The sequence below is a fragment of the Neopelma chrysocephalum genome, unplaced genomic scaffold (assembly GCF_003984885.1).
Source record: "Neopelma chrysocephalum unplaced genomic scaffold, ASM398488v2 Primary Assembly neopelma1_59, whole genome shotgun sequence".
Taxonomy (NCBI): Eukaryota; Metazoa; Chordata; class Aves; order Passeriformes; family Pipridae; genus Neopelma; species Neopelma chrysocephalum.
The window spans coordinates 26105763-26177851 of NW_020897714.1; the positions used below are offsets into that span (position 1 = coordinate 26105763).

A 72089-nucleotide genomic window follows, 5' to 3' on the forward strand; every position below is an offset into this window, starting at 1 on the left:
AAAGCCTGTCTGGATTACAGTGCAGGGTATCTATGCCTCAGTAGTTTGTCCAGGGGCATCAGGGACCTGACCTGGGAACTGCTGCCTGCGTTTATTCCCTGTGGAGCCTCTTGGATGTCTCTGTATTGTAACTCCTCAGTGTTATGCCGATACTTGTACTATGTGCGTTTGTCTTTATCTGGAGATTCTAGGCCTTCTGTTATTTTCCACTTTCCAGACTCTTGCTGTTGAGTCTGCTGGAGTGTGATTGCTAAAGATACAAGTTTTTTTTACTGCTTAGTTCTAATTAAACTTGGTGTTCAATTTACATTTTGTAAATTTGAACATGATGACCTAAATCTTTCTTTTATGGGACAAGACACTTGTTTGCTACTGTAACCTGCTGTTAGCAGGTTCTGTATTCATGGTAGAGTTATTTGTAACTAAAACCCCACAAATGTGCTAGAAAAACACAGCACAGCCACTGCTTTTTAGTAGTGTGTACAATAAAATTAATGAGGTTGTTAAAAAACACCTTTTCAGGATGGCTTATTAATTTCCCCAGTCTGATCTGAAAGAGTCTGAGGACATGGCAAAGAATTGCTCACAAATATTAACAGTTTGTGCATCAGTTCTTCAAGTAGTTAATAGGAACAGCATGGAGTAACAAACTTGCCTGCAAACCTGGCATTGTGGTGGAATGTGTGACTCACTGGCTGAATGAACAACCCAGGATTCTCAAATCTGTCCATTTTGTGAAGGTAAAGATATAAGTGATTCTTAAGCCATTTTAGTGTGAAATGTATGTGGAGCTCCTCAGCTGTGATCATTGAATTGATCATGAACTTGTAACTGCTAAATGTAGTATTTTCTTTCTGAGATGATGTTGTCAGGGCTATGATGATTTTGTTCATCGAGTTGGTTTATGTGCTCTGAAACTCTTGGTGGCTTTAACATGTTGTCTAAGTGACTCATGTTTGACTTTTTTATGTTTAAAAATACCAAGTCAAGTACTTCCTTATTTGTTTCTGTTTGAGCCCTTCTTATTATGCTGACTTGTCCTGTGTCTAGTTGGTGTTTGCTGCAAAAACTAGAGAGAGTTCTTAAAATCAGATTTTAATAAAACATGGAGTTTCAATTTTTTCTTTTTTGCTGATGTGCTAATGTATTTCATTCCCTAAATTGAAAGCAAATTTTATCTCTATAGTGAATATATCCTGTTTTGTCTGAGTTTGTGGTATATGGCATGTGCATTTGTAAGTATGACAGTCAAAGTTAGGAATGGGTTCTAAGTAATAAGCAGAGAATGCAAGAGTGTGAGGAAAATATTTACTTCTAATACTGCTTTTCTTCCTGCCCTCCCTTATTCTAACCACAGTTTTCCTTCTTGCATCAGTTTTATCTTTAATAAATTCTTGCTTTTCAAGCCTTTTCTTCCAATTCAGTTAGTTAATTTTGACTTCAACAGGAGGGCCTCCAGATGATGAGCTAGGCTTTCTAAAAGTCCAAGAGAACAGTTCTGCAGTGGTTTGTATCTGTATTCATTTGGAATATGAAAAGTTGTGTTGGATGTGAAGATTGTGCATTGAATGTTCACTTGGGTACTGTGGGATTGGTGAGTCATGCAGGACACGTAAGTGAATTCATAGTGAATGAATGAATCTTGAAGCAATGTCAAAATGCATAAATAAGGATTCCTTTGGATAGTTAAAATAGACCAAACGACTTCCATATCCTTACTCTGAAGGACTGTATGGTTAGTTGTTAAGATATCAGGACTTGAAAGTCAAATATTCTACTCAAGTTCAACGAGAACATAGTGGACTCAGAAATGAGGGTTCTCATGTTCAAGAATTTCTAAGACCAATCAAAGGTCAGAAGAGAAAATTTAGGAAAGATACAGAAAACCAAAGGATGTATACAGTTGTATTGCTTAAATCACATACACATTTTTATGTGCATCCTCAGCTGAGTTTAGCAAATTTTTTTTGTGGCTTTGGGTTTGTTTGAACTTCCAAATATGCATCCAGACAAAAATGTGAGCAATAGTACTTCTTTGTACCTAATTTGCACACTTCCCAGGTTTAAGGTTTGTGTTAATTTTTTATCCCCCATAGCAAAATGAATGTTGAATTTACCAGCCAGTACAATTCTGTGGAAAGAGGCAGTTATCATATGTGTAGACAGATCTTACTAGGACAGAAGCATTAGCTGGAATTAATGAGTGCCGATAACTGACCGGTTGGTTATACAACAATTGTTTTTCCTAAAAGTTGCACTTTCAGCAGTTTTAAACAATTAGATGTTTCTCTGCTTTGGCTCGTTATAAGGAGGGGTAGGTACAAATCAACACAGCTGATATTAAAATTAATTTGAAACCTTTTTTGGATGCTGGATGTGATATTGGATTCTTTTTACAGCAGACTGATGTTAAATCCTACGTTGATTGTGACCAGTGATGGCAAATTCAACAATCTCAGACCAGAGATGGGAAGGGAAACAATAGTTTCCTTTAAATGTTTAAGGGACTAGTATCTATAGTATTGCTCTCTTGGCTTGGGAGGCAATCAGTATTTAATAAGTCCTGCTGAACAAGCTACATTTCTTGTCTTAATTCCCTCTTTGACTGGAGAGTACTTGTGTGTGTTTTGTGGCGGGGTTTTTTTTCTCTCTTTATTAAAAAGACAAGAATAGCAAATAGCTTGATGTTATCCTGAAAGCAATTGAAATCCTGATGAGGGAGAACAGGAAGGGAAAGAAAAATATGGTCTTGAAAACTCGTAATATACACAACTGTGGCTTTGAAGTAGCTTGAGGGACTTGGGTTTTGGTGCTTTTAGCACTTTACCCATTTTTACAGTCTTTATTACTATTTTGTATGCAGTGTAAATCTGTAGCTCAGTACAGATACATAATATGCCAAGGGTTATTGCCTTTCTCCAAAGAAGGAATTTTTGTGTCTTTCTTGCTACACCAAGAATTGAAGGATGGTCTGCAGTTTTGTCTTTTCTTATATATATTACTGCCTTCCTCCCTGGTTTCAGCCCAGAAGGGAATTGGTGAAATCATTTGAGTTAGCCTTCAACTGCACTTTGAAAATCAAATGGAGTAACTGCATGCAGTGGCTAATAAGCTGAACAGACCAAAACACCACTAGAAAGGTATTCTGGAGATTTCTCTGTCATACTTCCAGCCAAAATTCAGAGAATGTTCTAAAGCATATCTAATTATGGAGTCAGTTTTTAAAACAAAATTGTGTGCTCCAACTTTCTTATGAGCCAAGATCAAGTCTTGATACTTATTGTTGAAAGACTGACACTTTCATTTCCCTAACTCCAGTAATTTATGAACTTGTTTTTGAACACACTTGTGACCTATAAATTAGTGATAGACTTCAAGCAGGAAAGATGAGCTGGAAGGCCATTTGAGACAATAGAGAGAGCTGTCCATAGAGCAATTACCATCAGCATCTCTCTTTTAAACTGATTTGTTAATTATGCTATGAATGCAAATGCCATAGGCAATAAATGTTGAAAAAGTATTTTTATGTTTGTTCAAAAATACTTCCAGTACTTGATTCATGTAATACAATTGGAAGGAGAAGGTTTAGAGTCCTTAAATAAAAAAGACAGGTCGGGAAAGTTCCTGTGAGGTGAGCTCTGCATTTCTGTGTATGCCCTGTATAAAAAAAAAAACACAATAATAACAAAAAAAAAATCACAGAATCCTTTGTATTCAAGTGAGGCATTTTGGATAATTTTTATTTTTTGGATTGCTGACTTCTTAATAACTTCAATAATACTATTAAGTCTTCCTTGGCTAAAATGGTGGATATTTAGCATGGTTTAAAAAACTCGAATTTGGCTTGTGACAAAGCAGGAATTGTCTGGTTTTTAAATTTATCTTGGACATAACGACAGTGAATATATTTAATTTCAAAGTATGTTCCTCTAATTAGATAACATGAAAGTCTTTAGTTCAATTCCTATGACAAGTTAGTAGAATGTATTTACCAAAATCATTTTCAGCAGTAATTCCTGGTGAAATCTGGAGACCTTAGCTTAACTTTTGTAGGTGGATTATTTAAAATTTAAAAGTGCAATATGAATATTTGTAAGTTTTAATGAAAGTATTACAGTGAAGCTGAATATTTCAGTGTATATAATTGGTTTAGGGAGCCATTCTGTCAAAGCTAATGCATCTTTTTTTAAGTATGTATTGCTTAGAAAGCAGCATTTATTTTATGGATATAAAAATAGCTTTTCTGATCAAGTTTTTTGCGTCTGTGTCTTGTTTTTGCATGATTCCGATCATCAACTGCTTCAACATGTCAACAAAACTTAAGGCACAAATCTTCTAGAACTCATTAATGCTACTTTTGATATTTCATATCTTTTTTATGCATTGCTGCATGAAGAAAATGTAAACAATGTGCACAGGAAAATAATGCCTGTTATAGGAAAACCTATTTAGAAGCGAAGCTTCATTGCTTTGGATTTGACAGAACACTTGATTTTGCCTTGGACATATCCTTTGTTCAGATTCTAGAGAAATAATTCCTGCCTATGATTCTAAGCCCCAATTATAGCATTTAAATTCAGTATTTTTGTAACTAAAGCAGTAATCTTTGGGAGATACACTCATCTTCCTGTTTATTCTCTCATGTCTTCCTGAGAGAGTACAACCTTAACTTTGAGAACTCATATTTATTATTGTTGTGGGGGTTTTTTTAATTACTGTGTCTTTAGATCGTGCTGAGAATTCAAAATATCAACCTGGCATCTATTGAAACTGAAACCCAGTAGCTGGCGCCGACTGTTTGCCTTGAAGGAAAACACCCACTTCCTGTGCATTCTTTGGACAAACCTGTGCTGAGGAGTTTAACACTGATGTTGATATGGGGCTCTTACAGAAAAAGTGTTTGAATTTAGCAGCTCGGTGCAGACTTCATGGTAATGGCTGTTGTTCTTTGCTCCGCTGGTTAAATTTTGGAGCGATGTCTGACATGTTAAACTTGACTTTATGTGAAACTGTAGGAACAGGTGTTTTGCAGATTTTTCAATAGTGTCATCTGTTGTCAGTCTGCTGATGGTATCGTACTGGATTACTGAGACCTCCTCTGATTTCTGGTTTAAGTATGGTTGATGTCTCCTCTTTAGCCATCATCTGGCACTCACGTGAGCTGGGTATACCCTTTCTGCTCAGTATACCCTTAGAGCAGGTATCATCCAAATCAGGTCACCCAAAATGCAGCAGTGGTAAAACATGGTGTCTGGACAATTACTTCTGGAGGAAAAAAAAACTGTTTTAGGCCAACTCAGTGTTGCCTGTGAAAAGGGACACTGCACTGTGTTCAATAGATACAGTACTTCCACATCTCTTCAGAGTGAACATTACATTAGATTGATCTGCAATTCCTTCAGAATTAATGGTTAAAGGCTTTCATTTATGTTTGTACCCCTGGATCATGTCGAGCTATATCTAAAGCATTTTAACTTTGATTCCGAATTCTAACAGTCTTTCTAAGCAGAGGTAGCTTGGAAAGTGTCTGACCATTGGGTGTTTCAGTTCATGATCTGGAATATTTAATGCAGTAACATTCATCAATTAAAGTGGTAATCGGGACAGAGAGTCTCTTGTTAGAAGTAATAATTCCTTTGCCTGCATCAGCTTATTCTGTCAGAACTAGATGCTTACATTAATCTGAGCTGTTGCCAAACTGAGAGACAAGTGCTTTTGGACCAGATTTTTAAATGAGAATTTGTAGGAGCTGACCACGTACAACTGATCCCTTCATTTCTGTTTCATCACATGCTAATGCAAATAGTGACACTATTTGTCACTCAAGTCTTACACAGATTAGGTATTTGGGGAGGGGAGAACAACTGAATTCAATAACTCATGGAATTGGCACATCTTTGAAGCTGGGATTGTAGCACAAGTTTCTAGAAGCTGTAGCTAGGAAGCAGTTGGTTCATTACTCTTCTACAGAACAACTCATGTATCAGGTTTGTTTGTCTCCCAAAATGCTGATACAACAACTGAAGCACAGATGGTTCAGTAGTTCAATTTATTTAGCAGTTGTTTCTGGAATTGTATTCTTTTGACTGAGACAAAGGACTTCAGATTGCATTTGATTATGGTGGATAAGCTAGATACTTGTTTACCACTAACAAAACCTGAAAAGTATGCTTGTTAAGCACCTTTTTGTTGGCTTAAGCCAGAATAAGTGTAGCAGTGCTTCTAAAAGCTTTTCAGAGTACTTTAAATACCATACCAAAACAGGCAAAATTCATCAACAGATTCATAAATCATTTTCTTAACTTGTGTAGACCAAGTGTTGGTGTTGTTATTAGCAGTTAAGGCTTCTACTAAAGTTGAAAATTGCCGAGTAGGTATCCATTTTAAGCATACAAAGGAGGGCAATGAACATGGTGAAGGGCCTTGAGGGGAAGCCGTAGGAGGAGCGTCTGAGGTCACTTGGTCTGTTCAGCCTGGAGAAGAAGACACTGAGGGGAGACCTCATTGCGGTTACAACTTCCTTGGGAGGGGAAGAGAAGGGGTAGGCACTGATCTCTGTGGTGACCAGTGACAGGACCCGAGGGAATGGGCTGTGTCAGGGGAGGTTTAGGTTGGATATTGCAAAAAAGTTCTTCATCCAGAGGGTGGTTGGGCACTGGAACAGGCTCCCCAAGGCAGTGGTCACAGCACCAAGACTGACAGAGTTCAAGGAGCGTTTGGATGATACTCTCGGGCACATGGTGTGACTTGGGGATGGTCCTGTGCAGGGCTAAGGGTTGGACTCAATGATCCTTGTGGGTCCCTTCAACTGAGCATATTCTGTGATTCTGTGATCTGTATCTCTCTGCTCTGGTTGTAGAACTTGCTACAAAATGCCAACTAGAGAGACACACACCATCATCAGAACATATATCCCTTTTTGATAAACTAATGAGGGTCATTTAGTGGGAATGTTATACTGAAATTCTTTGAGTAGCCTTTTTCCAGCTTTTTAAATACTGAAGCTCAGATGGATGTGGCAGGCAAAACTAATAGAAAATACTAAATATGGATCCAGAAAAATGATAAAAACTTGATACTGATGTCTGCAGCTTCTTCCACAGAGTTCTGACTTTCTGTGTTCAAGTTCCCTTCTCAACATCTGTTAACTTGAATTTGCTTTTTGATCACTATCTACAGGATTTCTTGAGGATGTTTTTGCTATTTCTGTTTGTTTCAGTAAGATGTGATAAGGGGGAGGTGTAAAGACAGCTTGTCCCATATATTTCCCAAAGCATACAGGGTAGAAGGAAGACAGCTTTAGGTAATAAAATTTAGAGGACAGGGAATAAAACACCCAGCAGCGTTGAAAAGGTGTTATTAAATATCTCTTTGAATGAACGTAAAAATAATCAGTAGAAAGACTTAGCTAATGGAGTTGGTCTCAGCTGTTAAACAAACACCAAAAAAACTTCTAGGTTCTTCACAAGTGGAAACTTCAACTTGTCCAAGTGGAAAGTAGTTATCCCATACAATAAATCTAGGTCATTTGCTTCAGTTCAGTTGTCCACAGACAACTGTAGTCCACTCAGGCTGCAGTTGGAAAAGTACTGGAATGGTCAGAATTTGCTGAACCACAGAGCAACAGCAGCAGTAGTCTCTCTGTGGCAGGCTGAAAGAAGCCAGGTCATGTTAAATTTTTTTAGTGGACTGAAAGTAAGTAATTTTTTGAAAGTATAGGGGATTCAAATGAAAACTTGGATCCTGCACAAAATTTTTGCAGTTGCCATGGGAAACTGCCTACTTACAGTTACAATGAGTTGATTTCTCGGCTTTGGCAGGATCTTCCTGCAAGTTTTTAACTGAAGAAATCTGCTTCAAAATCATAAACAATTCACAAGTTACAACATTAATCTTTTTACTTCCCTTTCTGCTCTTTGGACTTCACCCAACCTTTGAGTTATTAGTTATTGCACCAGGTTCCACTCTTGCTCTTGGGTTGAATATTATTGACCACGTGAAACAGGGTTATTTTTCTTGTGAATCAGAAGATAGAGATAAGAAAACTTGAGATTCAAACTTGCTGAACAGAAGCCATAGGAAATTGTTCCTGCTTCTTTGGCTTTCTGTATTTTTTCAGTGGTTTTTTCAATGCACCAGGTTGAGTGGAAATGTGAAGTTTATTATTTTCAACTGCTCTAACCGATTCTTAGGTCTGCAATCCCTGAAGCACCACATGTCAAGAGGTTTTCTCCTCTTATAGCAAAAAAAAATGTACAGAGATTTAAATAATATGCTTCACTGATGTGTTAGGAGCTGGTCATTTGAATTATTCTTGCTTCTAGTTAATAAAGCCAGATAGGAGAGTGATAACAGCATGTTAAGCTCAGGTTATGATGAAATACCCAAAAGCTTACAAAAAAGGTTTTCTTGTCTAAAGTACTGGACTAGTGGTTCAGTTACCTTTGGATTTGTAATAAGGTGGATGATGTGGGGGTCTGTCTACTGTATCAGTTTCGAACTGTGACAGTTTCAGTAATAGATGTAGATATTTAACCTCTCTCTCCCAGCAGAAACTGCTTCAGGCTAGTGCTCCATTTCAGTTACCATGAGAAAATATTTAGAGAAAATGGTATAGCAGCTTGGAAGAAGAAATTAATTTATTCTTCCTGCTGTTAAAGCTGTTTCAAATAGTGTTAATTTTAACACCTGAAAACAATAAGTTTTTTAGAAACACTCTTAAAATTAATTCAGTAATTCAGACATAATGTCTTTTCCTACTGGTAATCTCCAAGGAGCTGTGAAAGGGCTAGTGTGGATTTTGGTTGGCTATATCAGTTTGTCTTGACAAGAATGAAAACTGCTTCATCAGAGTCAATGCTGCTTTTTATACCCTGAGACTATTCTTTGAGTGGGGGCAAAAGTCAATTGAACTGCAACACTGCTTCAAAAGATTGGATGGAATGTTGTGGGATCGTTGAACTGAAGGCCTAAAGGGCAAATCAGGTGAATAATTTTGTGTAGCGAGCTGTGTTGTTAAGAACTGGCATTCTATAATGTTGCCAGATTTCTTCAACATATTTTACATAAATACATATGTTGGGTTTGTAGCTGTCTTTGTTCCAACTTCGAGTCAAAGTTAGCAGTATGTGAATCAGCATGTTAGCAGTCATAAGGTGAGAATGGGGTTACAGAGTGAAATACATATGGAACCACTCCAGAGGCAGACTGAGGAGTATGAAAGCACTCTCTTTCAGGTCTCATGAGAAATCTGGGCTCTCTGCACATAAGCCCAAGGAATGTTTCAATAGTGATAAAATTCCAGTAGTAAGAAAACTGAGGTAGTAGGACTTGATTTTTTCATTCGTAAAAGTCGGCTTTTTATTATGGCATTTAGTGCCATGGTCTAGTAACCATGGCGGTAGTGAGTTGGACTTGACCTCAGAGGTCACTTCCAACCCGGCTGATTCTATGATTCTATTTTGTGTTGGCTTTCTGTGTTTGAACTCATAATATTCAATTTAGGTGTTCTGAAGTCTTCCAAATTAGTTGACAAACAGTGTATTCGAGACTCCAGTTCTGTGCTTAAGCAGCCGATTAGTGGAAGAAGAATTCAGGGGAGGAAAGCTATAAAAATTTGTTTCTATAATGGAAGATCAGATTCCCTTTTTTTGTGTTATTTCGTAGAATCATATAATGGTTTGGGTTGGAAGGAACCTTAAAGATCATCTAGTTCCAAGCCCCCTGCCATGGGCAGGGACACCTTCCACTGGGTCAGGTTGTCCGACTTGGCCTTGGACACGCTTCCAGGGTTGGGGCATCCACATCCTCTCTGGACAACTTCTTCCATGTCTCACCACCCTCACAGTGAAGAATTTCTTCCTAATATCTAATCTAAACCTACTCTCTGTCAGTTTAAAACCATTGCCCCTTTTCCTGTCACTGCATACCCTTGTAAAAAGTACTTCTCCAGTCATCTTATAGCCCCCTTCAGGTACTGGAAGGTGCCCTAAGTTCTCCCCAGAGCCTTCTCTTCTCCAGGCAGAACAATCCTAAGTTCTCAGCCTGTCATCATAGGAGAGGAGCTCCAGTCTTCTGATCATTTTTGTGGCTCCTCTCTGGACTTGCTCCAATGGGTCTGTGTTCTTCTTATGTTGTGGGCACAGAGCTGGATACAGTACTCCAGGTGGGGTCTCAGGAGATTGGAGTAGAGGAGCACAGTTGCTTCTCTTGACCTGCTGGCCATAGTGCTTTTGATAAAGCCCAGAATACAGTTGGCTTTCTGGGCTGCAAAAACACACTGCTGGGACATGTCAAGCTTCTTACTCACCAACACCCCTTCTCCCCAGGGCAGCTCTCCATCCATTCTCTGGCCAGATTGTACTTGTGCTATTTGAATACAGATGAGATGATACTGCAGCCTTTCTGAAGTAAAGAAGCTTAAGATCCTTTAGGGGCCCTTTTTTAAGATTCTGGAACTTGCTTACGGCAGCATGAGAGATGTTGAGTGTTTTTCAATGCTGCAACTTATGTCCCAGGTCACATATTTTAAGGAATCTGTAACCAATACACAGAGTTTTTCAGAAGGTAAAAGCAAAATGGTCCCCTGGAAGGAAAGTAGAAACATTGCTCAAATATGCAGAGGTGGAGGTGTGACAGCTGAAGTTCAGTTAAATTATCAAGGGGTCTGGAAGGCAAAGGAAGATCTGTATCTACTGCTTTATGGAGCAGAGGACCTATTGATAAAGTATGTTAAAGCTTTTTTGCCTCAGTTTTTATTGGCAGGTGAAGGACTTTTTGGGTTTTGATGGTGGTAGATTTGTTTTGGTGATTTTGATTTTTTTTTCCCCTGAAGAAGATAAAGGGGAGATTTTACAGTTATCTTTCTGTACAAAGGGCAGGATATAGAGAAGTTTGCTTAGTTGTGCACAGTGAAAGTGTAAGAGACAACAGATCCGGTTGAAATGTGAGAAATTCTAATCAGGTGTAAGACAAAAAATACTTGAATGTGAGGATGATCAAACCCTGGGAAGGGCTTATGCCCAGAGAGCTTGTGTGATCCTCTGTCTTCAAAGGTGTATGGAACTCAGCTGGGCAATGACCTGAGCAGCCTGATCTGATTGGGCCCACTTTGAGCAAGTGTTGGACTACATAACCTCCAGAGTTCCCTTTCATCCTTAAATAGTCTGTGATTCTGAGTCACTAGACTGACAAGCTTGTAGCGTTAAACTGTCCTTGTATTTTTAGATTATTAGTCAGATTTCAGGAAGCGTGGTATTTGAGGTTTCCCTCATTACCACCAGTGTTTATGACCCATGGATTAGATATATAAAAACCATCATCTTGTTTTTACTGTTAGAATAAGGGCTAAAGTTTTTGTTTGGCTTACAGTATCTTTAAGCTCACAGTTATTTTGGAGACCATAGAATGATTGACCTTGTGTGTAGAAAATGGGTGTTTTTTTCAGTTGTTTTTGCTGTATTGTTTTGAAGGATTCTCAGTCAAGGTGTTTACATCGTCAGTGCTAGAGAGGTAGCTTTTGGGTTAGATGACATGGCAGGGCTGACATGTGGCAGCAGGAAACACTTGAAAAGTCTGTGAACATACAACTGAAACAAACACAGGTTAAGCAGTAAACTTTGGCTTAAATATTTAAAATACAAGCAATTAGTTTGATCTGAAAACTAAAAATTAGATTGGAGGGAAAGATTTCATTCAGTGGATACCTATATAATTTCTGTTATGTCAAAATATGTCTTGAGATTGTATCCAAAAGCATAAATTACAGTTTATTTCTGCCAGTTTCATTTTACAAAGTTAGAATTAGAATGGGACACCTTACCATGGTATTTTCAATCAGAGGGGGATCTCTATTCTGAATATCACAATGTAAAAGGTTTTACATTTCAGTTATACCTTCATCATTGCTATTGTGTGTATCAGAGCTTACCTAGCTTTTTTTTTCTAAAAGACATCTTGTGAAGATTAACATAAAAAGCAAATGCTACACTGAATTTCACCTGTTTGTTTCCAAGTGTTTCTTCTGGCATAAGATCCCAGGAGTATTCTTTTTTGGTGTTACACCATGCACTTTAAAGTGGAAAAATCTTGCTAATGTTGCATAAATGAACATGATACATGTGGTCCTTCTGATGTAAAGGCCCTGCACTGTGATGTGACGAAGAAACAATAAGGTACAACACCTAAATTTTACTTTTCTCCTTCATCTGGACATATTTGCTTATTGTTCCAACACCTGAGGAATATAAATGCTCAAATCCCAAGACACTTCTGCTTTCTGCAAGTTGAATTTTTAATGCCTTTTGCTATAGATCCATACAATGAGATTGGTTGGAAATATTTCTGATGAACTATCTCAGTCAATCTCTTTGAATTTTTAAAAACAAATAGTACAACCAGCATGATCAAAGGCCTGTGGAGAAGAGAGTAAAATATGAAGTATTTGGAAGTAGTATTCCAAATATGCAGCAAGATATTCAAAATATCCATAACACTTAAGTTTTTCTTTATAGAAAGAGAATTTTTCATTCTTCCTCTCTCCCACTCAGACAATAACAATAAAATTGTTGATTTATTTAAGATGTCAGTCGTCTAAAACCTTGTAAGAATGGCCATCCTGTGTATGCAAAGAGATGGAAGCAACACAACAGTCTGAATTATTTTTTTCCCAGAATAATGAAGACAGAAATTACACAGTAGTGTAGCTCCTGTAAGATTCTTTCCTGTGCTCTAGGGACATCTGACTGCATGGAATCTGATTTCCTTCATTAAACCTGAAATGAAAGGAATGCGTGAAATGGGGAGATGAAGTTATTTTTGCATGGCAGGATAAGTACAGATGGGGCTGTGGGGTTGATTCTAAATCTGAAAGAGCATTTTAATGCCACCAGTATTACAGACACTGCTCTACTAATACAGTTAACCTATGCAATAGGATTTAATGAGGCCACAATTTTCAATTTCTCTTCCTATGGTAGAACTGCAGTATAAATCCCAGCTACTAATTTTTGCTGTGTTCAGATGCCAAGTTGTGGAACAGATGAAGGAACAGATTCGTCTGGGAAGAAGCAAATGATCAAATTAATTCTCAGACTGGATTCATTGTTCAACCACTAGTTCTGGTGCAGAGGTGGGAAGGATCAAACTGTGGCTGGGAGTAGTGAAGCTATAGCTGCCACACAAGAGAAAAATCAGTGCTAGACTGATGGGTGAGCTGTGACATGAGTAGCATGGCAGTAATGTTCTGGAGCAGCACTCCTGACTGACAAACCAGAGTGCCCACATGAAGAGCTGGCTCAAGTTTGCCTTCCGTGGGTGTGCCACTGCAAAACAGGCCTCTGATTGAAGCACAGGGAGTGTTGAGTTTAGCTCATTTGGCTTTAAGTGTTGATGCTTTTGAAACTGGCAGGAACCGGGAAAAGAGGGAGTTAGCAGATAAAGCTAGGCCAAGGAAGGCATGGAAGAGTCTTGTGTAATAAAGGCTACAGAAAGCTGGGGGCTGTTCAAGGACAATGTCAGTTTGGTGTGGCTAAATAATCTGCCTGGAAAATAATGAGCTTTAGAACTTGTACTTTATGACTAAACTTGTTCGTTCAACATTTTCAATGAGCTGATGTCATAATGTGCATTAGGGACAAAGTCAGTGAATTCTGATTCATTCCTTTAAGTAGGGCTGCAAAAGAATAAGGAATTAAATTTGGCAGAACTTATTCAGGGCAGCTGTTAAGGTGCAGGTCCTTCCAGATTACTCTGGGACATCCAGCAGGTGTGACAGGAGGGCAGCTTGGCTTTCAGGGAACGTCTCTTTGAGCTCAGATAGAAAGAGGGGGAGCATAAGAAGTGGAATTGGGGGTGGATACCCAAGAAGAATGTAGGTGCACTCCCAGGGTTTGCAGGGGTGGAACTAAAAAAGTCAAAGCCTTGACTAGAGCTAAACTGGAAAAGGACATGCAATATAACCAGGGGTTTTGTGTAGGTATATTGGCAAGAAAAGGTAAAGCAAGGAAAATGTGTGAGATAGAGGGTAATGGAAGAATTAAGTTCAAGAGTAACTAATTTTGACAGTACTCACTTAAGAAATTAGTTAGAACAGATCTTTTTATGGATTAAATTGCTCCATTACAGAAAGTGGGTGAAAGTTGCATTTGGAGGATGCTATAATGAATCCTACTATTAGTTATTTAAAAAGCAGATAAAGTTCTTAAAAGTATTTGGAAGTGAGCTTCATGTTTTTATTTTCCTTTCCTTCGGTGAAAAGTTGATAGCCGGCTTTCAACTGACGATGATACTTAAAGTCCTTCTAATTGAATATTCTTCTGTTATCCATGTATGTGACTTTTTGAAATAGGGCATAAAAATCTCCTTTCATGCTCTCTTGTTTAGTAATTGGAGATTCACAGAGGCTTTTCTTTACCCTTAATCAGATTTTAATGGAAGGGATTAAAGCAGATACCTGTGATCTGCTGTTTCTGATGTTTCGTGTGTTGAACCGGTTTTTAATGTTATTGCATAGCTGGTGCCCGAGGTCTTTGATCTGCAGTGAAAAACATTACTGATGTGGTTTATGCCAGACTTTGCCTTAAATATCTGACTAAGTAAACTCAATGTATTCTGGAAGGTCGTTAAAGATGTGATCATGGCTTTCCTTTTGCATGGGGAAAACTTTCTGAGGCTTTGCACTAAAATCTGCACAATTGTTACTGAATTTGTAGCTCTGCTCTAGAAAGTGAAAATAAATAGCCTTTTTCAGGAGAAGTGTGACCTTTGACTGAAGGTATGTTTTATTTTGAGATTGATATGATTCCTTGATGCTGGCTTAATTATATCTACTTCAGATGACTCTTGTAACTATTAACCTTGTTGCTGCTCTGTTAGACTCTGGGAGTTGACAGAAGTCCCATAAAACTTCTCTGGAGAATCATTCTGTCATTTTTTGTCTAGTGTGTGTAAGATTTTGTTCCTGGAGGTGTAAAGGAAAAATTGTGCTCCTTTTTGGCAGTTCATGTGGATTCTGACCATATGCCTGGGCAAAGTCTGGTCTTTTTTTAAAGTAAACCTTTAGCAGCCATTTAATACGGTCTTCAGTCTACCAGTATATTGGTTACTTTGCCGTCTCAAAGTTCAGTATTGAGAGTATTGTGATAAGATTGCTGATACCCAATTTCATAACATTCAGTATGATGTGTTTTGCCAATAATTATTAAAAAACAGTAATTTCAGAAAACTTGCATAGAGATAACTCTTTTCTTTAAGTCTTTACTTCCTGTGCTGTTTCCTGCTGCAACATATTACAGGGCTTGTGAGACCACTTTGCCTCATTCTGTTGACATAATTAACCACACCTTCACCAGAGCTGCCCTATTTATGAGAGGGGCTTAAATCTTTATCTGATGCTTAGACTTTCTTTCAGCATATGAAGATGTGAATCAGCATTCGGAGCTTGGTGCTAAAACTCCAACATATAATTTCTTCACTAAGGTGAATCCTTAAATTCTCTAGTCTGTAGTCAATCATATATAGCTGTCACCATATAGAGAAGATCTGTTCCCTGTATAAAATGTCTGTTATGGCTGGCTGGTCTGTCAAAGCTGAGAACCCAACTGCCCACGTAAGTCAACATCTTCCCCTCACTTAGCTGAACAGAAAACTTCTCGTGGAATAGTGAGCAAATCCAACTTGAAGTTCTCATCCAGTGAAGGCAAAAATCATCGCCCACAGGACTGTACACTCGAAGCTTAAAGGAAAACAGCAGCTTATTCAGATAACCTTTGACAACCTTATCTAGGATGTTAGCTGTGTTTTACATCTCTGTCTAGCCAAGTAAAAGGGTTATTGGTGCAGCTGTGGTAACCAGTGTACTACCAGTTTGGATCACAAGGGTTCAAGCAGTTCTCTGACTTTGCCATTTCACAGCTGATTTTATGTGCAACTTTTATCTTGGAGACTTTACATAAGCACATAAATAGCAGCTGGTATAGATAAGTATTGAAACCTAAAATACAATTTAATTAAATATATAAAGTCAATATTTTCACATGTAAAGGCACTTTGTCTTTGCAAAAGTGGAACTATTCTGGTGAGTTTTATAACAGTTGGTCTTTAATCTGAATAATTTGTGTGTAGGTGTAATGTTTGGGGTTTTTTTTAATTGACCTATAGAATTACCATTGGAACCACTTAGTCTTCCAATGTGAAACACCCTCTGAAAAATAATTATCTTGTTTCCATGGATACTGATAGAGCTCTTGACCAAATATTTTGATCATGCACCCCATCAGTAAAAAAAAATAATTTAGCGTGCACCACCAGTATCTATATATTTTTAAATATGGAGTCATGGAATGGTTTGCGTTGGAAGCAACCTTAAAGATTGAGTTACAACCAGCCTGCCATGGGCAGGGACACCTTCCGCTTCTGGGTTGCTCAAAGCTCCATCCAACCTGGCCCTGGGCAGGGCGGTTGGAACTTAATGGTTTTTAAGGCAGCTGTAACGTGTACTATTGTTCTATGTAAGATGCAGTTATAAAACATACCCAAAAAAGAGATGAGATAAAGATTAAATAAATACTATTTTTACACTTTTTTAATACCGCAAAAAGATTTTCTTTTCACACCCTAGTGGATTGTCTTACATACCTCTCTGGGTTTTCATACCCCACTTTGAAGACCACTGCTTTTGCTATGGAGAGATGCCCTAGGCAATATAAATAGGAGATCTAAAGGACAGAGAGAAATTACCTATGAAGAGTGCTGCAAATTTTCTGATGTTCATGTGTTAAGACTGTGTTTGAAACAGGTGTTTTTACCGGGCTTTGATCCCTGCATATTAAATAGATTGGTTTATCTCCCCTTCCTACTTTTATATGCGTTGGACTGGCAGTAGGAAAGGCCAAATAAAGCTTTAGAACGTTTAGTTATCTGTTTTACAGTGGCTTCTCACACCCATAATAAAACAACTGGATATTTCATTTGGTTTTTTGCAGAATCTAGGAGTACTTGCTTTGAATGCTTCTGTGTTCTCAGTCCTAGTATTCAAATCCATGTAATCTGTGTTTGGGACATGCTTGTTTGCAGACTTTTTGTTAAGTACTCCCCTATAAGCAAGCTTTCATCATCTTTCAGAGATCTAGGTGTTTGGGTGCTGTTTTTTCCTTCTGAAAGCTCATTGTCCAGCAGGAATTTATTCCACAGCCAGCTTAGGCAAGAACAGAGGGATCTGTGTTTCATTCTTTAAAAAGAAAGAAAAAATCCTAAAGTGCAAGCCAGTGAGCCAAATAATATTTATAAGCTCAAGGAAGTGGGAGCTTTGCTGGACTGTCCTAATCTTAAGATGTGATGCTTCTAACTTTCCTTTTGAAGGTGAACTTTTGTGGCTTTACTGTGTGCAGTCCCAGGAGTTAGCTTGCTTGTCCTTCTTTATTTACCATGGCTTGGCATATGTCTGACTTCACAGGAGTTTTTAGAGCCTGTTTTGGTTTAGTGATTGTGTGGCTTTCATATGGTTGGCTCCTTAAACTTATGCACCCAGTCCTTAATGCATCTGCAAACATGATGGCTTATTTAAATGCCAGCTGTTTTAAAATTCATGGGAAGGGTCAAGGTGCAAATAAGAATATGGGTAGAGCTTAACTTTCTACATGAATCTATGATGCCTCCCTGTATGCGTTTCAGACTAATGTGGCTATTTGTGTGTTTTTAGTGTACTTTGATCTGGATTACTTTTTTTATTGAAACACAGTTGTTAACATATCCCCACTAGTGTTCTGTATTGAAATTCAGCAAAAGAGAAGTTATATCACAATGTTATCTGCAACAACTTTACTGGTAAAAAAAGAATTAGACATTGAAGTCTCATCAGAATATTATGTTACGAGCTATTGTACGGTGTTGATAGTCCACATAGCTTAAGTTGTAGTAGGCTTTGTTTAGAAGCACGGTTTGTTGCTGTTCTGAAAATCATAGATAAAGCTTCCTTTTTCCTGATGTACAACATGCTTCAGAAGCCAGAACTGAATATGTTTCAGGGTCAGTAACAGCAGTTGCAGAGATTTTTTTTCATTGTGCTACTTTGAAGCCAGAATTTCCAATAGTGTGAGAACCAGGGCCTGACCTCTGAGACCACAGAATGTGTGCAGTGTTTCTGTTACATAAACGCCCGTTAAACAACTGTTTTGTTGCTTTTACTTGCAGCAGGGCATATTATGAGAATATCCTGTTGAGAAGGAGAATTCTGAGGTTGTCTTATTTAACTAGTAGCGTAAAACTCTCATAATATAGAACATCAAAAGCAGAATAAGATTTCCTTCTGACAATTGTCTCTTCCGTTCTTAAAAGGAAAGTGGTGTTTGGAAGATTTATGTCAGTCCTTCTATATTGTGCACTTCCTGGAAATTTGGGGCAGGACTGAGGGAAGTGCAGGAGCTCTATAGAGAAGTTATGAATTGGCACTGCACTTGAAATTCTTTTGGTCCCTTTTCTGTGGAGATGCAGGGCTCAAGGTATGATGCTAAATTTAGCCATTTCCTAAAATACTAAGATTGCTTGCACCTACGTACAAGAAGCCACTTACCACATAGCTTGCTCGTAGTTGGTTTCCAGTAACTTCTTGTCATTACTGAAGGCCAGCAAATCAGTTTATCCTCAGTTGCACAACCCAAGGTGAAGAAACAAAGCTGATTAGGCACTCAGTAAATTAAATTTTGTTTACGCCTTAAGAGATGTCTCAATCCACTAGTTTGAGTGGCATTAGAATACAACTTCCTGTGTCCTGATTTGGTTTACTGTCTTCAGAGTTGTTTGTATCACGTAGAGTTGGCAAGTACCACTTATAAAACAGGGTGGACGGTTTCAAAATTGAGTTTTAAATCGTGGATGACCTGTACTCACTTGCTAGTAGTTGTGATGCTGACTTACTTCTATGCAGCTTTCTCAATATGCAAAACTTCAAATTCATTGAGACAGATAAAGTAACTTGACCAGGTAATTAAGATCTCTGTTGTGGGGAAGGAGAAATGAAATGAACCAGTGTGAGCATTGTTTACAAGCTCAAATGATTTTCATATTAATTTCTTTTTTGTTTTTTTCAATCATGAGTTTCCTAGTGCACTTGGGTACTCACTACACTTGAGATGCAGTATGGAAGGAGGGATCAAGGTGGTCTTACAATCTTAAATGCATGGGTGAGGAAAAAGAAATTGAGCCACTTAATTTTCATTTTTCTTGGGCAATGACTGAAATACTTCGATGGAACATTCTTCAGCATATTTGAAGGTGTTGGATTTCTTTCAAGCTCTTCATGGTGTGTTAGTTCTAAAATTTTGCTTATTAGACTATTTTTACATTGAAGGGTGAAGATGTCAACCGGACACTTGAAGGTGGGAGGAAGCCTCTTCACTATGCAGCAGACTGTGGACAGCTTGAGATTCTGGAATTTCTGCTATTGAAAGGAGCTGACATTAATGTATGTACATCAGTTTGCAAACAGGTGTTAGGATCTTCCCAAACACACTCATATAAGGGATTGGTATAAGTGCCTAAATGGTTTCTGAAAGACATAATCAAACTAAACAATTTGATGCATTTAAAAATATTTGAGAGGTTTATTAAATGTTTTAATTCTTTTGGGACACACTAGAAAAAGTTTATAGTGTAGCTATAAAAAGTTTAAATTTAATTTCACCAGAATTAGAAAAATAAATCCAGTAATCTCATCAATATAACATTTGCATGAAATGTGTATTACATTTGTTGAAATGGATTTCAGAAGACATCCTTGGCCAAGCCAGGGTCAACTGTTTAAATTAGTGTGCTTTTTTTCTGCTTTGGAGACCTTCTTTCTTGTACAAACGTAGTCATTTTGCTGTAACTTGACATGAATGGGTTTTTGTTGTGAAAAGACTTGACTAAGCTATATCGGCACTTCAAAATAGTGAATTTCTCCCTGAAGTTAAGTTCCTAAATACTTTAACGTACATTTCAAATGCTGTGCCTTAGAATGCCTTAGAATGCTTGTCTACAAGTTAACATATTAATCTTAACATTTTAGCTTTGGTTTATAACAGAAAGGTTTGATTTTTTTCTTTTTTCCCTTGATGTCTTGAGAGATTATCTTCACCTTGGGAGTTCTTCTTTGGAGAAGAGTTAAAAAAAACATTTCTGTTCTTCCATTTCTTATTCTTTCCAGGACTATAGTTTAGAGAGACAACAGCCAAAACAATGTTTCAGCCAAAACTGTTTTCTGAACTGAGACTGGCTGTGAAATCAGAGAATTAGGAGTAGTGTTTTTAAATTGGGCAAAATTTCTCAGATGAAACCTCACAATTTCCATCATTGGCCTAAAATAATAGACAAGCTCTGAGATGCCTAGAAGTCTTATGGAAGAAATATCTTGCTATTGCCTGCTTTTTAAATTATGACTTTTCTTAAAAAAGAAAGAAAAAATTCTAAGGGAATGCATTTCTGGATAATATTCTTAAGTTTTTACTTCTTTCTACTGTTGATGAAAGAAAATTAAAAAGTTAAGTGAAACCTTATAATGCTGTGTGAAATTGTCCTTCAAATAACTCTGTCTCAATTTACAGGCTCCAGACAAACATAATATCACACCACTCCTATCAGCAGTCTATGAGGGCCACGTTTCCTGTGTGAAATTGCTTCTGTCAAAGGTAAGATACAAATATTTAGAATAAGTTATCCATTAGCAAAGCATAATACTCTGATTCTTTTCAATAATATTGTGATGCTCTGGATTATATGTTCAGAGCATCAAACCAACGCTGTTTGTGTTCCTAAACCGAAGAGGGTACACTGATTATGGTGAGAGAGAGTTGAAGGAGAAAGTTCCAGGACTTTTGCGGTGTAGCAAAAGTAAGAGTGACCACTAAGAGTATTCTGAGCTCCAGCTAGAGAGTATAACAGCAAATCAGTCAAAAAAAGAAAATGCATTCCTTCAGCAGACAGGGAGGAGTGGGATTTAGCTTTGGCAGCTGTTTAAGTGTTTCATGTGATGGAATCTCTACTGTGAAGTTGCTCGGAGGTGTGGTTTCCCTCTGCTTTTGCCAGATGACTGAAAACCCATCTGTGTTGGCAGAGGGAGGGGAAGTAAAAGTAGGAAGCCAAGATTTCTCTGTCATGGAGCTTCTAAATTTTGTCCTTGGGAGAATAAGCTTAATCTGTCTCAGTTTTCATATTATTTCATAATATTGATTCGTATTACAAAGGTGATCAGTTTTACAAACCAGTAGTTAATTCAAGCAATGTTTTGTCCCCATTCATATGTGCTCCTTCTTCTTACACCCCACTTTGAAAAGAGAAAGTTAACTGTGCATTTTCATTACATAAACCCACTGAAATAATTTGGCCTAAGGATATCATGCTGTGTAATACTTTCATATGCCACTTCCAGGGTAAAGTTTTCTTTAACTGCCTTAATGCTGCATGAATTTCACTTTTCTTAACTTCCTTGATCTTGTCTGATGTTAGTTATGCCTTTCTGTGAAGAAATGCTATGACTGTTAATTTAAGATTCAAATGGTGCATCCAACTTATTTAAATTTATTGTGAGGACTGATTCTTCATTTAGGATCATAAAAAAAAAGTATCCTTTATCCCATGTTGATTTATTTCCATTTCTGTTTTGAAGGGTTCTCCATTCTAGAAAAGTTGTTCAAATAATAAATAAGATGCCTCAAAAGTTGAGTTCACACACAAATTGCTTGGCAGCTACAAAGGGTTGTCCATTCGTTGTAGTCTCTGTCAGTGAGGGCACTGAGGTCCATCCTGAACCAGCTGTTTTTTACACAGCATGTGAGAAAGTATAGATCTCTTTACCTGGTACAGTTTGAAGGGCATTGGTTAAGTTCAACAGTCATAAAGATGAGGCAATCTTACAAAGATGTGCAGAATGTTGAAAGAAAGTGAACTTGGACTAGTTGAGATTTTAAAAATGTTACTGCAATTGGATAGTTTGGCAAAGCTGATATTGTTTTCAGATAATAGAGTTAAAAGCTGTACCACAAGTGATTGCTTCCATTCACATGGGCTAGCTGATGAAATATTATAAACTGGAACTTTGCTCATCATCTAAGTCTGTTTGAGGCAGGGCTTATATGTCGAGGCTGTTCTGTCTCTTAATGCAGTTATCTTATGACCCTTGTGTAAACATTTGTTTAAACATGTCACAGTTTGTTTGTAACCTAGTCATATGTTCTTTGACAGCAGATACCTGGGAGATCAGGTAGTTCAACCCTTACTGAAACACCTAAAAATTATTGACTGCTTAATGTTCTCCTCTTTTGGAGTGGGGTGTATTTTATCATTGCTCCAAATGCAGGGCAAATATTGAATGTCTTATGTTAGTGTATGTAAATAGTGGAACTAAATTGTAAATGATGGAGCAATATTGTTAAGATTTTTTTGTTCTTCAAAGCTGTTCTTTGTTACTTTTGTAAACACTAAATTTCTACTTACTGCTAAGAAGCTGCATTGTTACACATACCTACTTCCAGCTGTCTTCAGTTACCCTGTTAGTTGATCTCTTGCATACATGGCCTGTGTCATACAGTATCTCTTAAGCCGTTGGACTAGAATTCAACTACCTCATTAACTTATTTTTAAAAAGGAAGCACAAATAATGAATATTTGTACTTTCACAAGTTTTGAGAACCGGTGAACAATGACGCTTATCTCCTTAGTCTGTTTCCATACCACAAATATCAAAAAGTTAGCAGCTTGATCAAGTTAAAATTATGTAAGAAATAAGAGACTGTTCTTCTAAGATTAGATTTAATATAAATAATTCCATGTTGGAAACAGTTGTTAATTTGGAAATTGAATTGTTTTAAGCTAACATTCTCCATTGCCTTCTGTAGTGTATGAATCATTGCAAATCTTTCATGTGAGACTCTTGAGCTATTGAAGGGAGGAGGAGTGTTTCAAGAAATGTTTCAAACATTGATCAGATGTAAAATTCAAAAAATATTCTTTAATGAAAGTACCAAATATGAAAAAGGATAGTCAAGGTGACATCTAGGATTTTTGTAAATATTCTGTTACTGTAGAAGATTCGCTCATCTGATGAAAGTAAGCTGTTTACTCTTTCATGTAGTGTGACCACAGAGCATTCTTTAAGCAATCATAGAATCATTAAGATTGGAAAAGAAAAAAACCTCTAAGATTATTGGGTTCAACCATTAACCCAGCACCACCACCATGTTCACCACTAAACAATGTACTCACTCAGGTGCCATATCCACATGTTTTTTGAGTACTTTAGGGATTGGTGATTCCACCTATTCCCTGGGCAACCCAATGCTTGACAGCTCTTTCCATGAAGAAACTTTTCCTGATCTCTAATCTAAACCTTCCCTAGTGCAGCTTAAAGCCTTTTCCTCTCATCCTGTCACTTGTTACGTGGGAGAAGATACTGATACCCACCTCACTACAACTGTCTTTCAGGTAGTTGTAGAGAGCAATAAGTCTCCTCTAAGCCTCCTTTCATTCACATTAAACACCCCCAGCTCCCTCAGCTGCTCCTCATCAGACTTGTGCTCCAGACCCTTCACCAGTGTGTCCCTTCTCTGGACACGCTCCAGCACCTCAATGTCTTTCTTGTGGTGAAGGACCCAAAACTGAACACAGGATTTGAGGTGCAGCCTCACCAGTGCCAAGGACAAGGGGATAATCACTGCCCTGGTCCTGCTGGCCACACTATTTCTGATAACAGGCCAGGATGCCACTGGCCTGCTCCTGAGATCCCATTTAGTTTCACTTGGTGTTACACTCTCTTAAATCTGTTGTAGATACTGGTAGTCATGCAGTTGCACTAAACACACTTCTGAGGCTCATATTAGAATGTTTGCACTTATAAGAGTATGACCTGAAAAGTACTGTGGGACCCACATTGTTTTTTAGCAGTTCAGTCTCTACAAAAGTTTTTAATGTACATGCCACATGAGTAACAGAATTTGCTGTAGATGATATTAATAGCTGAAGCCATTGCACCAACTGTAAAAACTGCTGTCCCTTAAAAAGCAGAAATTTTTTAAATGAATTTCAACTAACTTTCAATGAGGCTTTCCTAAGCTAAACCACAATTTGTTACTTTGCTCCTCAGAAAGGACTATTTTGAGGTTTTTAGCTAATGCTTATAACACATGGAACGAATGCTATGATGACACTGTCTAAAATACAATTGTAGCCTAGATAGAGTCTTGGGAATTCTTAGTATATCTTTCACCATAATGAACATGTGTGAAATATTATACTGTAGACATTCCACAGAGCGGAAGTTTGGGAGTGATACCTAAAACTGCTCTATCAGCATCTGAACTTCAGTTGAAAAATGTTCCTTTGCTCTCATTTACTGTTGTACATGAAAGTAATTTAACTTTTAGTTCAAAGGTAGGGCTACTTGTCTTACTACTGCATTACAGTAGGTAAACCTTTTTATTAATCTTTAAATATTTTTTTAAGAATTTTAAGCATATTAAAATGTTCTTTGTAATTTTAAAGAGTAGAGTTGTTTCAAGCATATTGTGACTTCAAAGTGAAACAGAAGTGTTATATTATATGTTCATTTTTTTTCAATTCAGCGTTTTCAGTACTATTCATGATGTTAAATTATTAATTTAATAATTATAATATTGGAAGATTTTTTACTTTTAGTGAGGAAAAGAATTTTTAGTAGCTTTTGACAAAGTTGGAACTGAATTGTTTTTATTTTACTCATGCTAAGTGCCAGCCTTCTACAAAGCAAAATAACAAATAAAGTAGTGAGTACAAAGAACTAGACTGAAGTAATATCAGTCACTGTATTTTGATTTGCTTTTAGCTTTTTCAGGGACATTGGATTTAAGGGATACCTATTTGAAAAGGAGATAGATAGATAGATAGATAGATAAAAATTCAAGTTGCTCAATGTTTTGCTTTAAGAATCTGATGTTTGATTTGTAATGTAAGAAGTTATGGATTTTTTAGTGTAGAAGAAACCAATATGTTAAAATAGACAACGGCTTTGGAAGCTTCTAACGGAAGCTTGTAATTTTTTCAACTTCCAAAATAGTTGTGCTTTTTGTAAGATATCTAATGCAATTTGATCTCTGCTTGCTACTAAAAATATGTTGAGTTGAGCAATTTAGCACCTTTTTTCTCCTCTGACAGTGGCAGAAAGAATGCCATTTGGGAAGAGTTGTGAGTGTGACCACCTCTGCTCGCTCATTCCCCTCATTCCTAGTTGGTGTATTGGGGATTTTAGAGGTGCACACATCTATCACTTATTAAGAAGTGTTTCTAGATTTGTTGTCCATGAATTTATCTATATGGTTTTTGAACAAGAAGACATCAGCCTCCATCGTGTCATCTGGCAACTTCTTCTAGAAGTTTGCTCCTTGCTCTGTAAACCACTCTTCTCCCAGCTTCATGAAGTGCCCTTAGTGCTGATTTCACGTGGTTTGGTGACAGCTCTGCATTGCCTTTATCAGCTGCTGTAGTGGTTTTGTGTTTGTTGGTTTGGGGTTTTTTCTGGAACTACAATTGCAGCCCAGTAGCTCTTGTGCTGCCTTCAGAGCGTGTTTAGCATTTGTGCTTTGCCTGGTGGCTTAAGAGGGCAAACACTGTTTCCTATTACCCTGCCAAAGAAAGAGGGTTTATATTTATTTGTATATGTGTATTTTAAGAATAGAACATAACGCAAATATAAAACATTAATAACTTTTTACTTTGGGGAAGTAGAGAATACTGTGGAATCATTGTACTTTTATGAGATTTTTATTAAACTTGCTTCCAGGCAGTGTTGTACTTCTGAAAATTAAATTCCTCTTGACCTGAACTTTATTATTTGCTTCTCTTTGTATTGAATTTAGGAATCTTTCTGTCTAGCTAATGGACCATTCTCTTAATTTATTAACACTGAGTGTAATAAATGATGTCCTCCTTAGGTAGTCATGACCCTCTTATCCTACATTTAGTAAAGCTTTTTAGAAACTCAGGTCTTGCATGTCTGTAACTTTCCTGAAGTACAAAGGTGCACAAGGGAGGAAAGCAGTCCTGTATTGAAATTAAAGCTCTCTTTAAAGTTACTTCAGTTAACAGTTTTATCTTTTGTTCCCTAAATGCTGATACATTACTGGAGAGTTTTATAAATTAAAGTTCTTTAAACTCTGGCAGGTCAGTTACTGCATAGTTCCACTTTTCTTCAAGTGGAAGTTCCTTCAGGTTTTCTGAGCTTAACATCAAAGCACAGCTTTGAAGCCCTCTTGATTTCCACATGGATTCTAATCTGACTGCGATCTAAAGCAGCAGGATTAATCAACACCTGCCAAAGAAGGCAATACTACCCTCATGGTTGGCTTTCTTCTCCCCGGACAACTAAGATAAGTGTTGAATACCTGTTAAATCTCTCAGGGTTTTTTTCAGGGAAAATAAATGTTTCATAAGCAATAGCTTTCAGTGGTTTCAGCCTAAGTGTGTGTGTGTGCAATGACTAACGTCACTATTTGGGAATAGGCCAATTCAGCTCCTGTTCATACTCCACAGGACAGTGATGTTGCTGCATGTTGGGAACTGTTTGGGTCAAGGATGTTACATAGTGGTAGGAGAGAGATAAATGTTCAATTGCTCCTGTCACTGCAGTGAATCCATTGCATATATACAAAATCTATGTCTGTATTCCACTACCTGAAAGGTACTAGAGAAAATAAGCTGCATGGAAGATGTTGCTACATTTATGAATATCCCTCTTCTGATTTTTTTTTTTTTTTTACTGGAGTTCTTGAGACATTTTTGTTTTTCCCAAGCTTTTTCCCTGATAGCAGTTACCCCACAGGTAACTGCCACCAAATAAAGCAGTCTGCTCAAGCTCGTATCTTGCACTGAGTGTCTCTAGAGGATCCAAGGAAGATGAACAGCTCCAATGGGATCAGTTTGGCCAGCAGACCACAAGATGGGCAATACTGCCTTAAAAGCAACTGCAAAACCACCTTTTTAGAATGACAGGTTCAATACTTTCAAGTAAAAACAATAGAAGTTTCAGAGAGGGAAATATCCTATACTGTGAAAAGTAGTATTGGCAGCAAATCATAATAGTATCAGATCCAGCTTATTAGACTGTTAGGAACAGTTACAGTGGAAAGTTTAGTGAAGTGAAAGTTGTCTTGGGAACAGACATGATATTATGTATGGAGGTTTAGTAGGGTTTTGTATGCATAACCAGTAAAGAAGCTCTGGAAATTCTAGGTCCATTATGTTCTTAACTATAGAGTGTCCTTAAAAGTTAACTAACAATCTGTGCTCTTTCTTCCTTGCAATCTAATTGAGAAGGAGAATTTATTCTATATGGAGAATTTATGCATAAACTGTGCTGTACACACTTTTGACAAAGTTTGTTTGTACCCACAATGTTTTTCCTGTCATTGAGCAAATACACACATTTTAAAGCAAGATTTGGATATTGTCTTGAGAAGAGTTGTTCTGAAATCAGTCCTATAGTCTCTAGTAACTTTTGTCCCTTTATTTAATTACCCTGTTTACAGTTTAGTCTGTGTTTTCCCTTCTGTGAATATGACTGCACAGTGCTGGAAGCAGACATGACTAGTTAATCACTCTGTTTCTCTTCTTTTGTTCTCCTCCCATAATTCTGGCACTGTGCTTGTGCTTACTATTGTGGAATTTATCTACCTGGTGCATACTCCCAATGCCTCCCTGCTCTGTTTTGTTGCCTTTTAGGTGTGTACATAAGTCATTCAGAACAAACTTGAGCAGTTTAGGACTTGGAATGATTTTGTGGTGCTGTTTTTCCGAGGTAGCAATAGGGACGTATTTCAAAATGGAAGAGAAGCATAATCTTAGATGAGTGTAGCCTTTTATCATATAGAAAGAATATAGTATGATTTGTTACTAAGTAAGCTCTTCCAGATGTTATCTGTCTAATTTAGCATGTGAGAGCTTGTTGCACCATAGATTTCATAGAAGTGTGTAACACTGATTTTCTGCATTTGTAAGAGTAGTTGCTGGAACCAAAATTCTTCTGTTTCTGCCCAAGATTAACTGATAATATTTTGGACTTGCAACTTGCTGTGTAACAGAAGTTGTGTGACTTTTTTCCTGATTCTAAATGATAAAGTTGGAAACTTAGACTAGCTGTTGATGAATACTTTTGTACATAAATCTTGTCTGTTTGGTCTCTGAATTAAAACAATGCACTGCTCTAAAAAGCTGTATCTAATCAATATAATTATGCAAGGTAGGTAACTGTTTTGACACACTTCATACTGATACAGCCTGGCTTTCTGAATTGACAGCCCTTCTCAATGTCTTTACAGGGTGCTGATAAGACTGTGAAAGGCCCAGATGGACTAACTGCCTTTGAAGCCACTGACAACCAGGCAATCAAGACTCTGCTTCAGTGACGGATGGACTGATATCTTAAATGTCTCTCCTGTGGCCTCACACTGCTGCCTGTCTGTCACTCTTTGCATCTTCCAGCTTCTTCAGCTAAATACTTTGGGGGGAGGGAAATTCTTTATGAATCAGACTAGTTAGGGGCTTGTATCAAAGATAATCTGGTTGGAAAGGGTTGAAAACTATTATGAACAGTGTCCCTCCAGGACTTCTTTTCAGTGTACAATCCCTTCCCATTTCTAGTGAAAATGGAAGAAGGAAGACAGACCATGCTCTTATAAGCCTCCTAGGTTAGAACTAAGATTTTTTAGATGGATGGAAGTACTTCTTTTAGATGGAAGTACTGTGCTATGTACCTGAAACTAATTGTGAAGGAGACAATAGTCCCATGCTCTTAAGTGTCTGCCATAATCTGAAGTCTAGTAATGTAGGTGGCTGGATTGCTTTTCTCCCTTCTCTCTCAGTGGGTAGCTTTATTCTTCTGCCTAAAGCTTACGTTGCAGTTTTGAGGACTTTTGATACTAGTTATTTGAGCTGTTCTTTATATTGACTAATTGGATGTCACACTAATGTTTTTCTGACTCTTGAGTAAACCAGAAAAGACCAGTTGAGGCATGGTGGTGTTACACTCCATAATATCTGCCAAGGTACTTTTGGATGCTTGAATTTGAAGTTTTTCTATCCAATATTTGTTCTAGTCCAGGACAGACATTTTAAGTAACTGCTTTTGAGACACTTCAAAATTTCACTGTAATTATTTCCAAAAGGATTGCAAGATAGAATTTCTCTACTCACATGTCAACATAAAATTTCCGGACACATGTGAAAGCTTATAGGCTGTTTGGTACGCAAGGATAATCAAGTCAAATGTGGAAAATGAACAGTAATTATTTAGACATTCATATCAGATGAATATTGTTGCTGAAATTTTCTAGAAAACACGTAAGCTTTCCAAGTTCAGATGTGGAAACAGGAAGATGTATAAGTAGAAGTCTTAACTTGCTCTAACTACTGTAGAAGAAAAACTTTTAATTGTGCATATCTTCAAATCAGTGTTTCAATGTTGAATTAATGAACCTCTTAAATTTCATTAAGGCATGAGGCTTGTTCTGAAAGATCCCAGTGCAAACAGACCACATTAACCATTGACTTTTAGATAAGATTTACTATGCCAGTAAGTGTGACAGTACTATGACAGGCTTGATAATTGCTGGGAAGATATTTAATGACGTTGTAGGGATTGTCATCACATCTTAAGGTCCTCAGCAATGTCTGAGCTTCTGGCTTTCATCCTGAAAATTTTCACTAGACTGCAGTTTCACCCAAAACTGAGTAACAGATTCTATAACAAAAAATTGTATACCACAAACTATACATCTTCCTATTTTTTGGAATACAGATTTCAAACTTTGTGGTAACAAACACAATACAGAAAACAAATGTATATAATGTCTCATGCTGAATTCTTAAACAAATGTAGCCGATATTATTTTGGTATTACTGTTGAAATTGAGAGGGTATGTAGAAGTAGACTGGTGACTACCACTTATATTTAATGGAGACTTAGTTTTACTTGAATCATGTTGCATATTATGATTGAATGTGTCAGCTATGAAAAGCATTGCATTTAGACTGTAAAATGAGAGCAGAAACTGATTTACATCTACACATACCATAAGAAAAGCAATGGAGAAAACAATCAACTCTGGCCATAAACTGTACAGTGCAATTACTCTTTATTTCTTGGAGATGGGTGGCAAGGAAGAGCAGAAGGGTTGGAAATCAGTGATAAATCAATTGGTGAGCTGCTGATAAAAGAACGAGAATATTTGGTGAACAATGCTTTTAATAACTATTTATAAGAGAACTCTTTAATCTTATCTCTGATCAGTGCTGGATTGTCACGTCATTGTAATAGTGTGAACACAGACTATAGGTTTAACTCTTTATTCAGCTATGAAAGTAACAATCTTTGGCATCAATTTGCCTCCATATTACGCTATTAAATACTTAGCTATTAAAATATTAGTCTAGAAAACTGCAATCTGTTTTTATGTGGAGAACTTGATTATTCAAGTTTTTTATGTTGATTAGTGTCAAGTTGTCTGGCCATAGTGGTTTTGGTTTTTCGTTGGGTTATTTTTCCTCTGTATTCTTTCCTGCCCTTCCCTTCAACTCTCATTTAAGTGAGCAAAGAAACATCATCTTTGTACTAACTCTTCTGGTGATTCACTGAGGCAATTTTGCCTCCTTTTTTCTACAATTATGGGAACACCTTATTTTTTCTTACTTCACCCTAGGGGGGAAAAAAAGCAAACAGACTTCAGTGAGACAAGTGTTAATTTGGCTGTAATATATACCCAAGCTGCCTTTCAAGATAGTGAAAAAAAGATGGCATTTAATGCTTGGCTTATAAAGAAGAAATACTTTTTTGCTTTTTGCACTACATAACAGGTGATTAATCATTTTGCCCAGGATTTAAAAAAAATAAATAAAAGCTTATGCTTTTGTAATTGTCTGGAGACTGGGCATGTTTGTTTGTTCCTTTCTTGTCAGCTATTTTGTGGAAAAAATAATGGGTGGCTTCCTCTATCTTTGAGTATGTCCTAACTAGATGAAAATACCAAACTGTAAATTATTTTTCATTCTATAAACAGAACTTAAATAACTTTATCAGACTGGAATTGCATATGCTTGGAAATCCACTCTGTTCTTAAATCTTTTCCTTTGAAATTTGTGCTGAATAAGTTATAACCTTAAGTATATTTTGGATTTTGTACCCTCTGCTCCTTTTTCGTAATGGGGAGCAAATGAGAAAAGGAGTACAATAGTTCAATGGAACTGAACATAACTGATTATTTGTAGAAGAGGCTGGTAAGAATTGAGTGTCCTAGGTCAAGCAATTGCAGTGTTGCATGCAAAATTTCAAAATGAACTTGTCTTAACTATATTTTGTAAATGGATAAACAATCATCTTTCTACGCAGTGACAGAAGAAAAATTAGTGCTCTGTGCATTTTGATATTTGACTTTCTCTTTTCACCATTGTTAACTGTTTTGACACAGTTGGGTTCATCATTATCATGGTTCATAGACATCAGAATGCTAAATGATACTGTATTTTTAAGTTTGTGTTGCAAGAATGAATGGAATAAACTTGAATTGTGCGATATGAGACTGTAGAGTTTTATTTCCCTTCCTACTCCTGTGTTTTATTGGCCTTGGGCTACAACTGTTTATTTACCTGGAAGGCATCCAAGTTCCGGCTCACATCTACAGTGATTCAACAGGTCGGGTGCTTATAAGACTAAAATGTGGAATGGCAGCTGCTTTGAAAACTAAATATGTAATGTTGTTTGTGGTTGTTTATTTTGTGGGTTTTTTGTTTTTTTTTTTAAATTACATCCATTTAAAAGAGGTTTTGATTATTTACTGTGGTCTTGTCTGCATTTCCCGCTTAAGTGGTAATGCATAATGTTGAGGATCTTCTATTCATGTTAAATTCTAAGAGATAGTCTGTAGATATTGGAATGTTTCTCCCATTACCTGTGAAGACTAAAGCAATTTGTTGTCTCCTTCATCAAAGAAAGTGAAACAGTTATTTGCTGTAAACACAGCTGAAGTATAAATAAAATGGTATAGAAATGTTTATCCATTATTCTTGTGGCATCTTTACGGTGACTTTGTCAGAACTTCCTTTTATAACTTTGTTTCTCAGTAGATTTAGATCCAATTGCTTGAAGTGTTTGATATGATTTATTTTAAAAATATACACTTATAAAGAAGTAGTACAGGAAGACGTGTCAAAGTAAAAAAACCTATAAATATAAAAAAAAATTTCAAAATTTTTTCTGGTTTTCTGTGCTAAACTTTGAAAACAAGAACCTCTAATGCTGTATGTGTTGGAGAAAACAAATATGTGTTCACTATAAATACCAATGCAGTTGAAATAGTGTAACAGTGGCAACTGATGTGTGTGCTTCTGTTCCTCTGTTCATATTACTGTTTATTTGTTTTGTGGGGTTTGTTTCTGGGAGTTTTGTTTGTTTGGGTTTTTGCTTTGTTTTGGACTTGTTTGTTTGTTTTAAAGGACAATTTTTCTGTAGGAGGAAATATAAGGTTCAGAATGCAGGTTTCTGTCACTCACAGTTCTCAGTGACTGGTGATCAAATTCATCTATGCCTATAAAGACTTTCTAATATTTGTCTATGGCTGATCTTTTGAAAGAAATTGGTTTCTCTGCTCCCTTCCAAAAGGATGCTGGCTCAAGAAAAGAATTTTTTCAATTGCATCACTTGATTGTTTCTCTGTTTGAAGAAAACTGTATTCTCAGAGCTCTACTCAAAATATTTTTGTTTTACTCATAATCTGACATATAGGAAGAGCTTTCAACTAACTTATGCCATAAACTTACCAGATAAGTTGTTTGGGAAGTAGTTGCTTTCGTGTGGTGCCTTCAGTCTTCAAATGCCTGTAGTTTTTGCCTGTTGGGGAAGTGAATAAGCATTTTTTTTCCTTGGAGCAGCACTCCTCTCTCCCCACCTCAGCAGTCAAAACAGCATTTCTAATAATTTTAAACTAGAAAATGTTGCCTTTACATACCATTGTTTGCTATTTTGATCTAATGTTAATTTGGAGAGCCTTCTTTCTAATAGAAATATAGGAAGCTCTTGAGTCTTTGCTCTTCAAATGGCATTCAGAAAGCACTTGAATGCACATCTCCACTCTCCTATGTCCCAAATGTCTCTGGTTTTGGTAAGCTGCAGGATGCTACAGAATACAGGATTCTTTTGTACTTTTCAGTCGCTTCTTATTTACTACATGATTTTGCAACATTTCAAAATTGAGAATAGAGGCTTTCATGCACCGATGTTCATCTCGTGGCCATTGAAGTTAAGAGGCAGGACAGTGTGCCAAAACCACAACAGAGTGCATGTCTCAATCCATCTATCAAACTTGCAATTCATTAAAGGAAAATTTCTTTCAGTTGTCTCAAGCTGAGCATAAATTTGAAGGATCCAAAACTCAGTCTCAAAAGTAGTTTCTTGACCTACAGTAAACTCAAGTTTGGTGCATATGTTAAATAATTTACCTTTGAAATATTTCTTTTTATTTGTTTCTTATTATTTTCCCCTAAATGAAAGTAATTCCTCATTACATGTGGAAGAACATTGTTCAACTAAAGCTTTTGTTTCAAAGTAAAATAAACAAGATTATTTTGGATCAATGTTTTAACTATTTTGCCTCAAAAGTATGTGAAGGTGGGAAGTCTTGAAAACTATCTAACTTCATGGAAGTGAAGTTGTACTTCCTCTTTATTTTTTGAATACACTGTTAATTAAGAATTGTAGCCTTGTATCTAAAGAGTTGACAGCACATTGTGACAAAGAAGTCCAACCACCTTGTTTTGTCTCTTATTATTTACTTCAGTGGAAAACCAACAGATCTGTTCCAGATTGACACAAAACATCTTTTTCTTTGTTTTTTGCCAGCTTCTCTCTGCCACCAAACCAGATCAGTATTTGAATGTCCCTATGGAATGATTCAATTTGGCTTGAATCACTCACATCTGTGGGTGATGATATCCCTGGGAGAGCTGCATGATGCCTTAGACCACTGTAGCATCTTTTATTTGAGCTTTGTGCTACAGTCCACAGTAGAACAAGGCAGATGTAGTGATTTAATTAGGACTAATCTAAAGACAGATGATGAATGGGGTTGTTATTACAATGTAATGCAGAAGACTGTTGTTAAAGCTTGTTAAACAGTAATTTGTCATCATTCTGGAGAGCTATGGCCTTTATAACACAATAGTGTTCTAGAAAGAGCCAATAAATCCTGATGTTAAGTTCCAGAAGTCTTTCCCTAAGTTTGTTATTGTTGCATGCATATATTTTCGTGGGCTTTGTTTGGATGTGCTTTAGGAAGCTTCCTCAAGCAACATTACTCTTGAGGGTTTTTTCATTGCTCTTTTGCATAAAGTGAGGCGGCAATTTTACCTTTTGCAACAGAAGTTTAACTTTTACATTACTTTGAAATAAAAAAATACAGGCTATGTTTGTGTGTTCTTATCTATTATACCACAACATTTGTGCTGAAAGATACCTCACATCTATACTTATGACAAATTGTTATGAAAAGCTAGTCCTGCACCTGATACCAATATCTACATGTAGATAAATACGGAACAGGTTTTGAGACATGGGGTGAGATACCATTAGAACTGGGATCCAATGCAACAGCAGCAGATTTTTAAACTTCTCTTATCCATAGGAAAACTTCTTTCCTTTTCTTTTGTTCACTTAACCTGTGAGCTGATGGGAGAATTAGCTGTCAGGTCTTGAGACACCTTAAAGTGTGCTTGGCAATCAATGTCAATATTCTCAAAAGCACAGAAGAGCTTGTTTAAAGAGAGAGATGAAACAGAGGGGGGAAGCACACACCAATTCCTAGTGTCAGGGGCTTAAAACATAAGAACAAGACCCAAGCTTATAAATGAATGAAATTTCTGAAGATACCTATAAATTTAAATATTTACAAACCCATATTAAACAGTAGCTTTTACGAGATGCAGCCTACAGCAATGAAGCTGCATAACCTGTATACTTAACAAGGAGGTGCTCCTAGGACTGTGTTCTCACTATAAGCAGCTGAATATATATTGGCCATTCTTTCTTTTGGCTTTAATAAAAATGAGAAAGTAACCAACACTTACTTAGCAGATAGTTGCTTTGGGGAAAAAAAAGAATTCCCTTGTTCCCAATTTGCAAAGCTCGAAGGTTGAGATTGAAGTGGGTTTTTTTTTCACTCTCAAGTGGGGAGACTTACAGAGATGCACAGAGATTGAAATGTGCTATAAATTAACGTCAAAAACTCCGAGTGGTTTCTAAAGATCACGTTCTGTCAAAAGAATTGTTCCCCGCATGCCAGAGCTGACCTGTGACACGTACTCCCATTCTATCTATCATCTTTACCTGCTCCTCCTGAATGCACAGCTTTCAAAAGCTTTGCTTTACCCTGTCACAGTTTCCCTTTTTAATAGCTGCCTAGAAAGTAGGCAGAGAACTGGTTAGTAGATGTTACTAGAAAAAACTCAATCTAAGGCTGTCACCTATAACAAGAAAGGAAGAATTAAAATCACAAGAGGAAAGACAAGGGAGAAATTAAGTAAATGAAAGGGTTTTTTTCCTTCTTATCTCCTTGCTACTACAGGCATATTCTTCACTTTAAATATTATAGTAGTTTGTATGTTTTTTAAAAAATTTGGATACTTCATGTCCTTACTGCTTTTCTTCACAGTGGGTGCACAGTGAGTAGATGCAGGGTTGAAATAACATAATTTACTTTTTTTTTTCCCCTGAAAGCTATTAGGAGACAAAATGGTTGCAAAATACAGTAATATCAGTGGTGCCACAGAGATCCTTGGTGCTAACCTGAAGTATGGTGGATGTAACAGAAATAGTGCATATTGCTTGAGTTGTTAATTTCCTTTTGACTGCTTCTCTCATAATTTCTAGTGAAAGCTGTCTCTGCCCATGGCATCTAGTTGGCACTAGATGATCTTTAAGGTCCCTTCCAACCCAGGCCATTCTACAATTCTATGATAATGCTACAGGTTGGTAGGAAGCATGTAAGTAACTTTTATTTTGTTCCAACCTCTGCAACAAGATAATTATCTCAAACCTACAAGGTACTGAATTTAGCCTACTGAACTGTTGATGGTTAATCCATCATACTGCTGGCAGAAATAGAAGACATCACATGTTGTGGTCCTACTGCTTTTTACGGTGTAGCTGGCCTTCTGATTCCTAATTTTCACATTAGTTGTGATACAGTGTAATTCAAAATATACCTGTGCAAATGCACCTGTCCAAGATTAGACATTTTGATAGAAAGATGACTCAAAACCAGACATTTTTCATTAAAGATCAGGATTTAAAAGACCAGCCGTAATGCAGAAGAGTAAAAAGACAGACATAGAAGCCCAAGAGGAGCTAGAGTTAGAATATTGCACCAATGAACAAGGCAGGCAAGTGAAGGATAAAAAAATAGGATCCCATAGTGACTGAGTAGTTTTTCACAGACTTTTCTATTTCAGGCTGATTTCTTCACAATTTCCATTGAAGGAAAAACACTTTTCAATAACAATTATAAGCCACATTCATAAACACCTAAGCTTCATACTAGGGGGTGGAGGGCAAGACTAGTTGAGGTAAGGCACAGAAAGGTGTATTGCATTCAGTTTTTGTGTTCTACAAATCAGCCGGTTTCCCTGAGTACTTGATAATTTAATATATAAGATTTCTGTGTTCATTTGTGAGATATAATTCAATGAATGAAACTTGTTGGCTTTTCTTATTAATATTTTGACTTACAGTGTTTGGTAATACTTTTGTGCATTCATGCTGAACGTGTTGTTCGTTGCCTTCCTGCTCCAAAATGATTGATGAAAAACATATTCTCTGAATTTGTTTGTTTGTTGGTTTGTGGGGTTTTTTTTGTTTTTGGTTTTTTTTCCAGAAGAGCTTAGGTGTCATTTGCTCCTCAGCCATTTGGACTGAAAAATGCTGCTTTATTGCACTGGAGTTTTGCTGTGAAGCAGAGGCCCATGTCAGTGCAGAGCTGCCTGCTGCATACAAAAGCATTTTCACTGTGAAGAGCAGCTGCGACACAATGTGGACTTCCAAATGCACTTTCCCCACTGGTGACTATGAAAACCCATCAACAATTTCATGGCCATCTAGGCAGAAAGCTGTCACATTTTAAAAAAAAGGTTACAGCCAAGTTGTTCTTTTTGTGTAGTGGCAACGTACCAAAGTGAGGAAACGATGATTTGAACCTGTCTAGTATAACCTTCCTTCAGAAAAAAAAAGCACATTCTACTGGATCCTCTCCCAAAGAAATTTTCAAACCACTGCCAGGTTGTAGGTTTATGTGCTAGGATGCACCTACAGATGGGTCACGTTGCTTACTGAGGATTTAGCAAGTTTCTTCTTATTTGTGTAAGTGCAGCAGTGATAAAGGCTAATACCTAGTAAGGGATTCGACTTCATAAGGTATTTGACTAATAGGAAATATAAAACTTGCCTTACAGAGGCCTTGAAATTACACCAAATTTATTTTTTGACAGGTTAATAGTAAGAAATGTCACTTTTTAACATGTTATCTGCAGTTGGGATTTTTTCAGGGTTTCTTTTGTCATAATGAGAAATTTTGTCAGCTTTTTCCCTTGTGTTCATGAATTCATGTACCTATAATGGTAGATGAATTCATTATTCTGTGTCTCAGTTCTCTGTTTTAAAGCTGGGATGTATGCTTTGTATGCTCTTTGATTAAAATAGAATAATCCCTTGCAGCCTGGGGGAAACTTCTGTATGTGTAAACAGGCAAACTAATATCTAGCATAGAAGTTGACTTTTTTTTTTTTAGTTATTGTTCTTTCATTTTAGAGAGGAAGTGAGAAGGTAATTTATCTTACTCAGGGACCATTGATCACCAGGTAATAAGTGGTAGGAATTTCTCTGATCCCTGGACTTTGATAAAATTTTGTCATTAAAAATTGATGCCTTCATCAGTATATCTTTGGCAGGGTTAGTATAAGAATAAGAACTGTGAAATTTTTCTACAGATTGAATGCTACATAAATGGATCACATCAGACATCGTTGTTATCACAATTGATACCTAATATATAAGAATTTCCTCTTGAAAACTGAAGAATTTAGAGCTATTTAATCCAAACTCTTTCATTGTAACGGGGATTTAAATGATGTACTTTGTTTTAGGCAGCTGGTAAGCAGGTATGGAAATAACCACGGTAATCTTCCACTTCCTTTTCAAATGCAAAACAAACAAACAACCTCCTTCACAAAAAACCAAACAAACAAAAAACCCCAAGCAAAACAACAACAAAAACAAAACAAAGAAAAAGGACAAAACCAACAGCAAAAATAACTCTTGTGGTCCTGCCTAAGACAGTTGGGAGATTAATGTCTTGTCCACCAAACTGAGAATTGCAACTCAACTTCTTATCTGTGTTTTGATACTAAAGCCTATAGAGGGACTTGTGTCTATACCTGTGCCAGTGTTGGTAGCATCTTAAACCTGATTTCCCCACAGTTATGTGACTGATCAGAGAAACATGATATACTAGGCCTCAAAGGCTGTGTATTAGCCATCTGCTCTCTTTTTTTCCACCATGTCTTCAGGCAAATGTTTCCACTTGGCATTGTTTTAATTGATATCCAGGCCAAGTGATCTTTTCTATTTCTGTGCTTCCCTTTCTTGAGAAATACTAGAGGAAAATATTAGGGACAGTGTTAAATAGTTTCACAGTTTTCATCTGCAGTGTTTAGCTTTTGTAAAGCTAAATTTAAACTTTGAGTGTTGTTCCTGCAACAAGTTATTTTTGCAATAAAGGAATTCAGACTCATACAAGAAGTATGTAGAGGAGTGAAAAAAAAAGAATTTTTTTTATTTTTGGTTCTCCAAGATATAAATAAGCTAAGGCCTCAGAAAATCTTTGCACCCCTCTGTTTCATGGTTATTTAGCAAATCCCTCCTTGAAAAGATTGGGTTTGACCTTGCCAGTTATGATTTCCCTCTGGAAAGAGATGATCAAAAGGAGGAAATACTCATGAGTTTAAGCACTGTTAACCTGTGCAGTGCAGGTGCCCAGGATGTTACTGCCAAGTTGAAGAACTCTGAATTTGCCCTGCTTGCGTATCAAGAATTTACATTTGGCTGGAAAAGAAAATATGGTTAAGCAGCGGAGCCAATGGCAGGGAGGAATTTTCAGCAAACATAAGACAAGAAGCTAAAGTGTGCTGGGTTTCCTGCAGTGCATGTGGCTCTACTGTCAAAGCAGCTGCACTTTGTAGGTGATTACAGAATCACAGAATATGCTGGGTTGGAAGGATCATGAAGTCCAATTCTTAGCCCTGTACAGGACCATCCCCAAGAGTCACACCATGTGCCCAAGGGTATTGTCCAAACGCTTCTTGAGCTCTGTCAGGCTTGGTGCTGTGACCACTGCCCTGGGGAGCCTGTGCCAGTACCCAACCACCCTCTGGGGGAAGAACCCCAGCATAGCTTTTCCATAGCTCTTGTCACTGAGAGTGATGTTCTTCCAAAGCTAAGGAATATACCAGGACTGCAGCCATTCATCAGTATTCATTGTACCTGCTAATCAAGGAAGAAAAATGTAGGATTGAATGAAACTCAAATCTCCTCAGACCAGTGAGAACTGATGACCATAAACATTGTCATCCCAGCTGGGGAAAGGGTCCAAACCATTGTTTTCTCTTTGATGATGAATTGATGAATTTTGGAGGAAGTCGCACTGGAAGGTGATGCTGCAGAGAATATCTTTAAAGGTAATACATAAGAAGGGCAAAGCAGGACATTCTTAGTGTTATTGGGGAGCACAGAAAATTATCAGGCAACATGATAAAGAAAAAGGGAAATAATGCAAAGTATACATTACAACAACAACTTGGGAAAAAATACAGAATGGCAAAATATGGCCAGCATTCATATCCATGTTTCTTGGAGGAAAGGTGTCTTTGTGGCCAGGGCAACAGAAAGAGTTTTTACTCTATAGGAAAGGAAAGAAATGAGTGTTGCAATGCATTCACTAATTAACTTCAGGTTTACTCCAATAGTTTCTGCTTCAGAGGGCTTTAACTCAGTATAGTAATATGAGTTGAAAAAGGTTTGTGGCTTTTTTATGCTGTAATTTGGGAGAGAGTAATAGAAATAAGTCCAAACTTGAGATAGTAATTATACTTTAAATTAATTAATTGCGCTTTTTCATTTTGTTTTCTTTTATTGTAGTTACAATTTTAAATACTTGAATAAGTGAGGGTTGCAGCTTTGAAGGTATATTTGCTTTCTAACTGGTACTATTATTTGATCTTGAACTGCAAAACCGCTAAATTCTGCTGGGTTGAAATAGCATTGTGAAATATAGTGTTGCAAAATGCACAGGAAAGCAGTTGTAATATTTTTTCCTGAACTAGGCAAGCACAGCAGGCCTTCTAAAATGCAAAAGTGTATTTAAAATTGGCAGTGTATAAGCGAACAATAATTACCAAAGACTGCTTTCCACAGGCTTTCTACACTTTCATACTCTGTCTTGTCATTGGGAATGGCCAAGTTCTGTTTATTTATTTATAGCTGGCTTGTAGTTGAGAAATTTTCTTCTGCTTTGATGTAGCCTCCTTATACAGAAAAGTCTGGGAATCAGTCACCCAGCCCAGTAATCCTTAATACAGAAATAACACAGATAAATGTATATTTCACTGAAATAAACAAGCACTAAACTCTTTTCATTTTGGAATAAGCAATCCCAGTAGAGTTTGGGAAGTATGAATCTATTTAGCTGAAGGGTAGCTAATCCACTGTGACAAAGCTTCAGGTTCTCCTGCTAAAGTCCTGTCCTTGAGGAGGCTCCCCATCTCCTAGCTGGCAGTGGCAGGAGTGCCTGGGTAGGTTGGCTGTAAATGACTTCATTTTTCACAGCTGTCACCTCTAGGCTTGCTTTAAGCACTGTTAAACACCTTTTTAGTTTATAATGTTGCAGGCCTTGGTTGATGAGCTTCCGTGAGCCAGAGAGGAGGAAGGAGAAAAATCTATTTAAAGGGTGACATATTGGGGTCTGATGTAAAGGATCCTTATGCAACTGGTGTAAGATACAGTGATGTGAGCTCTCATGGCTTCTACAAATGTGTTGCTGTCACTGCAGCAGTAGTGGGAGAATTACAGATACCCCCCACTACAGAAAGACAGAGTGGACAGCCAGCAGAATATTGCTGTTCAGTGCTTTCCCCTGCTGAGAATAATGATGTACCAAATGATTAACTGGCTGTCTCCAGAGCCAGGAGGGCTGATTTCCTTGTGTGACAGATTTTGTTTGATCTTTGGACAAATCATTTATGCTGCAGTTTGATGAAACAGTTAAATTAACAAATGCTTTAAAAGGCAGGTTTTTCCCTCCTGTCTTGGGCTGAGCCCTAGCCTCTTTTCCTGTATTAGCACTAATGCTCACCTGATCCTAAAGAAAGCTGAAAAAGCAGAAAATGGCCTAACAGAAATAACAAAACTGTGATAACCCTGAGACAATAGTTTATCTGATGTTAGGGAGAAGAAGCAAACTTTTCTTTCTTAATTTACAGCAGTAACAAAAATTGTACATAGCTATCGGTGAACTCATCACATCTGGCACATTCCCCAGGTCTTTGCTAGGTCTTTCCAAAGTTTCTTGTAATCCTTACTGGCCACAAGCATCTAGAATAATCAAGGGGACATAGTCACCTTGCTGCTCACCTTCCCTTTCAATTCATTAATATGTGGGTTGAATGTCCTCAGTCCAATCCTAAGGCTGGTCCCTAGGTCACTCCAGTATTAACCTCTGTCAACAGTGAGAAATAGCTACTGATGTCTAATTCCCTCTGTCTCCAGTTTTAAACTGTGCCACGACTTTTCCCCGTGCTGATTGCCAGGTTTCTTCAACAGCTTCTTGTGAAGGAGGTTGTAAAAAGTCTTTGGAATGTTTAAACGTTTTCTATCTAGAAGTTTCTCTATTTGAAATCAATTGGCTATTGGGTGGGGAAACAATAGGAAAAAAACAATATGGACAATTATTTTACAAAGCATAGTTCCTTAACAATCACTAATTATCCTGCAACTTTACATTCCTTTGGGACTCAGGACTCTAACTTCAAAGGAAACAAGAGAATGTGGGCATCACAAACATGGAAATGGTCAGGCAATTAAAAGTTTTGATTTTCCCCAAAGTCCTTGTGAAACATCCTACTCTATAAACTGCTCTTTACAAGGGTAAACATATGCTTAGGGGAGTAATCGATTCCTTTTCTGAATGAATTAATTGATTCCTTGCCCCTGCCTCTTGTAGCAAACAACAAATTACCAGCGGCTGTTAAGGCAACTTCAATGCATGACTTCATCTCCATCTAAACCAAGTTTGGACAGATCATTAATAATGCAGGCCCTGGAATGGAGTGAACTTGTGTCTGTGCCATATGTTCCAGAAACTGGTTGCAATTGAAAATCCAAGGTTTCCAGCAGCCTGACAGTTCAAACAGCCTGTGACAACCCATCAGACTGTCTTGTATTTCAAGTACTTATCATCGTCCTGTGAATACAGTAGACAGTCCTTTAGAATTTGAACTAACACTTTGAATGGAAATGTATAAACTTTGCTAGAGTTGCCCTCTACAATGATAGTGTGGGCAAACAGCTGAAAAATATAATTAGTAATGCCTGGTTCTTACACACCATTTGCACGTGGGAGGAAGCAGACACTTGGAGATAAAAGCACTATGGTCAAGGATGAAAATAGAAGGAAAATTCACACCTCCAGATTCTCAGTCTGAAGTTCCACTGGGCCTTGCTGCTACCAAATCTATTAATGCCTTATAGCGGAGTCCCGAAATCCTGGCCAAATACTGGCATCTCTCTTCTGTGGTGCAATGCAAATAGGTAAAAAGCTTATAGCAAGCTAATGTTTTACATCTGCTGCCACTCCAAATAGTTCTGAGAGATCAAAAGTCCTCAATTTCAGTAGGATAAACTCTGAACATTCTTCACGCGGAAAGCAGCGAGAATGATCAAAGGTCCAGAAAGCACACAAGAACAGAACTTCTGATACGTAAAACACTCTTGCAAAGAGGAAGAGAAACTCTCTTTCTCCCTGACTGTGGCAGGTGAGATAAAATGGCTGTAAACTATAGTGAGGAATCTGATATTGAGAAATAGTGAAGTTCTGAAACTGATTTCTGATAAAGTCTTTGGAGTTTCCATCACTAAATGCTTTTAAAAACAGGTATGATGGGTTTTTTTAATTTATTTTATTTACAAGAAATTACTCACGTAAACCTTTGGGACAATGTGTAATCTAGATCACTTTTTCCAAACTCCTCCTAGGCCTGCAATTTTGTGAAGTGTCATCTTCTTGGAGGGTATATATGTTTAATACAGATAACTGTATTTTTTAAAAAGCATTAAAATACAAGCCTGACAAAAAAATGCTTGCAAGGAATACATATTTATGCAATTTATAGATGACTTTGGATTTAGTGTCCTCTCAAACTGAGTCACTCAGTGTATTTCATAGGTATTTTCATCAGATATTTTGCTTGTTGAATGCTACCTCTCTGTACACATTATGGAAAAAGAATGGACTTTAGTAAGTAAAGTAACAAAGGCTTGAAATTCTAAAAAGAAAGTTATCAGTCTTGAGGGTCACCTATTTTTCTTTTTTTTTTTTTCCCCAAGGATACATCACCTGCAGCTGTTTGTATTGATCATGACACTGACCACTCTGCAGAATCCTACTGAGTCACTGTGGCAGCTCAGTCTATGAAAAAGAGATTGCAAACCACCTGAAAAATATTTGAAAAATGGCTCTGAGAGCCGTATTGGATGTGGAACAGTGTTAAAATCACAAAGCTGTTCAATTGATCAAAGTCCAGTTCTGCCTTACATAGACACGGGCTACATCTCGTGTAATTAATTCAGTCAAAAGTGTAATACTTTATTATTCATTTTTTGCATGTTCACACTAGCTGTATTAGTACTCTAGTGAGAAAACAGCTTCTAGCAGTACAGTTTATTTCCATTCCCACTTAGATATGATGTCTGCCATCACTAGCACCTCTCCACTAGTGTCATATTTAGCTGCATCCACAGTGCTAAGGTGATCCTTCTATAATTGCACAGGTCTAAAGGTACCTACAGGTACGTATTTAGGTATTTTTTTAACAAAAAAAATAGGATTTTTTTTTTAGTAGATTTTAGTTTCCTTCATGAGGTAACATTGCTGATTAATGGATCTTTACTCCCAGGAAAATGGGATTCATACAAAACAAGTTTGCCAACTTGCTTTAGAAATTTCCCTCATTCATTTTACTTAATTGAAATAATGAAAACGCTGCAGCTTCTTCAACAGAGATTTACCACTTCTGGCCATGCTTCGCAGCTGTATATTACTTCAGCAGATAAAAATAAGATATATCAAGAAAAGTGTGTTTACAGGCCCCATTAATTTGAAATAACATGACCTGGGGTATTGTTTTACTCCTTAATAAACACATTTGGGTTTGCAATAGATGTTTTCTTCTCTTCTATGAGGCTATTATTCCTTGACTTTCAAAAATATTTCAGGATATTTTATCTTCTATTATTCATTTGTGCTTAATGTACAAATTGTTATTATTGTTGTCTTTTTGCTCATCATTCGCTACAAAAAAACAAAGTGAAAGCATCATAATCTGCATGTAAACTTTGCACTTTTCAAATGTGAAACCAGATGATTTTAGCTGCAGAACATGTCTACATTACCAGGACTAGTAGTGTGCTATGTTAGAAAGATTTTGCATGAGTGAACACAGCTACAGTAGGAAAACTGTCCTTTTGCATCAGCATAGCCAACACTGATCAAAAAAACTAAACAACACACAAACCCAAAACATCTGAAATGGCAAGATTTGCTTCATCAGCTTTGACGGCCAAATATGTCCACAGATATCACATCCCTCCTGGCTGCAAAGCTGCATATACATGAGCTTGTAGTTTGAAGTTTCTCATGGAGGTTGGACTAGATCTCCTGAGGTTCCTTAGAACTATACAATAATTCAGATTATATGTGGTGTTTTGCATAAGCGCTAACATTTCATCCAGTTATGGTCTGAATTCATGCACACAGAAAAAGAAATAATTCCTAAGATTCTTCCCCATTATCCTTGTTTTATTTCATATGTTTTAGGATGGTATGCTTTCAGGTTTTCAAGTCAAATGCAGGCTATAATCAGATAGCTGGAGAACAATCCTACTGCTACAGCTGAAAAGCAATAACTTGTAAAAGGGCTGCCACGTTGCGAGTCGTGCTCAGTGAGTCAGTCAAATATGTACTTCCAGTTTTAATCTAGTTTGTCCATTTTACAGGTGAAACAATCATAACAATTACTTTAAATGGCACTTTGCAAGTGGCAGGGTCCCTCCTGTACTCTGTTTTTATAGCTCAGCCATTGAACAGGGCTTTGGCAAACCACAGACTGGCAGCAGTCACCCCCTAATTCTTCAGTTAGACCAGAGGTTTGTCTAAGGGGTTATACAGTATCTTTTCAAAGGTCATGTTCAAGACACATATAGAAATGCAAAAGGAAACAAAAAGACAAAGACAGAAGAGGCTTGCAAGGCAACTATTTCATAGAATCATGAAGGCTGGAAAAGATCTCCAAGAACATTAAGCTCAACCCTTTCTGACAGAACACCTCTTTGTCACTAAACCACAGCACTAAGTGCCACTTCCAGTGATGGTGACTCCACCGCTTCCCTAGGCAGTCCATTCCAATGCCTGCCAACCTTTTCAGTGAAGAAATTCTTCCTGATGTCCAACCTGGGAAAAAAAAACAAACCTGGAAAACAGTTCAGTTGGAACAGATATGCAACAGATCCGTTTCTGTAACTGCAACCATTCTGTAACCATTGCACTGGGGCATGGAAAGGTGCATTGGGCCCCTCTGTTTCAGTTTAAGTTATCCAGGTAGTCCTAACAGAAGAGCAAATATACAGCAACACAGAGACTGGGGCTGCAAGTTATTTGCAAAGATTTTAGTGTTGGAGTTAAACCCAGTAACTCCGAAGGAACTCTAGGCAGCATGGGAAGCACATGAGGAACTAGATGTCTGTGAGTAGATGCAGAGCTATGATCTCACTGGGGTCACAGGGGTGTGCTGCAATGGATGGGTACTGGCTTTTTAGGAAGGACAGACCAGCATGGTGAGTTGGGGAGTGGTCTTTTAGGTGAGAGAGGAGCAGGAATGGACACAACTCTGCCACAGGGAGTGATGAGCCAGTAAAGAGCTTATGGGTTAGCATCAGAGATCAGCACAAGCAGTGTTGTGGTGTGTGTTTGCTGCAGCCCATCTGATCAGGAAGTAGGTGAGGCCTTCTTCAGGTAATTGGAAGAAGCCTCATGACTGAGACCTTGGTCCTCATGGCAGACTTCAACCACCCCACTGTCTGCTGGTGACATAAGACAATGGGGTACAACCAGACCAGGAGGCTTCTGGATACTTTTTTTCCTTAAATAATGAGACAATTTAAAAAGAAGAGCAACCCTGCTTACAAATAAATATCATAAGCTTAAGGGACTCCAACATGTGTAAACACATCAACCGTAAAAGTGGCTTCCTTGAGCTATTCCTACATTATTAGGGAGAAAAAGATGAGCTGTGAATAATCAGAAAGGTCATTTCTCTTGTACTTGCAACAAAATATCAGTTACTTCTAAACTTTATTGTGCTGCAAGCAAATCCACACCTTTTCTTCTATACTTACTAGGGTTTTATTAAGTTAAAAAAAAAGAAATACAAATAATTACAGCTCTAAGAATGCCTAGAAACAGGCTAAAGCTTTGACTCTGCAGGACTTCCAACTGTACTTAATTTAAGCATCTTCTCACCTTGCTTGTCAACTGATAACACATAAAACACTTGTTTCAACACCTAACATCATCATTGCTATCAGATTCCTTTCTAGAAAAATGATCTTCTATGCTGTACTTGCCTATGACAACTGTAATCTCTTGATGTGATAAAAGCAGGTTTTTAGTGTACAAGTTCCATGCCACCCATAGTATGATCTGAATAATCAGTGAATAATCTCAATCATCTTGCACTTGGTGTCATTTTTACTACAGAGTTTTTCATACTAGACTGACAAAGAAGATGAGGATCAGTGGAGAGATAGGAGGAAAAAAGGAAAGGAAAAGGGATAAATGGGAAACCCATTTCCCAGAACCTGGGAAAAATAGTTATGAGATCCTAGATATACACATACAGCATTCAGTGAGCTAAGAGCATTTTGGCCTCCAGCAGCAGATTTGTAAGTCTGTAGATCATCTGTGTAAGAGAATGTTTCCTTCTAGTATTCTTGGTTTGGTATCTTGAGAATTCATTTCATCATTTATTGAACTGATCCATATATCCTCCTAATGAATAGTTAATACTGAGATGTTAAATATCTTATGGCTCTGAAGTGAAAGTTTTCTGTTTCACCTACTATGAGATTTGCCTTTTTCAGTTTTAGAGAGCTCTTTTAAAAAAACACACAGAAAAGTTCAAAGGTACCACAGGTACCTTGTTTATCCCAGTTTTTTTGCTTCCCATTGACTTGGACACATTTAGTTTGCCTTTGCAGAAGGCCTCTGTGGGGGTACTAAAAGAAATCAAACAATACTGAAACTGAAGAAGGGACTTCCTATACCTCAAAGATAAAAGGCTCACTTGGTTAACAGGCTTTAGGGAAAGGTAAACTGTCCTGCCTGATGAAATGGATATTTTTGATATAGCTAAGACTAAAAGAAACAAGTGGAGAGGGGAGAAACCTTAGAATACCTCACAGCTTTAGGATTTCTTGCTTTTAGAAAGATGCAGTATTGAAAATGGTGTTGTTGTTGTTGTTGTTATTGATTTATTTTCCTAATTATTAGAGAATTAATTATTATTTTTTTATTTCTGTAGGTGAAAGAAGTCTTGATTACTTCCCAAAGTGTCCGAGTGATTTCATATCCAACAGTAGCAAAATAAGGAAAACAAAACTTGACTTCAAGATTTTACTTTATTTCTATGAGTCTGTTACATGAGTGAAAAAATTATGTGGACTCTGTTAATGACTTACAGAATCACAGAATACCCTGAGATGGAAGAGATCCACTAGGATCATCAAAGTCCAGTTCCTGGCCCTGCACAGGACAGCCCCAAGAATCAAACCATATGAAGTCACTTACTTTTAAAGCAAGTCATATTTTGATCTGGAGAGGAATTTGTGTATTTGCAGTGTTATGTATTATTCTATGCAAGGTGAACCCTGGCTTACCTTTTCATTAATTTTCACCACTGACATGGATTAAGTAGAGTATCTGACAATGAGTAAACCTTGATAAGTTTAGAAATTTCATTTCAGATTCCCAAAAGCTGAATCTGATTTTAATCTTCATCCAAACTTACTGAGAACAGTGTTGCATGCTAAGCTTTGGTTTCCAAGTACTTTTGATGTGGCTAGAAATAGTGTAGCTTATTATGTGTGTATTTCAGTACTCCTTATTTCAACCAAAGCTATCAACAAGCAGCACTGGAGTGAGAAAACAGCTATGGCAAAAAAAAATTAAAAATTAACGAGTTTCATTTTGCTGTCTCCTTGCTTTACTAGGTAACTGGCAGCCCTTATCTGTGAGTCACACCAAGAAGCTTCAGGGTACACCAGGAAAGACTGAAATGTAAAGAGGCAGAGCTTTGGATGGTGAAACCTTAAAATGGTTTTCTTTAGGGCTCAAATAATTCTGCTCCTTTTCCTGCCCCAAGTTGTCAGGTCCTACTCCCTTCTTTGGTCAGACATTGGTGCTTGTGTGACAGATTGAGGAGACTATAAGTCTGCTCCATATTTGAGCTGGTGAAAACTCCTGACTTTTTGCAGGAGGACGCCAAGCAACACTGTTGGCTCCTGATGGCCAACACCAGGGCTGTTGCAAAGGCTGAACTATGTGACTCCGGGTGACATCTCCAAAATAGATCATGTGAAGCATCTGTGCAGGTGTGCAATGAATTACTTAAGTGCTATTATTAAAGTGGCTGCAGGCTAAATATGGGTTAGAAACAGAACCTGTATTCATCAAACAGGTATGACATTTGGATACTCAATCAGAGGCCCTAAACACAGCATCAAGGAACACTGTTTAATCGCTCAAAAATTAGGAAAGATAAGGTACAACTTGAATTCAGCTTCCTGTTGCATTAGGGTTTTGTAGTGTTGCCTAAAATTCTCTGTCTGGAGCACTAGAAAAACTAACAGTTCTCTAACACAAAGTCCTATACTAGGTCATACAACCACGGACAAATGATCTAGCTCAGGGTTGGGATTTTTTGCCTTTTATTTTTTTTTTTACTCATTTCATTTTGCAAAAAATTCTTACTTGCAAAGAGGCCTTTGTCTCAGGAAAAGCCTTTCCTTGGACAGGGAAGTTTTGAGTAGGACCATTTATTTCTCTAGTGAAGGTTTCAGGCAAACAAAGCACTTTTCAAAGACACAGACCCTCTGGCAGCATCCTGGCTCTGCAGCAGCTCTTTTTGGCCACACACAGCAGTTTCACACTTTTCATGGCTTTGTGGGTGACAGTAGGTGCTATATCACGAGTGAATATGTGATGATAAGGGAAAGCAAGAGGGTGCTTTGCTGGACATTTTGTTTGGAAGGTCCGTGGCTGAGGAGCTAATATACTGGCTGCTGGAGAGCTCTAGTCACTTCATTGTGACTTATAGGCCAGCAAAGGGAATCTCATTAAAGATCTAACCTGCAGATGAATACAAATCTTGTCTTTCATTATAAATGACATCTGTGAAATGCAGCTTTGCTTCCTAACAGAAGGAACACTCCAGCTCAATACTAATTCAGCAGCTCTATCCTGTCCTGTGACACACAGTGATCAATTGCTTGTTCTTCTTCTGCTGTGGGTGTAACACATCTTTCTTGAGCAGGGAAGCACTTTAGTCTAATGTGTGGATTTAATTTTCCCATTATTCTTCCTGCTCTGTAGAACATGTGTCTGAGCTATGGGAAAGAAATGTAAATTTTTCCAGGAGGCTTTGGCTGGGAGGACTGATTGAGAAGTAGACAGCTTTAAAATGCTCATAGCATCATTTTCTTCATGCTATTCTTTATTATGTTCTCTGACATGCAAGAATTATTTCCATAGTATGAAGTCAGGGGCTGGGGGCAACATGAAAATCCCTTTTCCTCCTGATTCCGAATCTACCTCTGGTGGTGCTGGAAGATTTTAGGCACTGTCTGGAATTAGTGGGGTTTAGATCAACCTATGACTGCTCCTTTTGCTGCAGGGCAGCTGGTTTCTCCCTAACATAGATTTGGTAAATTATGAATCACATCCCCTTGTTACTTTTTCTGGAGAAAAATTTTACATTTTTTAGGAAATGCCAGACAATAATTTCTTTTCCACGTAAATTAAAAACTCCGTGATTTTACTAGATATGACCATTGAAAGGAAAGAGGAAAAAATATAAGTTAAAAAGAATAGAAAAGCACAGTTCTACTGGTCATCTTTTATAAAGACCAATGAAAGCTAGCTTCTAAACTTAAGTTTCAGTATTACTCAATAGAAAGTTTTCACAGGTTTGCAGAGGGCAGCTTGACTTTCTAAAGCCTGTCAAAATTGCCTTACACAGGAGAGTGACGCCCTTTAAGAGGAAAAAAAAAGTGTCCTCAGCCCTAGAATCGAAGCGTGCAGGTGGGGTTTCCTTTGTGGCCACATATCTCATTTTCGTGATCTAAAAATACCAAGTGACAGCAGATTTTGTTGTAGTTGCCAGCTTATTCTCAAGTTCGGGTAATTTGCTTCTGCTTCAGAAGTGATAAGACACCTTGAACTGGATCATCTGGCATCTGTCTTGCAAACACTTTCTCCCTCAGGACTGGAAAGCTAGGCAGAAACTGAAAACAAGGGTTAATTAGGAAAGAAAGAAAAGGATAATTATCTAGTTTTCTTTTTTTTTTTCCCTGTTGCAACCTTCACTGACCTATAGCTACTGTTAGTTCATTTCCAATTCTTCGCTGGTACCTCTGAGCATTTCAAATGGCTTTGCCCATTGCCTCTCTGCTTAAAAAACCCCCTGGGGATTCTTCAGCCTTTAAAGAAAATTACAAAAGCCTTTGCATACTGTGCAATTACCTCTCCCTTTGTTTTCCTAAAAAGTGGATTCAGCACCTCCCTAGGGGGACGCCAGAATCACCGTGCCAATATCACTACGTCTCTCTGTGGAGCAGTGTTGGGGATGTAATATTGTGATGCAAGGTTATGTGTTTTTAGGTGCAAACCACTTTGAAATGAGTTGTTTGCACTTACACCTTCAGGGGATGTAAACAGTGAGTACGTTGTTCTTTCCTGGCCAGACTGCAGAATCTGTTACAGGCATTAAAACAATTGCAATTTAGAATGAGAGGTTTTAGAAGAGGCAACCCCTTTACTTCTCCAACACCTAGGACTACTGCTGCTTCCCAGAGCCCTTTCACATAAGACATCCTCTGCTGCACCAGTAGCTTTGCATGGAAACTGATATTCCTCTTCCGGCTTGACTTTAAGCAGTGGAGCCCTAGCAGTGACATCCTTATTTTCAACTCATTTTCAGCATATGCATCTTCACTAATGAATGCTTTTTCTGGTGTATATACAGTATGCAGATTGTGAACCCCTTCTAAGAAAAAAAAGTACATATATACATATATATATATATATGTAACTTCAAAACCACATGACATTCTGGAAAATATCCTAGGGCAACGATATGGCATTAATGGCGTTTTGAAGGTTAAATGTTCTAATTAAAGTCTGCCTCCAGTTCTGAATCATCTGACTTGCACTACGAGTCAGAAATATGTCTGTATTTTTCAGCTTGCACACCAGAAAAAAAAAATTAAGAATACTATTTTTGAAAGCTCTGATCCTGTTTATGAAATCTACATAGATGGCCAGAGCAGATAGTGCTTTTCTGATAAGAGGTAGGTGAAACCAAACAACCAGCACAACAGAGAGCAGCAACGCCCAGAATCTGGTGAAAGAACAGTTTGCAACAAACAGCCCTCTGTCTCTAAAATCTCCATCACTAAGCCACTACTCTTCAGGGAGAACAGGGCATGCTTGAAAATTGCTAGAGTCATAGCATTGCTGCAGGATAAAACCATGGGCTACGTGAAAACATCTTACCTTCCATTTATCTTTGAAATTGTTAAATTAAATATCATAACAAAACTATCTCTTAGCAGGATTTGTCCTCTGCCCCTTCTCAGCTGATGTAGAAGCATTAACTCTGTTTCTGGTGCATGACCTGGTTGGAAATTTCTGTGTAGCAGATCCTTTTTTTTTTATTTCTTAGTGCACACAGTTGACTTTAGAAAACATTTTACCCATCCCTTCCAACCATAACTTTCAAAACAGATTAGCAGTACTGATGACATTGCAGTGTTTGTTGCTGATGAACCAACTAGGAGGAGTTTGGTTTGTGTGTGCCTACCCCTGGACAGCATGAGGTTCTGTTTTATTTGCATGAGGGAATGAAAGCAGCTTGAGTGAGCTGGATCAGGCTGTATATTTGGCCCATTCATCTCTCCTCCTTCTGCCTCAGCTTCCTCATCTGTAAACTGGGAATAATGATGGTGACCTCCTCATTACTGTGCCTTAAAGAAAAGAATTACAGAGAGCTACTGTGTTGGCACCTACTTCACAGATCTGCTCTGGGAGCATCACAAAGTTACTTTTTTGCACTCCAAACAGTTTTCTGGGCCTAGCTCTTATGTCCACAGAAGATCTTAGTGCCTTATCCACTTCAGTTGCTGCTGATCTGCTTGTTTATTCTTCCTTCCTTCCCTGCTAAGAACTTGTGAAGATGAAAGTTCACTTATCCCTAAACGTGTTTTCTTCTCTGCTTTGATATTAACAGCTTCAGAGGATCCTCAGCCTCAGCAACATCCCACTGCTGCAGCTTCTGGATTTGCTGCTGGATTTGCTGCTGCAGCTAAAGGGAACCAGAACATTCAATGCAACACACATGCTGACATGGTTACAGCAGCTCCTGGGGGCTCACATGGAGGCAGAGGGACCACAACCCTTGCCAGGCATGGTGCATGAGCAGAATGAGAGCCTTGGTGTCCTTGCACCTCAAAGTTTACAGCCTAACCAGGCAAACAAAGCCACATGATGAGAGAACGGCCAGCGGCCATCTCCAGGTAGCAGATGACACACAGCACAATGAAGTGCCAAAGACAGAGCTGGGACTTATCTCGCAGTACCTCTCGGGGGAGAGCTGGGCGTGTGCAGACAGAAGGCAATGTACCCTCTTTCTGGATCATCAGATACTTTGGATTTTGAAGCGGTTTTATTCCTTCCCCCACCCTTTCCTCTTGGTCTCTTTATCTCCTTCATTCTTTTCGTTTTTTTCAGGTCTGCTCCTCATATCTCTCTATTTGATTTTCTTCTCCAGGCATAACTACTTCTTCCTTGCTTAACACCTGCTGTTCTTTCTGTGCAAAGTGGAGGACAGAAATGCAGCTAGGCAGGCCAGGGAGGGGAGCCAGGTCCCAGAGGACTCTAGTTGCGTGCTTGAGGAGGGTCCTGGACAAAGCACACTCTTCTTGGCCTCACAGCTTTGCCCTGCTGGCTCTGCACTGCCTTTGGCATTCTCTGTCCCTCTCTCCAGTCAGGTCACCAGGTGAAGTCTGTCATCAGCCAACTCTCGATTCCCTCACAGAAGTGCTTGCAGGCAGCTGGTGCCAATTCCTCTTTTCTCCAGTAATAATGGATTCCCTGTGACACATTCCACCTTAGCTGTGATTTTGATCTTGCCAGAATAACTTAACCATGCTACTAGCTGGAAACAAAAGCTACTTGCTCACATCTTTCTGCTTTCTCTCTGTGCCTGCTGCTGTTTACAATTCCACCTGCTCTCCCCCTCCTTGCAGTAATCTGATAGTTCCCTCAGCTCTCTGGCCCTGTGTCCCAGGGGCTGCACATTTATGGAGAGAGAAAGAGCCCTAGAGCAGAGAGATACAGTGTAGGGGTTTGGTATTGAGTAATTTATCAGCAGCAGTATCCCTGTGGAAAACAAGTCATCAGCAATATGAAGGGTGCATGATCTTCCCCTCTGAACTCCAGAGCAGCAGTAGGGCCCAGCACTGAATGCTAATGGCTTTGTGTAGGGCTCCTTGTCCTCTGTGTTTGTTCTGAAGTACAAGAAGAAATCTACTTCCATAGGAAAGCACTTTCAGCAAGGTCCATAGAGGTGTTTGAATAGGCCCACGAAGTGTCTGTGTAACTCCTTCAGCATTTTGGAGCTACTGAAGGTTTCCACTAAAAGGACTGCAGCCTTAAACCTTTCCTGTGCACAGGGCAGCAGCTGGTGCAGTCTTGTTATGTTGTGAAGTATTATTGCTTGCTCTTGCTGTGGCCAGATGCTCTGTGCTGTTGCAGCACTGAGGACCACAGCACTCATGTTTGTGAACCACATCTCTGAGCCAGCATCTGAATCACAGCTGTCCAGGTTTCCATTTTAGTCACACAAGAAGACAATTTTGTTAAACTTTGCTCCTGCAAAAGTTGGGAGCGGGGGAAGTGCTTGGTCCTATCCTTTTTCCAGAAGTGCATTTCTGCAGGATATTGCTGCTGATAAACTCCCACGACTGTTCTCTTATTCCATGCAATTCCTCTCCTATAAATCCCATACATATATAGCAGTCCCCCACTCCAAGGCGACATATGGTATGTATCACACAGAAGTCCAGAGACCTTTCCTATAACATCTGAGTCCTATGCTTTAATGGATACATTGACTTTCCATTCCATACCACTTGATATTAAAAGTATCTCAGTTGATTCCCCAAATCTCTACTCAACTAGATTTGAGCTGTCTCATAGACTTGCACTGCTTCAGTGACCCAAAACATCCTGGTTAGCTAGAAGAAAGAACAAATTTTTTTCTTCAATATTCAAAGAGGGAGTTGTGTGGGACTGCAAGTTTTCAAAGCCTATGGTCTGTGGTCCAAGAGCTAAAAACAGTCACAAACTTCACCACCAGCTGGATGAAAACTTATAGCTCATCTTGCTACTGTTTCTTCTTCAGCTATAAAAAAAAGGAGTCACTTTTAAAAGGGTTTATCTGAATTTTTCTCCGCCTGTAACTGCAAAGAAGATAAAAAAACACAGCAAGATCACAGATTTAGACTAGCTACGGGATTTACAGTCCTGAGAAATGTTCACATAACTGAGTGATGTATCACTCAAATATGTAAATAAGTTTTCCTTGGGGAGCTCTCAGGCTCTGCCTCAGAGGAAGAGTTTTGCTCAAATAAGCACAGAACAGCTTTGTTGTTGTAACTTTATGGAGCTTGTCCCTTCAGGCTGCTAGTCCCAAAAGCTGTGCAAGTCCTGGCCAGGCTCGCTGATGAGGTAGCAAAAGTGTTCAGCTACAGACACTGCCTCTCTAGTCCTGCCAGTGCTCCTCTCCCACTCTTGTTAGAGGCTACTGCTGCCCTTTACTAATAACAGACCACTTGTATTTTTTTCAGGGAAGGAACATAGGACATCTGGGTTTTGTGCACAGTGAGGGTGATTCCGAAAAGCATTTTTTCGTGGGACTAAATTATAATGATTCAACTTTTGGCTTGCTTTGAAATTGGTGCAGTCACGCTGCGACAGTTGTGGTTCTTTCTCTTACCAAAAATACAATGTGACTTGTCCCTTAAGATGATGGCAGCAGCAGCCTCTTCCTGACACAGAACACTAGCATTGTTTTGCCATTATTTTTGGTAACTCTTCCACCTATCCCTACGTCTTTAAAAGAAGGATTTGGAGATCTTCATGAAGATCATGAAGATCACGAAGAACTAGATTTAAAGGGTAAATCACAAAATTTTAGATAAATTATTCTCAGAATAAATTATTTTCAGAATATTTTAGAAGCAAATTGAGCTCAAGACATATAGAGAAAATAGTCAGGGCGAAGCAAGTCTTGTATGGAATGAAAACGTGTAGGCATAAGAACAGTGGACAAAAGAGAAGCAGCAGAAAGGGAACAGAAACTGGATGAAATTAGGATATAAAAACTTATAAATCTCCTTATTTTAATGTACAAAAAATACCAAGTCCTAAAATATGACCTTTTCCTGGCAATGTCCACATTGTTAAGAAGTTTGCCTTTTGGAGCAAAAGGGGTGGGTATGCTTGGGCATTATTCCAGCCTTGTGCTTGAGATCTCTTCTGTGCCCATTTCAAGCAAGTGCTATTACAAGCCACACATGGGCACATGCATAAAACAGCTAAGAAAATAGAAGCAGGCTTAATTTCAGACAGCAAAAACAGAGCAAGTTTTGCATGCAGATGGCTGCCTTTGAAATCTGACTTGCTTTCAACACGTCAGCATGGCTATGTATCTTCATGAGTTACTGTGACGAGCTGAGAATGGATGGCTGTTTTACTGCAGTTTTTGATAGCAGTCTTCAGAGATTAGGACTATTTTGGAAAGCCAAGTTTTAGAATCTGCTTTCAGAAGGTGCTTTAGATTAGCAAGTAACTTGCGCCACTCCGATATCTCCTGCAAAGATGACAGAGGTTAAAGGAAAATCAGTCATAGAGGAGAATTGGATTTGGGTTTTTATCACGCTGTGCTTGCTTAGGGAGGTTTTTAATCAAAGGTTTGTCAGAGCCAACTTCATAACATGCATTTCAGCAATGAGAAAGGGCTGTGTTCAAGGGAATAAACATACTCCTGAGTGCAATACATCTACACTGACGTAGCGTGTGGCCTCTTGCACTGGTTGGGAAGAAAAGGGATCAGCAAGCAATAAAACTGGCAAATTGTTTTTGATTGTGTTTTTACTAATTATTCACTTCTTAACTTTTTTTTTCCCCTTCTAATTTTTTTGTTCCCCTTCTTGGCTTGCTAGTGTCCTCAGTTTGCTTTCTGATCTCAGTCTTTATTCTCCCTGCCTCAGTGGGAAGTCACTTCATTGAGCCAGAGTGGTAAATGATGTGTGGCTGCTTTCACAGAAGAATAGTAATGACTGCTGTTAGTATTAATCACTGTATTCTTGAACTAGTTTTGTAAAGTATTGTCTGGAAAAATGAGAAGAATCATATTTACATGACAAACTGCCATAACTCTACTGACACCCAAAAGGAGCACTTAGTGTAGCAGTGACTGGAGTTTCTCATTTCATTTCAAAATACATTTGCTTCTGACATTCATGTCTGCTTCGTACTAAGCAAAGCTATGCTTTCTGTCAAACTCGGGTCACATCCACTGAATCCGGTGGTAGATGAGGGACTGAAACTCTAAAAGATGTGTTACTTAAACATTGCTAAGAAGGGAAAAGTTATTCTCTTTCAGCAGTTATTCTCTTTCTCTTGTTCTATTCAGTAGAAGTTCAGGAACTTCCCCAGGCCTCACATTTTCTACAATTTAATTGTGTTGTAACTTGTTATAGTAGGAAACTATGGAACAATATTTTCAGGAAAGCAAGATCGTAAGGAGAGGCAACATCTTTTACCAGACTTGTTGATATAGTCGGCAAAATCTGATGTGCTTTCAGGTTCTGAAACCCTGCAGGTGACTCTGTGCTTGGAAAATATTTTATATCTGCTCTAATGAGTAATGTTAGCTCTGCTCCAAGCTTCACTTTCTCTGGTCATCAAAGCTACAACAACGCTGCTATCAAAAAACACACAGAGGATCATTCTTTCCCTCCAGTCTTCCACAGGAAAGAAAATAATGGTCATTTTATGTCCTTTAAGATGTTGGGAGGGAAGAAGAAATGTTTTCTATATCAGTGGGCAACACTTTCTCTCTAGCTGTTTTCTGGTGTTGGCCTTTGATCACTCCTGCTTCGCGTCAGTTGTGATATCTCAGTGCTGAAGCCAGGCATTGAGTCCTCCTACTCATTTCTGGATATTCCCCCTGCTCCCCACACAAGCCACCATCAGACAAACAGCTTCTGCTCTCTTTAGACACATGTTTCATAACTGTCAGCTTCTGGTATCAGCTTTTAGAGACATGCAAAATAGCTTTCCTTCCCCCAGCATCCATATGCTGAACTACCAGACTACAAAGATGCCCTTTTTTATAGTCCTAATTTGTGAAATCTCATTAAATTGAGAATTAGCTGCAAATTGAGATTTAAATCAGTTACCTCTCTTAAGCAGTGCTACATGGCTATGCAAACTGTTTTCTTTGAAAAGTCATTTTTAGGCTAGGTTTACCCTAGGTAGTGCCTGGTTGTGAAACCTTGACCTAAAATTCACTTTTTGGTTACATGGAACTAAATTTCCAGATGGACTTGCAGAACAATCTTTCCGCTTAACTTCTTCGCTTTTGATGATATGCCTTACATATTGAAGGGAAACAGAAAACAGGAGAGAAAACAGAGGCCAGAGAAAGGCAGCACTCTGCCCAAGGTCAAACAGAAGGTGGGAGCCAGGGCAGAATTGCACCATCTCAGCTCCAACCATGGGCACCAGGTGCTGTTCGTGAGCTCCCTCCCTTCCTCCCTCCCTCCCTCATATTTTCTAACAGCAATTTGTCATTGCTTCACAAGCTGGCTGCTTGGGCTTCTGAGGACTGAGAATGTTTGAAAAGCAGAGTACAGGATCATATGTTTTTCTCACTATGAGCTAGAAAAAAAAAATTTTTGCTTGGATTTGTATTTATTCATGATCATTTTCCCAAGATGATGTAATATGCTAAATGCAAATGTTTATACTAATGCACTGTCATAGTTCCACTTAGAGCAGAAGGTGAAGAATGTTTAACCAATCTGTTAGCTGCCTATGGCTGTTTTTTCCTCTAAGGGTTACCGCAGTGGATTGTAATGCTCATTTAAATACCAGCACCTTCCCATCTAAGCCAGGCTGGCATCCTGACTTCACTGGCCTCCTGTTCATAAAAAAAAAAATCAATTGGTGTATATAGGCCTTGCTATATTTGCACTTAAGCTGGATACAGCCATGCTGCTGAAAGAGAAATGTGACACAACTTAAAAGGGTGTTGCCCTGTACTATTCCAAGCTATACTAGCAAGAAATACATAAAGTTCCTTGTTGTTTTGTTCAGTATGCTTATAGCTATTCCAGAGCAAAGAAATGGTACAAAAATCACACACAAGCACAAAGTTACTAAAGCCAGTATTTGTATTGTGGGCCAAATTTTATTGTCTTTAAAATGTGTTGATTAACAACAGACGAGCTAGCACATCTGCTAAATGTTTCATTTTTATTTAGAGAGAAACCAATCAAAGTCTCAAATATTCACATTTCTTGTGCTTCATTAGCTGTTTTGTGTGTTGACCCCTTGAGTTTTACCGTCTATGACAGTAACAGTATTGCAAAATGCCTTATTCTTAGAAAAATGAGTAGAGACTCTATTTCTTGGGCTTTCTTCAGCTGAAGCATTCAAGTTTGTGCAGTTTTTTGCTGCATTTGTATGCCCTGAAGAAAAAGAAGGTAACATCTGTGAATGACACACTCTTTTGCTGACCTTGTCTTCATCCCAAGATGAGGATCCTTTTGACTGATTGGCCACCGTATTTCCATGTTTGGATTTGATACCTCAGCTTAGGGCAGGGACATAGCAAACATCAAGACTGTCTCCAGGTAGAGTTCTCTGTTTTCAGGCTGTAAGATTTCAAAAGTTAAAATGGTTTCATCTCTGAGTATTCCTTAGATGCCATTTTGTGGTAGCTTTATGAAAGTATGACTCAAGGCATGTAATTAATCCCTAAAGCATTTCATTCTTTGACAAGTTTTGCAACACATGGGACTTCACAATAGTGGTGAAATATTTTCCAGAATATCAGTATGAATTCAGCTATAACATTTCTGCTGGGGATATAGCAATATGTTTATTTCTGTGCTCAGACAAAAAAAATCCAATAAAGATGGATATATTCCACTTAAAAACATGGAAAGAATCGTGAGACTCAAAATATATAAAGTTTTTAATAGACTTCTGTAGTTAAATTTCCTCATGATTTGTTAAACAGGGAGAAGATCTGGGAGATCTATTACCTTAATGATGACTTAATGGGAGAAGGCTTTTGAAGTTCTGGGACAGTGTTCACAGAATTATCTACACTGCTTGAAGTTAACTATCCATGTTGCTTTCCAAGGCTGAATCACTGAACTTAAGTATTTCAGTGTAGGATCAGAATAAAGATTAATTTAGGTAATTTACTGTCCAGGGCCAGTAGCAGATGCTTAGAAATGAGCACCAGCTTATGATTTCGTAATACAGCTTGAGCCAAGATAAGAGCTTGTTGCTGCCAAGAGAGAAAGGTCCTGCCCTTTTTTTCAGCTTCTGAGCCCCCAGCTCCTGGCTTCATAAACCCCAGATTGCCTGTGCATTGCTGGTGCTTGTCCAGACACACAGTAAGCCAATTCACTGAAATGGCTGAAAGGTCACTTGAATAATAACAAAAAGAAGTGCTTTTGTCTTTGGTGAGCCGAGCTGGCTTGCCTCATGATCAGTAGGTCACAGAGCCAGACGCAGGGTCATGCACTTGGGATCAGTGGATGTGGGAGGAAAGAGCAGGGAAGGCTGGATAGGACTGAAGGAAAGAACTAAGAAGGGGGGAGTAGGGAGGGAGTAAGGCTTCCAAGTTGTGTCAGCAGCGAGACGTTTATTTGGCTAAACCATCTATTTTTGCCTGTTTGACACCTACTGGAAAATCCAGCTGGTCTTCCCAGAGAAGCATGTACAGTGGGTGGGAGAGCTCTTTCTTGAATGAAAATAGCTTATTTATAATTTATGAAAAATTCTGTATGGGGGTTGTGGGGTTTTGTTTTAGTTTCTCTACATGTGCATTACTTTACAGTCATTGTTCTTAAGTTTTATTGTCCATCTTATTGTTCAGACAATCAACTTCATGCAATCCTTCTGCAGCAGTTCACGGTAGCCAGAGCTGTATGCCACACTAAATCTCAGTGTCCAGAAATTGTTGTATCATATGACAACTTTGGCGTGTCACTCTATAGCCTTTTGCATGTCATTTATTTATTTGTTAAAGAATACAGATTCCAGCGCTGAACCTGGGAGGATCAGGACAACTGCCTTTCCACTGCCTTCCATTGAAAACTGACTGTATTTAGTTCAGTGCTCCCTTTCCTACTTTTTGAGCTATTATCGGTCCTTGAGGGAATCTTTTCTTCCAAACTGAGAGGGCTGAAGAGCTTTCAATAAGGAACACTGTTGCCACCTTTTTTGGAAGATGGCAAACTTATTACTTGACCATTGATTGTGTCCATATGATGGATGACACGGATGTCTTCCCTGAACAGAATGAATGTTGATACATATATCATATTTACTATTCATTCTTTTCTTTGCTTGGGAATTTTTTCTGTGGATTTCACCAGTGGCAGGGAGCCCTTGTTTAAGGTTGGTGCCATACTGCCATCTTTCATTCCATTAGCACTTTGTCGGTGCTCAGATATAGATCACACGTCATGGCAGTTCCATAGCTGAAATGCTTTAAACTCTTGAATAAATATCATTTGATCTGGGTAGTTTTTCTCTAGTTCAGTTTCTCAATTTGTTTCAAGTCATCCAGTATTGATTTGTTAAGTTGAGGCAGTTCTTTCTGGTAAAGAATGTCTCCATTGTAGGAAATTCATCGACAGTTTTTAGGGCCATTAGATGCTTCTGAAAATCTAGAGGGTTTTTTGTAGCTTAGCAAAATGTCTAATTACAAAAATTTAATACACGCTCGTTGTGGTAAGTGAAAAAAATATCACTGTGAATTTTTTTTATTGGCAGCAGATAATTGTGCATATGTGTGTGTGTGTATGTGTGTGTGCAGGCAGCCCAGCTGAAGGAAGAACTTGGAAATGGTGGAGATAAATAAAGGCATATGCTAGGAATGCCCAGGAACCTTGGCTGGTAAGACTGCAGACTGATATCTGGAAGCAGCTGAGCAGCAGGAATCATCCTGACTTGTAGCCTGATCTGCCCAAGCCAGGGGGGATCTCCCATCTGTGGAGGGAAGTTAAGACCTAGGGAAGATAGTGCTGGTGGTAGAGTATGAACACATGAAGTAATCAGTTGGGTTTTAAATATAAGTCAGTATCCAAATCCACTATGGGTTGTTGTTTGCTCTGTCTCACCCCCAACAGGCATGAGTCAGGCCACTGCATCTTTTATGTGGCTTTTTTTTTCATTTATTCCTATAACAGTAAGTGTTGACTTACACTTTGATCACATTTTCAACTGTTTCTTTTCATCACAGAATGGTTTGTGTTGGAAGGGACCATAAAGATCATCCAGTTCCAAACTCTGCCCCTGCCATGGGTTTTTTTCCTGACCTGCAATATCTAACACAATATAGATAGAAGTTTAATATAGTGGTCTGGTTTTTTATTAAGTTTTCACTTTCTGGAACGGTTACAAAAGATAGTTCATGATCTGCCCATTATATTACCTCCCTAATAATTTATATTTTTTAAGTTCATCTGAAATTTGGACCCTAAATGTTTTTTTAGATATACAACAAGGCCGCATGACATGAAAATACTGAACATTTACCAGCTTCCATTCCCTTTCAGCCTTTTTAATGTAACTCAAAGCCCTTTTCTTGCACTTGAACAGACAATCCTTTGTTTTACTCAATTCTGAAAGCAGAACAGGAGCTATTTCATTACTACCTCTAAGTCAGGTGCTGTGAGTGGGCAGCTATGTCAGATATTCAGCACGTCAGTGAAGGCAGGACACATTCCCTGGACAGCCACCTTAAGAGCAAGGAGTCCTGTACCCCAGAAGCCTTGTTTTGAGCTGCTGTTCCTGAGGCTGTTAGGCACCTTTCTTCTTAGATTGATGGTGGGTACACAGAGTCATAGGCAACATCAGAGCATCAGTTATTTTGTTCTGATAAAGCTAAACTGGAATGTCACTTTGATTTGTTAGTTAATTACCATCACTTCACTTCTTTGTTCCTTGGAACATTCTTGAGGTTTGGTTCATACTGACTTACAGAAACTGCTTACTTACTCATTTATCTCTCAGATTTCTTCCAATCAGGAACATAATGAATATCACCAACATCATGGTAACAGTATTGCAGAAATCTCCAAATATCACCAAACATGATGCCAAGTCATATATATTTAGATTTCACTGTGGAAACCAGGGTTTGATGAGAATAGCACTCTTCAGTTTATGGATTGAGATGTAATAAGAATCAATATCTGGGAGTTAAATCTAGACAAGTTCAGGATAGTGATAACAGTAATTTTAACGGTGAGAATGATTGGTCATTGAAATAAGTTATTTGTTGATTGGAGTGGATACCCTGTAAACCAGAAATATTTAAGTCAGGGTTGCAGACATTTTTGTAATTATGTACTTGCTTCAGCCTCAGCATAAACTGTTATAGGACAGAGTGACAGTAGGGATTAGATTATATTACCACAATTTTCTCTCTCTCTCTCTTTTTTTTTTAATCTTAAAACTCTACCAGTCATATTTCTTGGACTAGAAGGGTTTTTCTGAATTATTTACGAGTTTATATTTTTAATTATCTACCAGTTTATATTTTTAATTATCTTTCTTCACATCTTCACTGGAACAGGAAAAGAACAAGTGAACAAAAGGTTTGGGCTTTGATTTCTGGAGGGCAGAAAAAATCCACACTTTTCAAGCCGCAGTCAGCATCCCCTCCTTTTTCACCTCCTTTTGCTCACCAGTAAGGACAGATATATATATTCCTCTCTCTTCCCCTAAGCATGTTCTGAGCTCAGATATTCCAGGTCTCATAGCTGTCTCTAGACATGATTGTCATATGCTTAGAGTACACAGTGGAAAGGACTGGATTTTTTACTGTATTGGGCATTTTTTCTGTTTAGCAGGATTGGTAGAAAGGGTAGCAAAGAGAACAAAATTAGTATGAACCTCAAGGTGGAAATAATTAATCCAGCAGGTCAAACACCTTGCTATAAGAGTTCTCTTCCTCTTCAAGTCTCTTTCAGTTGAGGGCAGAGATGTTCAAATTCAAAAGCAGCTCTAGGACTTATACCATACTCAGACAATTTTACAAATGATGACACAAAGTTTCATCACTTTGAATCTACGGTTCATTCCATGATGCATTCAACGAAATGTCAGTTTTAGTTCAGTTCCCAGTTAAAAGTGCATACCCACCTCACACTGCCAGCTATCACAACTGGTTACCACCCTCACCTTTGATCTCTCCAAACCCACTCAGTTCTTGCCGTGCCATGGAAAGCTTTGCTTTCATACTGAAAAGTGATCTTTATAAGGGTTTACTTAAATGAACAGGATACTGCTTCTGTGCTTGTTCTGCATTTCTGATACCATGAAATGTTTCCTTTTCCACTAATTCTATGTCTACAGAGGTCAGCTCTTTGCTGCCAGCTTGGCAAACACTACCCTGGCGTATTAGCTTGATCCTAGCTCAAGTAAAGTTCCTACCAGGATTCTGTAAAGAATTGTGGGTTTTGCTGGTTACCGTCATTTGATTGCTCCAATTAAGGTTAAATCCCAGAAACTTTACTGTTTCAACCAAATTTTCCTGGTCAGAATGCAAAATTTAATCAATAGGTTCAGTGTTAAAGAATGAGTTGCCTTCCTTACCCTTTCAACCCAGGAGACTAGTCTGTGTCAGCCTATAGTTCCAGTGTCAATTAATGTTTTTTCACATACTGAATAAAAATGAGGAAGTATGTGTACATGCACATTGTCAAGCAGGTGGTTTCCAACAGCCTAGGTCTCTAACCAGCTGTTTTCTCTGTTCCCTTCCCGTGGCTTTTGCAACAAATGTGTTATTCAAAAGATTAAGATTTTGATGAGGGAAAATGGAAAGTCCCTAAATCATGTTTTCCTGCAGCCTGCATGGCCGGCTAGGGAGCACAAGCTGTGCCTACCCGACAAGTTAGTGTAAAGGGGTAGAGTCAGCCAATTTATTTTCCTCTGACAGCTGAAAACATCTCGTTTCTGTCTCTTTCCTGCCTTCCTTGTCTATGCTTCTGATTGCAGGGGTCACTGCAAACCAGTTCCAACTGGTTGCAAACAGCTGTGCTGTTAATTACTTTATTGGCCAACACAGACCTCAGCAGGTAACATTTTTCCTTGATTTCCCATCTCTTCTTTACCTTCCTCCTTGTCCCTGCAGCGGGAATCAACAACTTTCCCAATGCAAGAAGTGGATGCTTAAAATAACAATGTATTTAATTACAAAGGAAAATTTAAAGGGAAACAAAGTGCACCGCTCTCAGACATGCTTAGGTAATTCTTTTTGAATTACAGCCTGAAAGAAGGCATTGCTTCATCTATTGCCTCTACAAAACATCATAGTCAGAGGGTGGGATCATGCTGTCCTCAGAATTATCTCTTTGTCTTGATTATTGTCTTCCATCTCATTTTAAAAAGCCAAATTTTATAGGGTTATGCAGTTATAAAGTCAAATATAGGCTTGTTATAGGGACAAGTTCATGAGTTATAGAAGATGTGTGATATAAAAGCAGATATAAAACAAGATTATTACTTTAAGGCATTCATTCATTCATTTGAATGGATCTCATAAAGTACAGTGATGTCAGAGCTTGCACTAAATGCACCTTCTTACCCAAGTACCACCTTAATGCTCTCCCAGTTCTACTACTCAGGTAGAAAATTGTACCAGTGAACCAATACATCCTCCCCAGCAAGGCAGTGGGGCAGGGGGTGGCTACCCTCTGGGTTCCAGGTGGAAGATATCAAGAAACCAGTTAGGAAGCAATAAGGCCTTAATCCTCCAATGCCCTGCCTACAAGTCCCCCAGAAAGACAGGTAATTTTCCACCCAATTAATAAGCACTGTATGTGTGTCTGGGGTTGTAGGAACTGCCTTCAGAGGCACAAAGGCCAGCTAGTCAGGTCAGGGTTTGCAGTGAGTATGTTTATTGCCACTGTTCTGTTTCTGAGGTTTCTGTGCTAATGCTGGCTGCAGATTTCTGCTAGAGACACTAGCCCCTTTCTAAAGCTTCTGTTCTCTAGGACCATATGACTTAATTTTTTAATTTAAACAATAGTTGAGGTATTTTGTGAAGAAAATATTAAAAATAATGATAAAAAGCCCCACCCTACATTTATCAGTAAATAACTGAAACTAACAACTTGGAGTGGCAGCCAACCTCTTCTGGCACTTTGTAAGGTAAACCTTTTCCAAACAAGGAAAAAAGGACCATAGAGGAACCCATCAGAGCATCCTTTATCTCCATACTGCCTTGCCAAAGTAAAGTTAAAATTTTCCAGAAGTGGTAAAGGGGAAATGAAATTTTGTTTCCTGAGAATGAGTGGGATGTTTTAACAAGACTGTTTAAATTTAACTTTAATTACACTGAGAAAGATGGTGATAAAGCTTCTGGCAAAATGCATTGCTAAGAAACGTTACTAAAAGTATAGCAAAACATGGGGATAACTTGTCTGGTTGTTGTGGTGTTCCTGTTACCAATAGCTTTTAATAACACAGTCATTAATAACAGTTTTAATAACGTCTGTCATTTTTGTGGTAGTTCAATAAATCTTGCCTTCTTATGTGCCCATATAACAAGTGGGACAGTGAGGAGGTGAGGACTCTTTCTGCCTTGCTAGTTGTAGTGGCTCACACTACTTTTACCCTGGCAAAACCAGTGCAAACCTGCCCCCAGCAGTAGTCTGAGCCTCTGCTGTGGTGTGGAATGAAAACCCTTGGCAACTCCTCAACAGGCAAGGGAGGTGGGAAGGCAGGAGTTTCGTGGGACACCTGTAGAAGCAATTTCACAATGTTTGTTCTGTGGAAGAAAGCCACAAACTTGGGATAATACATCTGCAGGTGTTGCATCCTGCTGCACAACCTATTTATTTGGCTGTTCAAAGCCAAATTTATGTTTTAATTCACGATGGAGTTGCCAGAAGGTCCAAGAAAATCTGTTCCTTTTCTTTTTTAAAAAAAATCATTATCTGTGGAATATAAAACCATTGGAAAGAAAAAAACCCTTTAAATATTTAAAATGTTAACTAAGTTAGGTTTTCATAGGATGTTATTTTCTTTCCTATTCTAAATTAACTGATTTTTTCATTCCCTATACATGTTGGATAGGCATATTAAAAGCTTCCTAAGTATATAAAATGTTTTACCTATATAATTTCTGAAATGAAGAATGGATAGATGGTGTTAACAGCTTATAAAGAACATCTCCCTTAAGGTTCATTTGTGTTGTTTGTGCCATCCCAACAAATTGCTTGGCATTTGCTTTAGAATTTTACCAGAAGTAAAGCTAAGTACACGTGTAGCAGTAATGGAAAATTGTTTTACTGTTGCATAAAACTTTGCATGACAAGGAATGTACAGCTGGATGGGCTCAAACTAGACATTTCTTCATATGATTCTTTCAAACGGAACTTACTGCTGAAAGAAGTGGAATCAAACAAAAAAATCATCTTAAAAGTTGTGGGGTTTTTTAGTCTTTAAAATAAAATTGTAGGGTCCAAGATGATTTACCACATAAATAATCTGATTTAGCAAAAATTATATTAATTCCTTACATTTACATAGGGCTATTCATCTGGAAAAACATCCTATGCTGATTTACATCATACTCACTTTGCATATGTACCAAACCCCTAATCTAAGTAGTAGATCAAATGCTTTTCAGCACTGCAGGAGAGGATTAGAAAGGCAAAGAACTGTCAGGAAAATAATTATAAGTACATGAAATTATCAGTGGAAATGTTTTATTTAGTAGTCACTTAGTGTCTCATCGTGTCCACTGCTTGAGGAGAGGTTAATCTCCCTTTACCCCTGCTGTTTAACTCTTGGACAGCTGCTCCAGTCAGTCTGGGACTCTCCAAAGTGTACAGAAGACCAGGCATGTATTTGGGAAGTGATGCCCCTCAGCTGTTTGGGTTGCTGTCACAGGATGAGGCATATTCCAGGAGAGCCACTTTTCCCTCCCCACAGATGGTCATTTATGACTGATTGAGACCAGACAACCCAGCTCTCCAAAACAGAGAGCTAAAACTTAGCTCTGTCTGGACTGGTTCACAGGTAAATAAGACTTGTCCGTTTCTACACTCTTGTTCTCAACTCGCAACTGGACAGGCTTTATCAAAGTGGGGTAAATCAGAGTGTGTGGAGTTCATGGAAGTATCTCCCAGAAGCTCATTCCAGGAGTCAGCACCAGAGGTTTACTAAAACCGCAGTTATAGAGTCCCAATGGGCCAATTATGAAGAACAAGAAGGCTTTAGAGACAAAACTTTCTTTAGTGTTGGTCTTGGTTTAACTCTAAAAGTCTGCTACCAGACTCTGTCAGAAAAAGAATATTAAGGTACATTGCCTGATATGTGTGTATTTCCTGCTGATGTGGGTGAACCAAGCACAACCACAACCAGCTATGCTGGCTCCTTTTCTGCCTTACAGAAACAGTCTCTGAAACCAGTCATTTGCTAGAATAGAAAAACAAGGAAATGATTGAGCTTTGAAGTCTCTGTCTGCTCTGCTTCCTTTTGACTTTACCATTCTGCTACCTGCACATGTTGAAGAGTTCATACCACCCTCAAAGAAATTGAGGAAGTAAATTGATAACACTGGTGAGATGGCATCTCTAGGGGCATGAGGACCAGTGGAGGAGTGGAATCAACCACAAAGTGATGATAGAGAGGACAGGCTTTCTCTCTTTAAATTTTATTTTACTAGGTGCTGTAGCAAACGTTGAACATAAAGCATGAAAAATCTCACTGAAACCAATGTAGAATCCCAAAATGGGACCTTTGTCAACAGAGCTATTTATGTAAGAAAGCTTTCCAGACAGTGCAAGTGAGATACCACATGCAATAAAACACATGAGCACTGGTAGCCTCTGGCCCTCAGAGGGGAATAACTTACAATCACCGCGTGAGTCATGGAGACAGGCAGACACAAATACTCATGTTAGCTCAAAGGAAAAAAAAGGGTTCTGCTCTGGGAGATCAACATTCCCATCAGGCCACCACCCTGCCACCACCCTGCCACATCTTGTACACTTTCTCAGCTCAAAGCAGATGAACAGGTCATTTGGGAAAAATGGACTCCAAAGAACTACAAAACTTCAGTAAAGGACATGCACTGGCACACTATTAATTTTTGTCATTACTTTCAAAGATACTGCTCAGAAGTTTGGGTCTAGATTTAAATATACTGTGTCTTTTTCAAAGCAGCAGGTAATATAATTGCAATCTAGTAAGGGTTGCAGATCCTTCCACAGACAGCTGAGTGTAGAGAGCCATTCAGGAGAAGAATTGCTGGTCTTTTTTTGTTGTTCCCTGAAAGGAAGTCTTTTTGACTTCTCAGAGTGAAACCTAACATTCCTGCCAAGGTAGAGAGAAGGAATGAGGAAAGGCTGATAGAATACTCTTTTGTGAATCTGTCTCATTGTTTCTGCAATCTGCATGTACCTTTGACCTCATGAGCTTCCAAAAGCAGAGATTCCTACAATGCAGTATGAAGTTCTTCCTTTTTTGTGTTACCAAGAAAGAAATTTCTTTTTAAGGCCTGTGTAGATATGTTTACTTATGGTAATGTTCATGAAGCTCTCCTGTTTCATAACTGTTGTTTAATGATGGATGGATTCAGCCATTTGGACATGACAAATGATGAAGTATGACTCATTCTAGCTGGTTGCCTGAGTTATGTATCTGTGAACAGTGGAAATATAATACACACAGAGAAGAGAAACTGATGTAAAGTGCAACAAACAGGGGAATAGGAGAAAGAAATCAATAAAACAAAAGGATTTATTTCTCCAGAGTTTTAGTTCCTAGAATTGTTTGTCCAAGTCTGGTTTCAAAACTGCTCAGAGGTTATTCCTGCTTGCTTCACATCACTTGTCCCTAGAGCTGGTCAAACAGGCTTTGACTGTCAGCAGATGTAGCCGGATGCTCCCACCTCTGCTCTGTTTGCAGGTTACAGGGAGCACAGGGAAATGCTCCAGGCTAAAATCAGAAACATGGCAACAATAATAATAATCCCAGCACATACATTCCAGGTGGCTTTTATGGGAACCAGTAGTTCATGAATGCATTTAGCACTCAAAATCTTTCCTTCCTTCACCACTGCTTCTTCTGCCCCAGGACACACGGCTACTCTTTCCTGTCTAATGAAAGGGAATCACACCAGCACCTCTTCTAAGATGAGAGATATAGTGGCTACATTGAAGAAGCCACCATGGTGTCACCAGAGCTATAGGCTTGCTTGGAAGAAGTGTCTGGCTCAGGTCACTGAAATACCTATTACCATATAATTTTTTTATACATAGTATTCACATGCACATGTATGCTTTGTGAGATACTGCAGCACTTTTAAGTCAGGTTAAGAAGTACATAAGAAATGCTTTAGAGTTTATTCTCTGAAGTTTGGTCTGACTACTTTGCAATTGCTGTAAGTAATACTGTACAAATAACTAACAAGTTAAAGAAGGAACTTGAACTAAGATGTTGTCTTGCTCTTTTCAAGTTTCTCTTTTTCTTTGGTTGTTCACCTTTCCAGAACCTACAGACGGAAAATGGTCTCTCTTTCAAGAAAAGCAGAGTGCTGCCTCTTTTTTTCCAATTCCTCTGCTCTTCTGGGGCAGTGAACTGACTCTGCAATCAGTCAATACCTAACAAAATTAAAGTAGAGTAACATAATAGCAACAGTCTCTTGTGCTGTGCAATTTACTATTAAATCCCTCGAGTACCATGAAGAATATCTCAGATAGGTTGGCTTCCATTCCCACTCTTCCCATATATCATATTTGCCCTAGAAATGTTGTTCTGAGATTTACTGCTATAGCACTGATGATGAGAAATGAGCTTGACTTTTGCAGACTTAATATTGTTGATATTTTTTCCCTCTCTTCATAAAATTTATTTCTTTAAGGGATCTACTTGACTTTTCGCACTCCTCAAAAAATGTGTGACTATTTTCTGAATGAAATAACCTGGGCTTCTGTGCCTAGTAATGGCAAAATCAAATTAAATAAAACAAAGCCTGGACTTCTAGCCATTCTCAATCAAAGATTTATCTGTACCATTTTCATGTGTTATTCATGGAATGTAGTAGAGAAGTGGCAGTCAAAACCCACAGCATCCTTAAGAATCCTTGAGTGCAGCTAAACTCCAGGGAAAGTTTCTCACTGACTTTCTCTGGACCAATAATCTTCCAATCTCATCAATGTTCATTTGTCTTTGCTGAACTGGCTGTAAGGAGAGGTGAATTTTCCACACTTACCTCAGCCTGAGCCAGGCAGAAGTTACTGTCTCTTTGAAATACCTTCTGACAGACAGGAATTCTAATCAGGCACAGATGATTTTTCATTCATTGAAGACTTGAACCAAAAAGCAAAAGGTGACAAAGCTCAATCTTCTTAATCTTCTTTCCTCACTTTGCTAAACTTAATCAGCAATTGCTGGCACTGACCTTTTTTTCCTTGATATCAAGAAGAGGATGCTCCTACTGCATTAATAATTTCCAGCCTGATGAGAAGGTCTACACTTCTAGTCAAGTGTAGGATGCAGATAAGGACATGAATTCCCTCTAAAGATCAAACATAGGTGACCCCATTGACACCATTTGTGAAGTGGACAAAAACAAGCAATTGAAAGGCTGAAGTAGAAACAGTGATTTTTATACTTGTGTAGATCTTCTCTGCACCTCGGGGAAAGGGGAAAAAACTTTGCAGATAGATACAGGATGAAATTACATTCTGGACATTATGGGACTTCATTTTCTCAGGTACTTTTTCAAGCCTGAGTGGAATGTGTGCGTTTTTACAAATTGACTAATGCAGAATTTGGCCCTTTCATGTGTGATGTAATGAATCCAGAAGAGCAGTGTACACTAACACATCACATGTTGGCGATACAGAGCCCTTCTAATCTGCAACCAGGAACTGCTGGTGATGGAAGAAAACTCTTGTGATGCATAGTTAGAAAATGTTATAATATAATCTTATAATTGAAATTAGTCTTACTTTGTGAAAATAAATTAGAACAGCATATGACACCTGACATTCAGATATCCTCCTTTATTCGCAGGAGATTCACTCTCAAATAAACATGAAGATACCTCATTACTCT

The 72089-nt window shown here is 38.3% G+C and overlaps 1 protein-coding gene across 1 annotated transcript; it reads left to right on the forward strand.

Moving 5' to 3' along the window:
• The first annotated feature begins 9394 nt into the window (after positions 1-9394).
• MTPN (myotrophin) lies at positions 9395-31571 on the forward strand. Its single transcript, XM_027679609.1, has 4 exons — positions 9395-9400; positions 19328-19459; positions 20580-20663; positions 28317-31571. Exons 1-4 carry the CDS (start codon positions 9395-9397, stop codon positions 28401-28403), a joined length of 309 nt encoding a protein of 102 aa, XP_027535410.1. The 3' UTR covers positions 28404-31571.
• Positions 31572-72089: the final 40518 nt, after the last annotated feature.

What these genes read in the sequence shown, in the direction of transcription:
- MTPN (XM_027679609.1), top strand. An exon ending in TGAAAGGAGCTGACATTAAT is followed by an intron (nt 19,460 to 20,579) that starts GTATGTACATCA and finishes CTCAATTTACAG; the next exon opens with GCTCCAGACAAACATAATAT. An exon ending in TGAAATTGCTTCTGTCAAAG is followed by an intron (nt 20,664 to 28,316) that starts GTAAGATACAAA and finishes ATGTCTTTACAG; the next exon opens with GGTGCTGATAAGACTGTGAA.